The sequence below is a fragment of the Lytechinus pictus genome, chromosome 12, assembly GCF_037042905.1.
Source record: "Lytechinus pictus isolate F3 Inbred chromosome 12, Lp3.0, whole genome shotgun sequence".
NCBI lineage: Eukaryota > Metazoa > Echinodermata > Echinoidea > Temnopleuroida > Toxopneustidae > Lytechinus > Lytechinus pictus.
Window position 1 is genome coordinate 20,264,443 of NC_087256.1, and position 58,588 is coordinate 20,323,030.

General features: G+C 34.7%; 2 protein-coding genes across 3 annotated transcripts; one reads left to right on the forward strand and one right to left on the reverse strand.

The window, feature by feature from the left end:
* The first annotated feature begins 10,662 nt into the window (after positions 1–10,662).
* On the forward strand, positions 10,663–24,073 carry LOC129273011 (protein FRA10AC1 homolog). The gene is made up of 10 exons (XM_054910077.2): positions 10,663–10,731; positions 12,956–13,020; positions 14,043–14,132; positions 14,441–14,486; positions 14,966–15,045; positions 16,117–16,288; positions 18,398–18,557; positions 19,337–19,651; positions 20,332–20,407; positions 21,343–24,073. The coding sequence occupies exons 1-10, from the start codon at positions 10,714–10,716 to the stop codon at positions 21,383–21,385; spliced, it is 1,065 nt and encodes a 354-aa protein (XP_054766052.2). The 5' UTR covers positions 10,663–10,713; the 3' UTR covers positions 21,386–24,073.
* LOC129273671 (sperm flagellar protein 1-like) lies at positions 23,295–45,831 on the reverse strand. Of its 2 annotated transcripts, XR_010295382.1 has the most exons (8): positions 45,574–45,828; positions 37,051–37,162; positions 35,758–35,917; positions 30,666–30,741; positions 29,978–30,056; positions 28,417–28,543; positions 26,106–27,573; positions 23,295–24,734 (listed from the first exon to the last, which is right to left on the reverse strand). XR_010295382.1 is itself a non-coding variant. In XM_054910738.2 (7 exons), exons 1-7 carry the CDS (start codon positions 45,704–45,706, stop codon positions 27,469–27,471), a joined length of 792 nt encoding a protein of 263 aa, XP_054766713.2. In that variant the 5' UTR covers positions 45,707–45,831; the 3' UTR covers positions 23,295–27,468. The 2 variants fall into 2 exon arrangements, 1 of the variants encoding a protein (XP_054766713.2); XM_054910738.2 differs by having other exon boundaries at positions 23,295–27,573; positions 45,574–45,831.
* Between the last annotated feature and the right edge of the window lie 12,757 nt (positions 45,832–58,588).

Consider the following 58,588-nt stretch of genomic DNA (forward strand, 5'->3'; position numbering starts at 1 on the left):
CAATATATCAATAATGTAATGTTACTTCTTTGAACTTTAACAGTTAATGAAAAATTAAAATTGTTCAAAAATCTTGTAGTATCGGAATGTGTACCAGTCCACTGATCTGAACTGTCCCCTTCCTCTAAATAACTCAACATCCATCTCTCTGTCCATCCCTTCGTCTCTCCTTTCCTCTATCCTTCCCCTTCCTTCCCTCCCTCCCTCCCTCTCTTCTCCCTTGCTCTCTCCACCTTCCCTTCCTCCATCCCTCTCTCCTCCCTCCCTCCCTCCCTACCTCCCTCCCTTCCTTCCTTCCTTCCTCCCTCTCTCCTCCCTTCCCTCCTTCTCCCTCTCTCCTTCCTTTGCTCTTCCTCTCTCCTTCCCTCTCTCTCCTCCAATCCATCCTTCTGTCCCTCCTATTTCTTTCCTTCTGATTTGATCAGTTTTGAGTTCTCCTGCAAGCTGCCTTGTTGCCTCCTTGGAATGCAGTTACGTGAGCAAAATGATGGATGAGGCAGGCTTAGAAAGCAATATTCCTCACCTGTTTTTAAGCATTGCATCTACCCGGCAATTCCTACATTCAAATTACCACCCTCGGAAATATTCATGAGGATGAAGTTTAGAGAACATGCACCGGCCTATCAAGATAAGCCTCAGAGTGGAAGAAGAAAGTGGAAAGGATGATGACCAATATTTTGATCCACTCATTTTAATACGACATGGAATAGGTAGAACTAGAAAACTTATATGGACTCCCGTGGATTAACGCTAATGGCAAATAGTGAATCCCTTGATTACAAAAGCTTTCATTTTACTTCCCACATTTTCTCATCAAGAAGCCGTTGATGATTTTATATCTTGCCTAAAGTCTCAATTCTGATACAACCAGGCACTAAGAAAAAATCATCATTAATGGATTGGTGGATGTCAATCTGACAGGAAATTGGAAATGGAAATACATGTACAGTACATGTAGATGGATTACTTTTTTTCAAAGTTTTATTGGGGGAAAATTCATCTTGATGATGATAATGTAGCTTTTTTCTGTTTATGCAATTGATGTTTTAGGCTCCTGGCAGTTTCACAATATTCTTGTAATTTTTGTTAAAGTGTAACAATTTCATGATTTCTCAATACTTAAAATGAAACATGGGCAATTTTTTTTCTCCAAAAAAGAAATAATGTACATTTAATGTGAGAGACTTTATATAATGTAATGTAATATAATGTTTATGAATTCAAATTTTTTCAAGGGGTTGACAAACTCTGGACTCTGTGTCTTGAAAGAAAATAGATTTGTATATGGCTCATCTTACATGAAGAGGATTTTTACACATGTATACATAAAATAGATTACTGGCTTCTTTTTATATGAAAAAGCCATATTTTTATTTCCTGTCCACAGATGCAGTCGTCTTCTTGAAATTGATTTGCAAGAGAAAATTGTTTAGGATGCAATGTTCAGGTTGAGACAAATTATTTTGTTTAAATTCATAAAATATGTAATACCTTAACTTTACTAGATCGCACAGTCAAACTCGTCTAGCTCTTCAAGTTTGAACACATACATATGTTTAAATGCATTTAGGCATACAAATGTTTAGAATACTTGTTATTGCACAAATGTTTCTTTTTTTTTATTTCTTTTACAAAAACATGCATTCTTAGATTTGAATATTTCACATCCATCTACAATACATGTAGTTCATTGATATGAAATTTTGTAAAAATGCATTATAATGAATGTTAGATGTGGCTAATAAACCCAACATAAACTGTTTAAATATAGTAAATTCTAAAGAAAGATACTTTGAACAAAAAATCTGGCTGAATATCAGAAAGGTTATGATAGAATTGCCCATAATGCACATCAGTGCATACAATAACAAAAACAGAAGGGAAACTATAATATCAAAATGATTGAAATCTGAAGAAAAACTGAAATGAACATTGATGGAGGAGGAAACAGTCTTGTAAAATTTATGGTATTAAAGGAGGCTATTGGAGCTAAAATGAGGGAAATTCATGTGTACATTTACATGGACATCCAATACAGTGCAAACACTCCCTAGATTATGTGAAAGTGATGTGAAATGCTAATAGCCAGGGTGAACCCTAATACAGATTTCGGGCTGACGTGGGTTTCTCTCTGAATACATTAGAGTGAACTGCATGGATTGCAGAAAATCGCTCATATTACACCATAGCCAGATGCAGTGCTACTGTACATGTATATGGGCATGTGACTAGGGGCTAGGAAACCTAGTACTGTCACAATGCAGAGATTCGAGTGTAAAGTATACTTGAGGCAATGGGGGTTGGTGTACATGTATGGTAGTTGGTGTAAACGTATGGTGTAGTGTATTGTTTGCATACATGCATCTGCCTTTTAATAGCATCAACACAACACGAACAAGGACAACAACATTGCAGAGCTGCCAAGTTGTATTTTGCATTTTCAGTATTCTTATCCCCAAAAATCAGTAAATATTTTGACAAAAAAATCAGTATTTTTACCGTGTGAGATAAATATGCAGACCTGCCAACCTCTGTGAATGAAAAACTGTATTCTGTGATTTTAAAAAATGTATTTTCCAAAAAAAAGTGTATTTCATATTAAAATGTTTGGCACACTCGCTTATCGCGGCGCTCAAGCTGCATGCAAGCTATAAAAAAAAAAAACATTAAAACATGTGTATATCTTCACCCTGGTTTGAACAAAATGATTGAAAAAAACAAGTTACCTGAAATTACATTGATCTAATAACCATATTTGAGTACGTTTTATGAAATAGAGACATATAGAGATTATTTTTCTAAAAAAAACAACGTATTTTTCAAAGAAAAAACGTATTGCCGCATTTTGGTTGCAAAAACGTACTAAATACTGCTAAAACGTACTGGTTGGCAGGTCTGATATTGTGAGCAATATAATTGTTTTGGTTAAAATAAAAATCTTGAGAAAAACACTTTCTCAGGAGTGTCAATTTTGTTGAACTGCCACATTTGTTATCAGAATTCTGTAATGTGTCACTATCAAACGCACATAGTGGGTAGTTTGCTTTGGAAACCCTTCACTCAAGGAAAGTGCAGCCTAATTACAATCCCCACCAATGACTTGTGTACAGAAGGCCTCTCTCGTTTCAATTGAAAGTGAAACAAGCTGTACATGTATATTTGTGCTGGTCTGGGCCTGCAGACTATGAAAGTGAAGTCAGCTGAGTAACCCAAAGTGTTAAAGGCCTCAGCGGGGTAGAGGGTGAAAACTGTTGGTTTGTGGGTTGTTTTTGTTTTTTTGTAACCTCACTCTTTACATGTACACTGTACATGAAACATGCAATTACAGTCAATGCAGACTGCAGTATCACTATCAGCAACATTGTAAGTTAAATGTAGTTGGTAAATATTTCAAAAATATCTGAAACCCTTATTTCTGTCTCACAGAATTCATTTTTGTTACTGTTACAAATATTTCAACTTCTGACGTACGTGTTGCACAACAAAAGATAGCAAAGATGAAATGGGTTCCATATTTCTGAGTGAGTCATTGATCTCTTCAACTGTGGTTGGTCATTTTCAATAGAATGAATCCTTTTCACCATCTTTTTGCTATTTTCATGCAACTTTCAATGTTTAAATCTGTCAAAATCATTAGTCTAAAATTCAACAGATATGTTCAATGTTGATAAAAACAGAACTGTGTATGTATGAAAGAGACGATGGCACAGTAGCCTATAGATATCAAAGTTACATGTACATGTACATTACATTCACTTTAATATACATGTACACAAGCATGTAAATGGCTAAAATGATAGACTGAAATTTGAGTAATGTGTATTTTTCTTTACAAATTGTACATTGATTTAAAATCTGTCAAATAACATCTCAAAATATGAAACAAAATTTGTTTATACCCAATCAGATGAAATTCGTGCTTAGAGCAAATGCTCACAACTTTTCTCCAGGCTGGGAAAATGGCTTTCCCCGAAATGAAAGAAATGAGCACAGTGAAAGCAGCAGTCTAATACCGCTTTCAGTATTAAATAGCCAGCACCATGCCCGGGCTATTCTGGTGCTGCTTTTATCAGCACCAGACCAGCGCCATCGTATAAAAGTAGCACAGCTCTGCAGTGTCTGCACTACAGTTACTGAACGCTTGTGGTGCTGACTATTTTAGTGCGGGCCTGGTGCAGACAAAAGAAAATCATGAGTTATACTGAAAACGGTATGAACTGATTAAATTCACAAAATAATATTATGGTCCATTTACTACCGAGTAATCATTCACCTCACCTGGGTCGAGTGCAGCACAATGTGGGTAAATTTCTTGCTGAAAGAAAATACGCCAAGGCTGGGATTCTAACCAACATCCCTCTGATTGAAAGTAAAGAGTCATAACCACTAGACCATAACACCCCCACATCAAATAAATTGGTCTTTGCATGGACATGTACGATTGTGTGACATCATGTGTTGGCTCAAATTTTTTATTTGTTTCAAGCTCGATAGAGGATTACTGGATTAGTGATGAGTGATACATGTGTAAGTCATTTTTAAACTGTACATGTAAGAGATTGACGAGACATATTTATTGAAATAGGGTATACATAAAGACAACATGCCAGTCATTCAGACAAGAATGCAAGGACCAAAAAATTTCAGATATTTTTACAGGGCACAAATCATTGACCCTCCATTATGCAGAAGAAGCAAGATTGAAAACCAAACCACAGAGGGGTCTTTTACTATCACATGAACAAGATATTTCAATAATAATGACCTTCGTGCCATGTCTTTCACCATGCACTGACTACAGGTATTAAAGATAAATGCCAGTTGTGGTGACGATTTCAAAATAAGTTTGTTAAGAATCCAATAAAATGGCCACTGAAGGGTCAGTATTTTATGAATATAAACAAATATGTGCCAAAGGAATCTGGAAGAAATTGCACAATTGCCGAGAAATTAGCAAAATTTCATGATTTCACTTTGTTAAGTTTAACTGTACCAGACCTACATGTAGGATGATATGGGGATAATTAAACTTGTACTCATGATATTCGTGTTTCTGTATTACATGTACTTTCTCTTTTAATTAATAAACAGGCATTCAAAGACCATGACCTTGGATACCCCACTGAATGTCATCAATGCCTTTTTTACTGGCCATGGATATTTTTGTGCTCTTATTAATATTTCCAATCTATGCTGTATCATAAAAATGTACCCTTTTTTATCAATAGAAATTATTTTGCCTTAAAACAGTGAAATTTGAGACTTGTGAATATCTTTCACAGCTAGTGGCTCTGTCATCTCAATCTCATATGCCAAAAAAATGGATCTGATAAGATGAATGTTGTGTAATTTGCCATTGTTCTGTCATAACTCACAGTGTTTATCTTGTGTCACTCACAGCATGTAGGGGGTTAATTTTCAACACAGAGAGGGTATAATTTGATTAGAACTGTGTTTATACTGTTCATGTACACTGGGGCATAGTCTAGGCCTTTTTCAGAGAGCTGAAAGTTTTTGATTTTCCGACCTGAAAACTGGACATTCTCCATTCAAAGGATGAGTAACTAACCAAACAACTGATGCAAACAAGAAGCACAAGCTGAAAAATTTTCATATTCCAACCTGAAAACTTGGCATTTTAAGCACTTTTTGTATCCATGATAAGATGGGTATCTAACAAAACAATTAATACAAAAGCAAAGCAAGAGCTGAAAATGTGTTATTATCCGAACTGAAAACTTTCCCAAACTGAAGACTGGACAATAGAAGCACTTTATGTAATCGTGAACAGGGTGGGTATTTATTAATAATTGATGCAAAGTGCGAGCTAAAAGTTTTTATATTCCAACCTGAAAGACTGGACAGTTTAGAACAGGGTATATCTCAAACACATATCACAAGTGAGAGGTGTGCTGAAATTTTTAGGGATTTAGACCTAAAAAACAGGACATTCTATGCACTTTTTGTGATCATAAAAAGAATGGATATCTTCCTAAATAAAAAAAATGTGTGAAGTACGAGTTATGGATTTCAATATTCAGATTAAAAGGGGATATTTTCAGCAGTTTTTTGAAGGAACAAGCTGTGTATTTTTTAAATAGGAGTTGTTTTAAAATCAGGGTTAACTATCCAAAACGCCTTCTGTGCATCTTAAAATGAAATTATGTGCATGGTAATCCCAAATTTATGATACCAAGGCAAGCTATTGGGCACTATCAGAGCAGCATGCAAGAGGAAAACTTTTTGAAATACATGTTATCCCTCAAAATCAATAATGGCATTTAAGGACGGTCCACAGTTATGTTTGTGCGCATTATGATCTGCGCATATTTTAAATTCTGCGCGCTGACGTCACAATGGATGAACAAGTGATTAATTAGCTGTGGGTATGAGCTGATTTTTCTCATCATCTGCACTCTAACTGCAGATCCGATGCTTTATTTCATGAAGCTAAGAAAATGGAATTATTCCATGGACCACTTTTTAAAATATCTCTACAATTTCAAAATACTTTACTCTGCAGTGCTGCCAAGAATCACGAATATGACCCCGAGTTTGAATAAATGGTAGAGTGTTTTTGATTTTTTCTTCACATAGATACAAAGCATTTGGCGCATTTTTGGTGTTTTAAAAAGCACATTTGCTCTAATAAAAATGCTGATAGTTTGAAAACAAGCACATGAACCCCTATTTTTTAATGTTTGTACCTCTTAGGTATACCTTCCTCTCAACTTTGCAAATTTTGGTGAAAATGACATGAATTTTGAATAAAGTGCAGCATTTATTGTACTTTTGTAGTTTGTTATTGAAATTTCACATTTTTGAGATTGGGTTTTTGTTATCTTTTACACCATTTCTAAGAACTGACAGTGCTGTTAGACTTAAAATTGCAAACAAATAGCACTATAAATAGATTATCCCTCCTAACGATACAATTATTAACTCTCTTGCGAAATTTGATGACTTTTTCATGTATTTTGACTGAGTAATAAAGATTTAAATTCATTGTAGTAATCTTGCGAGGTCTAAAAATGCCAAATTATTTTGAATGCGCAATTCTTAAGAACATCAATTTGGGTGAACTTTGAAGCTCTATAGCAAAAAATCAAGCACATGGACCTATGTTAATTTTTGCATATTTCAAATATTAAGGTTCTAAGGTATCTATGTGCAAAGTTTGGTGAAAATGGCATGGATTTCACTTTAACTGTGGAACGTCCTTAAGGACCAAATTTTTTATTTTTTTTTCCAATTTCAAGCCCATGCATCTCTATTAAAGTTATCATTGTTTTATCAATTGATTGTTCAAATGTGATTGTTTGAAAGCTGAAATTCCAAACAACATTATTTTTTGTGACTATGAGGCCTAAAACAAATGGGTTTCTGACTCTGTCCAAAAATTTACTCTGTAAAATTCTGCATTTTCATGCATACATATAATTGGACACTCCTTAATTACGTGTTGCCCATATTAAAAAGAACACTTGAAAATATATATTCAATGAACTTAATTATGTTCACTTTCCACACATCCATTCTATCCAAAATGTTCTCTCCATAAAACTAAGCAATAGGCAGAACATGTAATTAAATGATAAATGGGTGAACTTTATGCCTCTCAATTTAAAATAAAAAAATCATTTCGATTTTAGGAACTACTACATGTAAAATGAGGCAATTATTTCAAAATTTAAAATGGAAAAATCCTCCACATGTACCTTCATTAGTGTGTAATTGTAATTAACAGCTTTCCAGAATTTCATGGATTTTTTGTTTTTTCATTTCCTGAACTGAACCTTTCCTGGAAAAAAAATGTCCCTGAATTTCCTGAGGCTGAACTACCCAATGTTGAGAAAATTGACCTGACAAATAGATGACTCGACATTATCATTATTCCGACAGGAAGCAGTTCAACAGCCCTGTGCCTGCATAGACTGTTACAGCAAAATAGGCAACATCTCTGACAGACTCCACATATATTGCATCTACAACATACTTCAACACATTCACAGGTTACATCAAAATTGTCTAGTTCTAGATCTATCCCATCCCTTGGCCCTTGGTATTATTGCCTTGAATAAAACTTTTAAAAGGCTGCCTTGATTGAACTCTCTCATTCTCTGTATTTTTCTCCTTTTATTAAATTCCAGACTATTAAATGGTTGTTCCTCTTTCTCTTTGCCTCTTTCTTCTTCATGCATTCACTACCAATATAATATGACTCAGAGCATAACAATAATTAGTATGAAAAGCTTACATGAACTACTACTAACGTTACATGAAGAGCATAAGTTACGTTATAACAAACATCCATCTTATCTACGGTAGATGAAGAACGACAAGTGCTGCCTTGACGCCAGACAGCGCATGCAGGCAGTTTCATCGCACTGCACAGGCGAAGCAACACAGCCAACAGCAGCCAGGCACTCGTCTCAATCACACTCGCAGTCAAAATCACAGACGCCATGGCGCTTGATCAGCTAAAGCCTAAATTACAATTTATAACTCATAATGAAACTCAAAAAAGGGTTACATTTAACTGATAACTCAAAAATGACTCACCGTCTTCCAAATCTGTTTCCGAACAAAGTGTAAAATCAATCTGTGGGCAGCGAAACGAGGGTGTTGTTTGTGTACAGCAGGGAAATCGTATGGGGGGGGAAACGTTATGGTATCCTCGAAGTTCGAACAAAACACTTCGTTTTGGTGGAATTTCGTTTTAACCTAAATTTGAATTAATCTCTATTTCTCATAGGTTCTGTCAGTCTAATTTAGATATAAAATTAAATCAATGATTATAAACCGATTATACAATACGTCATTAATGTGATACTAGCTCTTGATTTACTAATCAAATATTGTCCAAGCAAAAGCCAATTTCACCCAATTCAATGATCTAATTGTTGACAATATAGAGTCCGTTCATCTTCGACTTTTAAATAAGATCATCTCAAGAGGAGCGGAACGGATTTGAAAGTGGGGGGAGTGGAGGGGGCTGACCATACAAAAAATCATATTCAGATAGTCATTTGTACGTTTTTGTACAAGCCCCCGATGCCCACCCCCGTTTTCGCGGCCCCTCTTATGATTCTTCATGAACTAACTTTATACCGGGACTTAATACAAAATGAAACAATATAAATCTAAATAAACTAATTAACAAAGTATTGTAAGTGTAAAAAAAAAAAAAAAAAATATAGGAAGATTTATCACTACACAAATTATAAAGAAACAGGTATGTAAAACCGTGATGAATTGGGAGGGGGGTAATTGAGAATAAAAACTTAAAACAACTGCTACGATACAGGCCGGGGAGATGTGCTCTGTGTAAATGTATGGCGTTTGGTGTCATTGGACAGTGATGAATAAATCATGAAGAGGAAACTTACAAAGAATTTGCATGAGGATTAAACGTTCAAAAGAATTACAAATTTTCTAATTTCATAATTTTTGAGGATCCTGCAGACTGAACAAGCGTTGCTTTTTTAATGCAGGTTCCCTTATAATTATTTCACCATAATTCATTTTTAATTGTCTTTGATTTTCAAATCGCTTTTAATTGATTTAGATGAATGGTGCCATGTCCGATTTCTGATTCGTACACCGTGTTAGTTCTTCTGATTATTGTTTTGTATTATGTTCATAATTATGTGAAGTATGCCTAGGTAAAATAAAGTCAATTATCAAATATGTTTATTTTCACTTGCGATTTTAGACTTAAATGTTTTGCATTGATAATAAATGTAGTGCTATTTCTATCTTCTTTTTTTTTTTGGGGGGGGGGGGCTTACCTTACTTCTCCCTCCCCCCAGAAAAAAAATGTGTTAATGACACCCATCCTTCATACACTCTTATTTAAATGCTTGGCTAAATTCATTTTTTTTTTGGCGAAAAAACTACAGGAAGAGATGGGTCTCGATGCAAGAAATTTCCTGTCTCAAGCAAAGTGCGGAAACCCCTCGTTGTGATATGTTTATATTTTTTTGAACTTCCTTTATGATTCAGAACTTTAATAAAAAGGGGGGAAAATGAGGCGAAAGGCAATATCGTTAGATACCCAGCACAATGCCAAGGACGCACGGCATATGAGATGGAGAAAAAGTCTCAATTGCTTTGGTGTTTATTCTTTTGGGGAAAAACATAAGAAACTCCCACTTGGCCACATGCAAAGCTAAACCTTTCTTCCTTTTTTTCCTTCACCTTTGATCCTCTTCCCCAGCCTGAGATTCCTTTTTTTTTTCTTCATGGGTGGGGTGGGGGCAACCGCCTCTCGCTATGCACCTGCCCTGAACATCGATCCCTGAATTATACCGTACCAGTTTATAAGTTCTTTTAGGACTTGAATGATGTTTATGTATGACGAAATGCGCTGGTAGAAACATGAACTAATGCATTTTTTTGCCATTAAAAAAAACCTCAGGTACGCGGAGGACCGTCAAAATATTTGAGTTCAATAAAGCATTTAATAGCAAAAATGTATAAACTGTCAATTTTTTATTTAATTGACGATTACGTGAAGCTATAAGAAGCAGATATTTCTGATTTCCGAGTACATTGGACAATGACATGTATATGTTTTGGCAATTGGACGGCGAGATATATGTCGATTCGCTTGCTCTATTTATTTGCTTTATAAAGATACAGTACGGTACGAAATTACGTAATCGACAATAACTGTTGGTGAAGTGCACTGAGCTGAGCTGAGCCTGAGCAATGGGGGATTTTAGGAAGGTAAAACAGTCGATTCTTGCATCTTTTAGGCAACTTTTGGCTGCCCATCTGTTATGTATAAAATGATTGAGGAAGAGAGACTGTATATTCCGCGCAATTTAAAAAATGTTTTCTTTTCCCTTCCAAATATGAATATGAATTAATGATGCTGGTCGACGTCGACGAAGCGAACTACGCGCATGCCCCAGACACTCGCTTTCATGTTTGTTGAGCCTAATGTCACAAGTCTGAGTGAGTTGAGCACAGTCACAGATGCAGATGAAAAATGTAGCCAGTTCGTGCTTTTATTTGTGAGAACTGCAAGTAAAAACTCTGGTATTTTTTATTTACCAAAAAAGAAAATGATCAAAAATAATGGGCAAGTTCACCCTGAAAAAGTGAAATGAAACTGAGTGAAATCTGAATTCTGATTCTGAATCACTCTGAATTGTAAATTATAAATATAAGTAACTAACATAATCACAACCTATCATGCCTATGCACGTTAAAACCAATTATACACTAACGTTATTCGTCAAAGAGTGGTTTTCACCCGGTATATTGCACCTGCCCAGGAGGGCCCTGCATCGTATACATCCAGATCCAGAACTTGGACTCTAAAGCATGAAAAGACTAAATCTAGAAAAGACTAGAAATCTTTGTCAAAGTGGAACTGTAGCTGGGAGTGTTAGTGTTGAAGTGACCACTAGATCTACCAGAAAAATAAAAAGGCTCAACTTTAACTTTTGAAGCCAAGGTCAAACTTTGACTTTGTCATTGAACTTTGAGGAAAATCTGTCAAATATTAAGGAGGTTATTAGAATTCGAAGTTTTTTATTGATATTGATGCCGTTATGACGTTAGAAGCTGCACCATATCGGATATTAGTAAAATGCGTAAATTTCAAATAATCATGATGACCATTTTATTTTCAGAAACAAGTGTAAAATAATTTATCTGTTGATATTCTGATGATGGCAAGAAGGGCCAAGCCGGGCTTCATCACTCTTTTATTAAATGAACAAGGTTATGATATATAACCTTGTTCTCTGTTACTATTCCCTGTGTGGTGAAATAAGGTTGGCAATGTTTGGCTTGTTTTCTCTTGTTTTGGGGGACAAATGCTTGATTTTTTTTACACTGTCAGTTTCCATTAGAGCTATTCATCATGTAACTTGGTTCCTGAGTAAATTGAAGTCTTTTTTTTTTCTGAATTGAAAATAGAGATTGAAAAATAAAAATTTTACTTTCCATCAATAAAGGGCCTGCACAAAAATATACCAAAAATTCAAGTTTTTGAGCGCTCCAGTGAATACAAAAATGATCCCCACATTACTAATGAAAAAGTGACATTTTAATCAATTTTTTAAATGTGTGTTGTATACTCAATAGATCTACATTTAGATTCCCCCACAGGCAGGGTGGTAGCAGTGAACAAGTGGGCCTCATTAACTCAAGAGTAAACATGAATTATTTATTTTTATTCCACAAATTAATTCACTTGATAATGTTCTTTATAATTAAGAGTAGGGTAAGTTTGCTAAACATCTCATAAAAATTTGAAGAAAAAAAATATTATTTTCTCGTAAAAAACCTACATGTAGTCAATTTCAGATTGAACAAAAAAAATAGTGCCACATGTCTGCGCATCCATTCACTTTTCACACGATTCAGAGAATGTGAGACCGTCACATTTAATTCCTGAAAATCAATGTTTTTCCACCATTTTTATATGGATTTTTAAAATCATTATCTGTCTGTGTATTGCAGGTGTAAAGTTTGTGGTCATTGCATGTCTTCTACTCTTCTTTTATTAGAATCGTGCAGATATGTGCAGACAAGGGGATGTTACCAAACAAAAACCATTTTCATTTTTTTAAAGAAAATGACATTTCATTGATTTTTTTTACTGCACAATTTATGTGGAAGGTGCTCGCATATCATGAAGTCACAAATCGAAATATTCAAATTCTAATTACTTTTTTATTCTTTGATACATTTTCCTCAAACCTTCACCAATATTCATTTTTCTGCTATTTTTACAATAAACTTTTTGTCAGGGAACTTCCCCAATCAATCTCAGGAAGAAATATAACAAACGAATCAGAATTTTGTTGATTCATTACAGCACTATCACTTACCGGTACTTGGATACACATATTGGATAGTAAATGTCAAAAATTTTCCCATATTATATCAAAGTTTTCTCTTTCTTTTTTCTTTGTAATTCCTCATTTTTATTCAGAGTCATGCAGGAGGGGGATATGGATCTGAATTTGAATATGACAGTGAAACTGAAAGAAGAAAAAGGTAAGAACTAAATGCAGATTATACTAAAACAGTAAAAATAAATAGAAAAATATTCAGTGTCTCTTCTATAGATATTATTGTTTTGTATGTCTATCTTTGCCCCCCCCCCCACACCTGATTTTATAATTACTAACTATCAATTGAAATCTGATACCAATAGTTTCATATGACTGATCATGGAACTCTCTTATTAAGGTCGATAGTCTCATAATGATAAGCAAGACTGGTTTGAAATGTGGTAAATTGATATCCAGGGACTCAAGTTAAAGGGGAGTGAGAGTGATCACTCGCTACCGCTCTCCTTAATCCATTTTTGAGAGAGCGATTTATCACTCGCCTCAGCAATTGCCTATAACATGAGTGTTAGTCAATGATCAACTGTTAGAGTCAACCTTAAAAACCTCATTCTCTGTCAAGGTTTTGTAAATAACAATTATATTGTAAGCAATAACACACTTGCAAAAATTATTAAATAGTTCAATGAGATAAATACTGCATATATCTATATCTGATTGTTTGTCTCCATTGGTTGTGGGTTGTAACTGAGTGTACATTCCTCAATCCATTTTGAAATCGGAAAAGAGCTTTTTGTAGTGCTCCCTTAATTGTCCCCTTTAAAGTTTTAGGAGAGCTTTTTATTGCTCCCCTCATAATTATAAAACTGAGTCCCTGGATATCAAGTTACCCCTCCCCTCCTAAAAAAAGTTTAAACTTGACTTGTCCAGGAATTTGAAATGGCCAAACATTGAATTGGAATTGTGATGCATATTCGATCAATGGAAAATGATAAATTGGTTGCTGCAGTTTAGTAAAATTGGAATGGTAGAATATACATGTAGTTCAATATTTTACCATATCTTTAAATAAAGAACAAAAGAGCAACATTTTTTCAGACTTATACAGAAATGTAGAGTTTTATGAATACAATGTCTTGTAAATCTTATCGTCTTTTATTTGAAATAAGGTGTTTGAAATGAAATATGTTAGAAGTGAAATTGTAAACCTTGAATATGATTTGTTAGATCTCGACAGGATCTAGCCACCAAACCTGGTCAGAGTACAGTAACAGGTGGACTCCCATCAAAGCGTCTAGCAGCATCAGAATACGACAGGTAATATATCACTTTTATTATTTCTTCTACATTTATACTCTTACATAAACATCATGGTACTCTGGGTTGTAAATATGGTATATTTTGATTTCTGCAAAGTCCACGATTATTTTATTGGGTTAAATTCAAGTGAGCCATTTCATGACTCAGATTGGTAAAGGGTTTCAAAAAACAAAGAGACTATAAAGAAAGGAAGTATTTTGTTATTTGTGTATAGAATCAATTTGGTGATACAGCATTTGGATGCATTTTTGATATATCAACATGTCCTGATTTTTAATTTCTCCTTTTATTCTTTTTTTATGCAGAGAAGAAAGTAAAAACCAGCGGTTCCATTTCCTTGCCTTAGATGCCGTATCCTTTTCATGATTTGAGATTGAACCAAAACTTCCTGTTAATGATTGTTCCGTGTCTTCATCAGATTTCTGTCACAGCCCATGTCAGTGGCCTTATGAGCCTACAATTTTGAGGGGAGCAGAAATAACCTATGACGGTATTTTAACCTTTTTTATTCACAAAGGTCATTGCTTCAAACTCTTAGTTGTGTAATATATCCGTGATCTCGCAATTGGAAACGAAAGTACTGTGAGTGTATGCTGTCCAAAATCCATCTATTTTTGTGTACCATATCCAAATTTGATTCCTTTATCTCTCCATTGCAGAAAAAGTGAATTGATTTGAATTATTTCACACTCAAGTCAGTGCATCCAATATTATATAAATGATTAATGTCTTTTGGAAAATAAATGGTGAATCATGTACCTAGATTGCTGTTTTCTTAATCCATATTGCAAAACATGAATTGTGTTTTTTCCTTGACCAAAGCAATACAGTACAATCGTCATAAGCAGCTAGTGAATGATTACTTGTTATATTATCCAGGGGCCACCAAAGATCTGTTCCAGAGAGACACGTGAGTGTGATTCCATTTAGGGTTATGGCACAAAAAGAGATTTTCAGGACCCCATCTTAGGAAGAGTTGCGATTAATCTTATCAACCACAACTATGGAAAGGCATCAACATCTAAAATACATGTTTTACATTGCAATTATTTTCTAGATATGATGTAAAGTCATACATTCTTTGTTTTCTTTAAAATTCAGTGTGCTTTTCTTTGTTGCAAGGGACGATGTACAAATTTCCTTTCCAAAAAATGATGACATTGATCAATTTTCACGTAGTTCAGGTTGATCAGATCTTTCCCAACTTGTAAGATGGGGGCCCAGATCTCTTTCCTGCAGTGATATTATCAGCCAGTTGTGAGTAAGCAATCAAAGCAGACAAAGGTGCTATGCCAGGCATGCTGTAGTAAAACCAGAAAAAAGGGGGAATGTATTATGCTATGTGATATAAATCTCCCTAACCCCCCCCCCCCTCCCCCCATCAAAATAATTTCAAAATATTTTATCTGCACATTTGTGATATCCTCAAATTTATTTATTCATGTTTCTGCTTGTAATATCACATACTAGTAGTCAACGCTTCAAAAATTCATGTTGTTCATTGATGGATTTTTTTTTTTGGTCACACCCTCACTTTTCTGCTTTTATTAACTGCCATGATTAATTTCCCATTAATTGCTGTATGAATATAACTCCCAGTATTATATTCATTATGTGGCTGCATTGTTGAAAGTCCATATTTTGGACCTATACCATGTCCATCACATAAAAAATGTTGCTAGAAATATGTTAATTTTGGGGAAAATTTTCCATTTGATGGTTAATTCAGAGAAGGTCAGAGCCTTTATGCTATTGTCTAATTCAAGCCCCTGACAACTTTCTATTTCAGGTTTTTTAGGCTTTATATTGTCCAGCATATACATGTATGGGGCTCTAACATATTCTGGCTTCTTTTTAGGCCTTTGGAGTATTAAAATCTGACTGGCATCCCTATTAATTACATCATTTTCAAAGCGAATAAGGAATATTATATGTCTTTCATTAACTGGTTCAAATGCTTGTTTGTTGTTTCGATATGAAGGTCGAAGGACAAAACTGATTTGGACGTGATTAGAGAGAACCATCGTTTTATATGGGATGCCGAGGATGAGGAGCAAGAAAACTCCTGGGGAAAGAGGCTAGCCAAGAAGTACTGGGATAAGCTGTTTAAAGAGTATTGCATTGCTGATTTGAGTCGATATAAAGAAAATAAGGTGAGTCAAAGATAAGTGTAGTATCAAGGTTGTGAAGTGAGCTACAAGGTATGGATTTGAATGTTAGGATCATTCTGAACTAAAAAGCAAAACTCATGAAAATCAAGACTCAGATTATTACGCGACCCAAATGAATACAGGTAGACAAGGTATACTCTCTATCTGCACTCAGTAGTTAGCAGTTCCCTGATCTGAATATAAATGCAGATTACAAATGATCGTGATATGGAATACTTACTTTTTATGCCCCTGCAGACGAAGTCCGGAGGGGGCATTAAGCGTTGCCCCTGTCCGTCCTTCCGTCCATCCCCTCACTTGGTTTTTTTAAATAACTCAAAAAATATTTAATGGATTTTAAAAATTTGGGGTGTGTAGGTAGATGACACCAAAATACAGGCTAAGTTCGAATTCGGAGTCCGTAGGTCAAAGGTCACAGCTCATTAAATATGTGAGTTGGTTTCCACATGATAACTTATGAAATATTCAAAGAATTAAAAACAATTTTGGTGTGTAGGTAGATGACACCAAAATACAGGCTAAGTTTGGATGTAGAGACGTAAAGCTTGTAGCTTATTCGCCCCTCGTCACATACAGTAGTCTCTGGTAGGGTAAAAACTTTAGTGGATAGTTTTTTCAAGTGCTTCTCAATACTTCATTGGAGCATATTGGCACGATGCAGAAACTGATTCACCGGTAAAGCATTCCAATCATTTATACTCCTTTCTGCAATTTGCATCTGTGCTCTTTCATTTTCATGCTATGGCCTCTAGTTCTACCATTAACATCAACCTCAAAGAAGATGTTTAGGTCAATTTGATCAAGTCGTCTTGAAATCTTGAAATTTGGATTAGTTTAGCTATATATGATAGAGTTATATGATATGATATGTTAATAAATTTGTTTCTATTTAAAGGACAAGTCCACCCCCAACAAAAAGTTGATTTGAATAAAAAGAGAAAAATCAACAAGCATAACACTGAAAATTTCATCAAAATCAAATATAAAATAAGAAAGTTATAATATTTTTTATTTTTGCTTAATTTCACAAAACAGTTATATGCACATCCTGGTCAGTATGCAAATGGGAGATTGATGACGTCATCCACTCACTATTTCTTTTGTATTTTCTCATATGAAATATGAAATATTTAAATTTTCTCCTCATTGTCAAGTGAAACAAAGATTAATTCCTCCCTGAACATGTGGAAGTAACAGTGTACTATATGGTTCAGTCAAGTTGGTCCTTATTGTCAAATCTGTAAAAAAATGAAATATTGTATTTATTCAAACAATAAAAAACAAAAAAAATAGTAAGTGAGGGACATCATCATCTGTCTCATTTGCATGTCACTGAGTCGTGCATATAACTGTTTTGTGGAAATAAGCGAAACTTTAAAATGTCATAACTTTCTTATTTTACTTCCGATTTTGATGAAATTTTCAGCGTTATGCTAGTTAAATTTTTCTCTTTTTATTAAAATCAACATTTTTCTGGAGTGGACTTGACCTTTAAAGCAAAAGCATCACTTGCCATCAAGCGTACATACAATGCATGGTCTTGTGGTTCTGACTCTTGACTTATATGAATTATTATCATCATCATCATCCATGTTATTGCCTCCACACAGTGTCATAGAAATTGTACCAGAGTGGAAGGCTACAGGCCAGTAGATGGTTGGAAGAATGCATATTTCTGATAATAACTCTTTGCACGCTGAATTATTTTTTGGGGGATGATAATGACAATTGTTTCCATGTTATTTTCTTTAATTCAATATATCAATATTGCACAATTGATACTTATTATTATTATTATACAGATGCTATCCAAGAACTATTGCCTTTTATTAGCTTATCTAATTTGAAGGTAGGGGAGATAACTAATTATTACGATTGTTGAATTTAATTATTGTGCGAATGTGCAAAATTGCAACATCAGCGTGCAAAGGGATAACCCTTGCTTGCTTACATTGTTTCCTTTATTCTATTTGCATTTTAATATATTTTGTAATAATTTTCCTTTCTCTTCTTTTCACAAATTGTATACATTTGTATTTTATTTGAACTATTTATCACATTTTTTCATTATTTTTTGTTTCTCTCTCACAGATTGCGATGAGATGGCGAGTGGAGAAGGAGGTAGTAGGGGGCAAAGGTCACTTCACATGTGGCAATAAGAAATGTAACGAGCAGGAAGGATTAAGAACGTGGGAAGTGAACTTTGCTTACATGGAACATGGAGAGAAGAAAAATGCACTTGTGAAACTAAGTAAGAATATTATTGAAAATTTCAAGTTTTCGAAAATATTTGTCAAATTCTCAAGCATTTTTGTTTATAGTGACAATTGATCTTCCGTAAGTGATTTTGTTTTCAGTGATGTGTATTTCTGAAGTATTGTCAAAATATCTTGTTATATTTGTGTTACCATATTACATTGTTCTGCAGAAGAAAAATACTAGTAGAGAAATCAAATCAAACTTTTATTATCAGATAATTCATGGGTTTGATATACTGGTTGAATAATATAAAATGTAAGTAGCTAAAATTCAAATCAAGAATACTTCAATCAAAGTTGAATTCTATAAGTACATAAACAGGAAATATATTTCTTCTCTAAATGTATTTATCAGAGAGTTTAAAGGAATGAATGAAAAGAACTTTGATACATGATAAAGATTGGCTATTGTTGAAAGTTTTATTGACAATAAAACAAATTGTATTTTTTTATGCCTGAAATTAGCCATTTTGTGTAGCTTTCTCACAAACTAATAAGTACCCTCAAAAAAGTGGTTTAACATTGTATATCTAATAGAATAACAAAACCTTAACTGCAGTTGCCTTCTGCCTATAATGGAAAAAAATTAAGTATAGAGAGCTTTTCACTTATCTTGGGAAGTAGGATGTTGAGAAACAGCTCTCAGAGAAGTTGATTGACAGCTGTAATGTTGTCATTGAGCAAGAATATCTCAAGTTCATGAAGCAATATCCTCCCCCACCCCCTTTAGGCCAATGAAATGATAAATAATATATATAACTTTCACTTATAGGACTGTGTGAGGCTTGCTCTTACAAGCTCAACTACCACAAGACATGCAAGGAGGTCACCAAAAGGTCATCAAGCTCCAAGCATAGCAAAGACAGAGATTCAAATTCGCCTTCTCCTAAGAGACATAAAAGCAAACTCAAGGACAAACACAAGAACAGACATAAGGACAAATATAAGGACAAATATGAGGAAAGTAAGCATGAGAAACATAGAAGTAAACACCAGAAGGAAAGGAGGAAGAGGAGATCAGAGTCTGATGAAAGCTCAAGTGATGATGAACTTGATAAACAGAAAAGGACAAAACACAGCTCTAAAGGTGATTCTTAAAAATCCATATTTTATTGTATGAATTAGAAATCAGAAATGGAAATCCTCCAAAGATTTGTTTTGCCCTTGCCCAATTGATCATGGGCCCGGCAGCCACTGAGCAGCATTACATCGGAATTGTTCTATCCCAGCAACTCCCATCTTTTAACGTCACTTGGTCTGACGCGGTGGGGGTTCAACTCCAGACCTCCTGGTTGCGAGGTGGATGCTCTACCAACTGAGCCAACTCACTGGTTGATTTTGAAAATATATTTTAAATCTACATCCTGTTGGGTTTGAATAATTATTTTGTCAATGGACTGTTAAAAATCTCTCAAGGAGTCGTGCTGAAACGCCAATGTGCACATAATTCAACGCGTAATCTGATTGATGGATGCGCAGTAGTATGCGTCCCATGTGCACAATGCGGTGAAGCGTTATATGCCACACGCAGCTGAAATTTAAGTGCAACTCTATTTTTAAAAAAGTCACTCTTATATCTTTGTGAAACACCCCCAAAGATACATTGCTTTAATAGGGTGCTAACCTGTAGAAGATTAGCCCAATGTACACCATGACATTGTTTAGTGCAGTACTTCTGATTTCATAAGACAAATTGAAAGAAGAATATATGTTATTGATGCGATGAGATAAAACTAAAGGACTCTTATTCTTATCTTACAATGATAGATGATACTGACAGAAGTAATGTATCTGAGAGTGAGTTCTGGACTGGCCCTGCTCCTGTAACAGAAGATAAATCGAGGTATGTCATTCAATCCTTCCCTTAAACGTTCCATGCAATCCAAATCCAAGTTGTTACCTATTGATGCATAGTGCTAAATACAACTCATAGGCCCGTATTCTGAAGTCAGGTTTAACTTGGACCATGGTCTAACTATATGCTAAAATTATGGGGAGCCAAAAACTCAAAAATTCCGCTTCTTTTGTATATTTCTTAAATTTACTATTTTGTTTCCCTTTGCTTTCATAATGAAGAAAATATTTCAGTTGTCATCCTGTGACTGTTATAAATGATGTGCATGTCATAAGAGTTAATGAATTGAACATGTACTAATTGAGATTTGTGCCCCAATTGGCCCTCCATAGTTAAACTACGACTTTAAACCAGGGTTTAGTTTAAACCAGAGTGAAGAATATGGGTCGTAGGGTACAATTTAAGAATCCAAAGTTGTTTTATAGATTTTTAAACAATTTTCTTAAAAGAGAATATTTTCCAACGTGTTAAGCTCCACCCCTAAAAAAAAAGGAGCTCAGATCTTTAATAGTCCCTTCATGACATCATCTGCCAACCTGAATTAGCATCACTAACATGTTGTGTAACTTCCCACAGCTCAGCGATTACTTTCATACAATACCCTTTGCTGGTGATACTGCAGCATGTCTGACCTTACATCTGTTGCATTGAGACTGCTTAGAGGTGGTTAGCTCTGGCAAACTATATACCACTGTCCTTTTGTAAGCACACCAACAGTTGGCAGAAGATTGACCGATGATGTCCCAAAGTGAATGAGATTTGAGCTCTCTTTTTAGGGGTGGGGTTTAGCCAGTTGGAAAATATTCTTTTGGAAATTACTTCAGAATCTCCAAAACATATTTGAATTCTTGAATTTTCCTTTATGTATGTAAAATATCTCTGTTCTATGTTTGTTTCCATCTTTTGTTTATATCTTTTTACAGAGATGACGAGTTTGATGACTACCTCAAGGACGTGTTCTTATGAGCGTTTTCTACGGTGTAAACACTTTATTCACACGAATGTATATTAAACTCCATAATTAATAGTTTGATGGGTTTGGAGTGTTTTCTACAGTGTAAACACCTTACACATCTGAATGTCTACTCAACTCCATAATGGTGACGGGTGAAGAACGTTTTCTACAGTGTGAACACCTTATACATATGAATGTCGCTTCAACTCCATAATGGTTAGTGACGGGTGAGGAACGTTTTCTACAGTGTGAACACCTTATACACATGATTGTTGATTCAACTCCATGATGGTTAGACTGATGTGTTAGGAGCATTTTTCTAAGGTGTGAATACCTTGAACACATGAATGTCGACTCAAATTGATGATGGTTAGACGGATGGGCTAGGAGCGTTCTGTATAGTGTGAACACTTTACAGGATGGGTTAGGGGCGTTCTGTGAAGTGTGAACACTTTATTCACATGAATGTCTATTCAACTCCATAATGGTTAGACAGATGGGTTACGAGCGTTTTCTACAGTGTAAACACCTTATACACATGAATGTCTATTCAACTCCATGATGGTTTGACTGATGGGTTAGGAGCATTTTGTAGTGTGAATGCCTGACATGAGGATACGAAGCGCTGCTATTATTACCCTGGCTTTAGCTGCGCTGCCCATTTAGGCACTCAAGCATTCAAGGAATTTCTTCCTACCAGGTACCCATTTATCTAACCTGGGTCGAGTGCAGCACAATGTGGGTAATTTCTTGCTGAAGGAAAACACGCCATGGCTGGAAATCAAAGTCATCACCCATGGCCAACCCCCCCCCAAAAAAAAAAAAAAAAAAACATTGGGATCTTTCTCAACAACTGCACTAAATGTAGCGTTATGAATATATTCAAATCTCTGTAAACCCTTCTTCAAACCATGAATGTAGGCCAGAGTTGTATGTAAGTGGGCTTCAGATTTTAGCTTTCTACCAGAGAATGCACATTTTATCTTTATTCTCTGAGGATGTGGCATCTGAGCTTCAACTAGCGTTAAATCAATTTTGTAAGAAAATATCTGAAATTATTTGAATTGTAAGAGAATATAAATATATTTCAATAAAAATTATCATGATTGTATGCAGTCATTCTAGTGTCTCTCAGATGTGTGTGTGTTGTAATTAAACTGGCAAAGCACACATATTCTGCAACCAGTACTTGACACGGTTCCATGACATTTGCTCCAGTGACAATTGCTCCGATGGAATATATGCACGTCAAGCCAAACATAAAATCTAACAGACACTTTTCCCTAATCATTATTTTACATTAATCAAATTGACTGGGGAAAGAAATAATTCTTTGCCAATGACTGGAAGTGAAGTGATATATTTGATTTTTGTTATGTCTCAGTTTAGGTTGATGTACAAACTGATTTACAAAACCTCTTACAAAGAGGTTTTAAGGCATAGTTCACAATGGAAAACAAATTGAATTGTGCAGCTTCTCATTTGTAAAGAAGTTGATAATACTAGTACCTTGTTGCCTTTGATGGCGATGTGTGAAGCCCAGTGCCGGCCACACAGAAACGTTTGCGCCAACAGAGCTTTACAGTAGGCCCAGTCACATTTTCTGGATTGTGATGTCAAACATTTATCCAAGATGTAAAAAACACATTGTCATATGAGGCATCGCTGCGACATTACCGGATGTAACCGGTACAGATCTTTCCTAAATTTCCTCTCTTATTTTTTTCATTAGAAAATAATTGGGGGGGGAGCAGCCGTTTTTTGTGTAATTATCATTACATTACAAAAGCACATTTCCCTTTGTAATTGACAGTAGTCTGTAGCTATGCAGGAATATCTTGTCTGCAATCTGCATGAAAAAAAAAAAATTTAAACGGTGGACAAGAACACTGAACATGCTTTAAAAATTAAAAGAACATATTGAAGTTTTTCTGTTCAAGGTTTAATGTACATACCTTACATAAATACATACGAGAAGGTGAATCTTTTTAAAATGATTTTATATTATTTACACAGAACATTTTATTTTGGCAGAATACAACCTGCACCATTGTGTTTCATAAAGGAACAAGTTAGCTTGAGTGACAACAGAAAAATCAAAGAAACAAATCAATGAAGGTTTGAGAAAAACTGAACAAAGGAATATGAAAGTTGTGAACATTTCAATGTTGAGTTCAGTAATAATGAGGACATCTTCCCATTGGCAATGCGACCAACCAAAATGTGTGATGTCAGTCACACTTGTACAACTCCCCAATTACTCTTCTATATATTTCATTAAAATTCTCACTTTATCAAGTCTATCCATAGATCAGGTGTGTTTTTTTCAGGGGAGGTCATGTAATAGAGGTTTCATAAAATTTATCATGGACAAAGAGTTTGTAATATCATTAGAAATTAGAAAAATAAATGTTTTGGGGTATTATTTCAGTGTAAAAAAGGGAGAGTTGTACTTCTGTGACATCAAAAAACTTGGTCATGTTGCCAATTGGAGGATCTCATTAGTATAAGTGATTTCGAAATTAAAATGCTCATAACTCATAAATTAGCAAAATTAAATTAGTATTAACTTTCAATTATGCTGAGAACATGAAGAGTTGTGAATTTGCAGATCGTACTTAAAATGTCTCCTAAAACATATGCATGTTACGAAGTGACATCTTTGTTTTAAAAGGGGAAGTTTACCCCAATAAAAAGTTGATTTGAAACTTAGCAACTTTATCTTTTTAATAGCACTTTATACAACCTCGGGGGGGGGGGGGGGGGGGTGTGTCTTCTTTTTATTTGGCAACCAGGCAATATGACTATTTTCGCCATAAATTCAACACATGTGTAGCCTTCAATCAAGCATGCTCATTAGCTCTTTTCTTTACAATGGTCTACATTGAATTCTAAAAGATATAATTGTGTATGAGAGGACTAGCAAATTACAGGACATGGCAGGTGGCTTGTTGACTATTCTACACAAATGATATGATCATGAAATTCACTTAATTTCAATCATAATTTTCAGTCATACAAACAAAGCACAGTAGAGTTTAAATTGCATTAAAAAAAGACAATACAGCAAATGGAACAAAATAATATTATAATACCTAATACTTGCAGAAGTAGCTAAGGGCCCTTTAATTATACATAGTAATTACCCGAGCTTTCACAAGTAGCATTCACTCTGCATTTCAAGGAATAAATGTTAATTCCTGCCAGGTTCCCATTTACCTAACCTTGGTTGAAATTCAGTACAAATTGAAGTAAATTTACGCATGATTTGGACCCATACCCCTGAGATAAAGAGGCAGAATTCATAACCACTACACCAAGATTCCACCATTTTAACAACAGTTAAAGGGGAAGTTCACCCTGACAAAAAGTTCATTGTAAACATAGCAGAAAAAATAATAAAAAATATTGCCGAAGGTTTGAGAAAAATTCATAAAATAATTAAAAAGTTATTAGAATTTCAATTATTTGATTTGTGACATCACATGCGAGCAGCATTCCTACACAGCGAATGGTAAAAAATCAATGAAATGTCATTTTCTCAGAAAATTAAAAATGGTTTTCACTGTACCTTTTGTATATCAATAGACAAATCATTTCACACCCGATCATGAATAGAAAACATAATTAAGTCATCAGGAACCATACAAAATTTGAAATTCATGCATTTTATATTACATAACACATGGGGCAGCTGCTCGTATATGACGTCACAAATCCAAAACTTTGAACTCTAATAACTTTCTTACTCTTTAACGGATTTTCCTCAAACCTTCACCAATATTTTTTACTATTTTTACAACAAATTTTTCTCAGGGTGAACTTCCCCTTTAAAAAGGTAATCATTCTTGATCCGTTACATGTTAAGAACTCAAGACCTTGTGGATTCAAAGTCGAGATTTATCCACTGAGCCACAAAACCTCCACTTGTGAACTTGCTTAAAGTGTTTTCATTATGAATTATTAAGATGATCTCTTTCTTAAATACCAAATAGGAATTCTAATCACACTTAAAAGCCTACTGCTACATTATTTCTCATTAAATTAGAACGCTTTTGGAAATGTACATTCACACATATAATATTCAGATATGAATGTTACTGTATGACTTCTACAGTTAAAGCTAAATGGCAAGACATTTAGGATTCTATATCGAGGGGGAAATATACCTTCTCAATCCCATAAATCTCTTTAGATCCAAATGAAATACGTGTCTGTAGTGCTTAAAAAATTGTATATAAATAAAAATTTTCATACAAATACGACAATAAAGTCACTAGCCTGACATCAATAGGACATTTATCTTAAGCCTGAAGAAGAAATCTGAATTATTAAAATAGATTAAAATATTGACTTAGATAGGTATTTGATCACAATTTGTACCAATTGCACATGCAACATACATGTAGCCTTAACAGAGATCAAGGTGAATAAAAATAAATATATCACAATTAGTTCTATTCATACAGACACAGAATCTATCGCTATAATATCCCTGAAATAAGTTATTCATGTAATGTACAAATTGCCTTAACACTTTAAAACTACATAGATAGATACTCCAGGCTGAAACAGAAAGATTTGAATTACATCTGGCAGTCTTGTCTGCATTATGCAATTCTACAGAGCAGGAGTGCAGACTTTGAAAACAACTAATATTAAATCATTTTTACCCCAAGATGAATATTTGAGCCAAATTTCATGAGCACTGACTGAAAACTGGGGAAGTACTTTGATCCAATAATGAGTTTTTTGGGTTTTAATAGTGGTTACCATATCAATACAATTTCTGACAAATGCGAAAATTGTGTCTTGCACATCTTTAGCTCGAGACCTGTGTGTGCAAAATTTCATGTGCACGGGTCATAGAAAAGATGTGGGACACTTAAGAGAAAATTGTCATGAAATGCCATGTGGATTAATTTGTGTGTTGCAGACAAGTCACATGAAACGTGTTGGGATCTCAGAGAGTATAAAGCCCGGCGCACACTATGCAATTCATTGCGATCAGAATTTCAAAGAAATTGTAATAACATTTGAGATGAACATTCCAGCTGATAAACTTTTGGCGATCAGAGTTCAGAATAGTGCAAGGAGTCTGTTGCAGAAAGAGTTGCGTTTAAACGCAAGTCAAAAAATCAATCGCAAGTCCGAAATGCATGCTGTTGATTGGTAGAAAATCAAGTTGCGCAATTTTTTTAGAGTTGCAATTGATTGCAACTCTTTCTGTAATTGGCATAAGGACTACTAAAATCAAAATTCAGTCAAGTTCAAGCCTCCCTGTAAAAATAAATGCAAATTCAATTTCAAAATGTAATGACGTCATCCTCGGATGCGACTTGAAGCCAAAGTGGACTTTACTCCGACCACAGGGCTTGCAGCAATTATTTTATTATTCCTAACTTCAAACAAAATAATTTTACTTCTTGAAACTTTCATATTTTATGCAAAATGCCATTCATTAAAAAGTTGCATCACATCGGGGTCTCACAGTGTGCGCTGGGCTTAAAAGTTGAAAATTCAAGAACCCATATTTTTTTTATTTTTCATTTTAATAACAGTTCGGCGTTTTCCTTCAATTCAACTTCACTCTAGTTATTTCAAATCACATCAATTTCAGCTTGGAGCATCTATTTAAAAAGTAAATTCATAAACCTTTATATACATTTCAAGTACAAAACATAATTTTTTGAATGATATTTCTTTTATATTCCATGAGTTTGCATTACTTTCCTTCCTGCAGAGTCCTAGATATGTTTTTTCAATTTCAGTTTCTCTCTTACTCCACCCCCCTCTCTCTCTATCCCTTTAATTACATGTACATGTATTTCTAATTTATTCCCCATTTTATGCCTAGTCTGTCTTAAGGGGCTTTCACAGTTGCTCGTGTGATCGTTTGCGATAATTTGGTCACAATATATGTTGCACAGAATCGCAACAGTTGTAAGCAGTCGCACGACCAAATGTGAAAGCACCCTCTCTCTCTTTCTATCTCTCTCTCTGTGCTAGAATGATTACAGAACAATTCTATTTATTATTGCCGTATTGCCTGTACTCTACTCAGACCCGCTAGACTTGACAGAGCATACATTGTTCAGTAATGTCCTTGCGCCCTCTGCACCGATTTCATCAGCTCCTCTATCCTATCGTCTTTCAATTTCAGGAGATGTTCTAATCGCCTCACCTTTGCTTGTAAAATCTAAACAGACAAGGAAAACAACATGAACATGAGATGTTATTGTTAGGTAAACAAAGAAAAAGCTTTCTGCATCACATGACAATTTAAAGATAAATGCCAATTATATATGGCAAAGGATTCAGGAAGACTAAAAATTTGACGTGTCCAAAGGACACAGATGCCCCCGCTTAACGCGATCAGAAATTCATTCAATATGATTGAACCAACTCGCATATATAATGAGCTGTGACCTTTGACCTGCGGACTCCGAATTCGAACTTAGCCTGTATTTTGGTGTCACCTACCTACACACCAAAATTTTTTTAAATCCATTAAATTTTTTTTGAGTTATTGCGCGGGAACCAAGTGGAGGGGGACGGGCGGACGTCTGCGGGGGCATAAAAATGTGTAATTGCTGAGAAATATGAGATTTGAGCAAAGTTTCAGGGGTTTTTCATCCATGCAAAAATAATACTGTCCAACATGTGCTTAATACCAAGTATCTGTCTTGGTGATCTACAGTGTGATCGTTTTTCAGCTTAGATATCATGATTTCACAAAGTTCATTTTATGTAACTGTACCAGGGACCCGTTTCATAAAGGTCTTGCAAACTTTGCCATTATGGCAACTACCACGAAAACCTTGATTTTGATTGGCTGCTGTGCCCTGTTGCCATGGTAGTTGCCATTATGACAAAGTTACAACAATTGCCAGTCCTTTATAAAACGGGCACCAGATCTAAATCCATAAGGATAAAGTGACAATTTTGGTTTCACAGACTTTCTTTGGAATCGGGGTTTTACTGCACTACACCAAAGCTTTATGAAACACCCACCAGTTTGCATGGGTTTGAAACAACTTACCTGCACTGTTTCTTGTGATGCGAGTAATGCTTGTTCTTTTTGTTCTATGACCATCCTAACGGCTGGTGCTAACTCAGGTTCTATCCCTCCATTCAGTTGCTGTCTATAGGAAGCTCCTCTTGGATCACTAAAAAAAATCATAATTATTGATAATTCAATTTAATTTTTACTTTGATAACTACAATAACCCAATAATCCTTAAAAGCGTTTATGTTCCCAATCTCATTTTGACTTTCTTTAATTTCGAGCTTTATTCCAAATCAGATGATCTGGGCTCCGTAACACAAAGGCTAGGGATTAATTGCTGATTTGAAACAACAATTCTGATTGGTTCCTAGTCAGTCTACGGAGCAAAATGCGCATGCAACGATGATCTTTGATTAGCGATTGATCGCTAATTTAAAACAACAATTCTGATTGGTTCCTAGTCAGTCTACGGAGCAAAATGCGCATGCAGCGATGATCTTGATAGGCCATTTCATTATTAATCGCTAACCTCTGTGTTACGGGGCCCTGATAATGTTAACATTTGTAAATGAAAGCTGATAAGTGATAACAAACGAACCATGAAACTGTAGATTTTGCACACGATTAATTCTCTTCATCTCCCTCTGTTGCCTAATTTCTCTAACTCCTCCTTTATCTTCTCTACTTGACCATACTACCGACTATCTATTTTCCTGCATCTATGATCTTTTGCTCTTCTTTCTCCTCCACACTTGCCTGGCTCAATGCTCTTTCTTTCTTTCTTTATCACAGGATTTCATACCATGCAAGATCGTGATTCACGTATTACTCATTGTATATATGAAACTGTATTTTCATGATTGTACTTAAAAAAAAAATAATAAAACCATTACTAACAAGAAGTTAATTTTTCAAACCAATGCAAAAAATTTCTGCTTTCAATTATAAGACCTGGGAGCCGTTTCATAAAGCTGTTCGTAAGTTAAGAGCGACTGGTGAACCTTATACGCTAAACCATCGCCAATTCAATATACTATTTACCACATGAAAGGATCACCAGTCGTTCTTAGTCGCTCGTAACTTAAGAACAGCTTTATGAAACACCCACCGGCATGTAGTATTGGATTCAGAATGATATCAGGGGGCCGATTCATAGACCTGTTTGATAATTACACATTTTCTTACCCATGACTAGTGACCCTTTCTTATAGTCCCATAATTTGTCATTGGTATTGATACAACTCACAAGGAAAGGTCACCATTCAAGCATAAAATTAATTGGTTTTTCACAAATAGCTTTATGAAACAACTACCTGGGGACCATTTCATAACACTTGTTATGATAGCAAGCTTGTGATAAGAGTTATAAGCTACTGAAATTAATCATTTTGAATGGCTGATAAGTAAACTTTTTACAAATTTTATTTTTTCTTATCATAACAAGTCTTTATGAAATGTGACCATGGACGCACACAAGGGGAACAGTTTGGTTTGGGTTCAAGGTTTTATGTTTGCTTTCAGGTGCAGAATTACATGTACTTTCATGGAAGTTATTGTCAATGGAGGTAATATGATATATTTTTTCACATCTTACTTGAAGCCCTGTGGTGGAGGTTTCAGCACTGTGGGAGCTTTAGGGGCTGGGGCAGCTGCCCTTGGGGGTCTTCCAGCACCTATAGAATTCAAATCAATAAAAAATAGTATTCATTGATGATCATACAATAACAAATATCGTACTTGGAAAAAAAATTCATCCTTACAAGATTGTTGACACAATATATGAGTTTCATAATAAATACATTATAAATGTTATACAGTTAAAAAAAATGAGATCAGAGGATATCTAAATACATTTTATTTTCATCTTCAACACCATAAATTACCTTTGACCTTTATACTTTCACCAGATTGTGCCGCCTGAAGAGTAATAATGGTTATCCCTTATCAAATTGAAAAGTTCAATTGGAATCTGAAAATTTTCTATGGAGAATTTGTCAAAATATCAAATTCTTTATTCATAAGACCCACATTATTAACTTCAAATGACCTTCGACCTTGACTTCCTGACCAGACATTTATTTGTAACTCATCATACATGCCATATTTGATAACCCTCGTTACCCTGGGGGGCAACATTTTGATCATGTAAAATCTATGTTGCAATTCATACCTACTAGCATGATGAATAATTTCCACCATCATTGCAACGTTCATACCATAATATCATTGGTTTTGGATTGTGGTAGAGGAATGGCCCTATTAGAAAAAGAAGAATAACTTACCAGGTTTGTGAACTTTTGGTGGTCTGGCGGGAACAGAACCAACCTCCATCCCATCTAGATAACCATCAGGGGACATCTACAAAAATAAACATTAGTATTTATCAAATATATCATTTTAATTGAACGATTCTAATAATAAAAGAACAATAATAGGCAAAACAATGAAATACACAATATAGAACAGTGAAAAAAATCATGAATGAAACACCTCTCATAACATTATACAGGGATTTGGTTCCACAAACGTTAAAGTATCAATATCAGAGATTTCTTGTTAAAAATCTAGTTGATATTTTGTAAATTTCTTGTTGAATAGGCACACATTGGCAATATGCTAAGGCATAATATTTATAATAATAATAATAATAATGGGTATTTAGAGGCGCTAAAAACAAAACGTACCATAGCGCGTACAATGTAGGAATAACAATTCAACATTTGCAATAATTACTACAATATTCAACATAAAAAGGGAAATTAATTATTGAGGAAAAAGGTATGTCTTAAGGGAAGATTTGAAGCCAAGAACACTGGAAGCATTTCTTATTGAAAGAGGGATAGTATTCCAAGTCTTGGCAGCTGCTACAGCAAACCGTTTTTCGGCAGAGGAGAGTTTTGACAAGGGAATGCAAAGTCTGCATGTGTCAGTGATTGAACGAAGATTACGAGAGGGTGTGTATAATTTGATGGTATTATTAAGATATTCAGGTGCTAGATGATTTAGAGTTTTGTATACATATAAACAGACTTTAAACTGAATACGTTGGAATAGAGGTAGCCAGTGGAGTTCCTTAAGTAGGGGTGTAGTGTGAGTTCGGGATCCAAAGCCAAAAATTAATCGAGCGGCACGATTCTGAATAACCTCAAGTTTTCTTCTATCTCTAGCTGACAAAACAATATATAAACTATTACAGTAATCTAACCGAGAAAGAATAAGTGCTCGCACAGCATGGTGACATGTCTTAAGATCAATGAATCTACGAATCCTCCACAAATTGCTGAGATGATAATTACAATTACGGACAACCTGATTTACTTGAGCAGACAGTGTGAACATGTTATCAATGCATACTCCAAGAACAGTAGTTTTAGTGGAGATGGGGATGCATTGACCATTAACATTAAGCTGAATATGTGATATTGATTGCAGATGGCGGGCAGAAGAACAGAGAGCTATGAATTCAGTTTTGCTATTATTCAGCTGGAGATAATTAGATGACATCCACCTACTTATTTCTGAAATACAAAGAGAGGTTTTCTCAAGTGTTTTATTTATGTTATCAAAAGAGCGCGGGTCAAAGGAACAATACAGTTGTACATCATCTGCATAACAAATATACTGTAGACCATGTTTATTGATAATGTCAGAGATGGGAGTGATATACAAACTAAACAGAATCGGCCCGAGAACTGACCCTTGGGGTACCCCAAACTCAGTGACCCACGGGTCAGACAACTCTCCGGCTATGCTTACCCTAGATGACCAACCAGTCAGGTAAGACTTAAACCATTTAAGAGCTAGACCAGATATGCGAAATCGAGATTTTAAGCGATTCAGTAGTATGGTATGATCCACAGTGTCAAAAGCTGCACTTAGGTCCAATGAGACTAAGAAAACACACTTATGCTGATCAAAATATGACAGAACATCATTCTGCAATTTCAAAAGGGCTGTCTCAGTGCTGAAATAGGATCTATATGCTGACTGCATTGGATCGTATAAACCATTATCATTTACGTGTTCTGTTAGTTGAATTGATACTACCTTTTCTATCACTTTAGCAATATGTGAAATATTACTAACAGGCCTATAATTACATAATGTGTCTTTATTCAGATTGTTTTTCTTGATTATTGGTGTAACTATAGCCTGATGAACACCATCTGGAAATGTACCCGATGATAATGAGCTGTTTACAATAGAGGTCAGAGCAGGAATATTGCTATTGACAAGTTTTTTCAAAAGCCAAGTAGGTTGAGAATCTGTTAAAGAAGTGGCATTAGACATATTGCTCACAATGCGTTTGATATTATCCTCACTGACAACCTCAAAACAATTCAACATACTTTCATGAAAAGAACTGACTTCCTGACTATCTACACTTCTTGGTTCAGGTGTATTTGTGACATTGTTGCGGATATCACTTATCTTCTTGACAAAGAACAAAGAAAAACGATTTGCTAGATCAAGAGGATTATCATACACAGGGAGAAATTTAACATTCTTGTGGAGCAGATTATTAACAACATTAAAAACTGTTTTGACATTGGCTTTACAGAGTAACTCCGTATAGTATTTTTGCTTAGCCTTAACTATGAGGTCGTTAACATGCTTGTTAGCTAGCCTAAAAGATGTGTGATCAGTGTCTGAAGAACTTTTGATCCATTTCCGTTCAATCCGTCTTCTTTCTCGACGCGCAGTAAGGATTTCCTCGTTGAACCAAGGATTGCGAACCCTTGTGGAGCGGAGACATGATTTCTGAGGAGCAAACTCATTAACGCAGGCTGCTACAGATGTGTTATATGCAGTAAGAACTGAATCAACATCACCAGCCGAGGACAAGTCATTAAGTTTGTCAATCAGTGCCTCACTAAATCCTTCAATGTCCATTTCCTTGAAGTTCCTGAAAGTCCGCTTAACTTTCTTCACCGCCGGCTGAGGATACCTGAGTACAAATCGGATGCAGTGATGATCAGACAAGAGACTATGATGAATGACAATGTCTTCAATGATGCAGCCATGACGGGTAGGACAGATGTCTGCAGAGGATTGTCCTTGATGATAACTACTATCTCTGGTCATTACAAGGTCCAAAGTGTGACCCATGTTATGGGTAGCTCCGGTGACATGTTGAACCAAGCTTGCAGATTCTATGATGGATAGGAACTGAGCTACATCAGACTTTGACGGTTTATCGACGTGAATGTTAAAGTCCCCAAGAAGAAGAACTCGCCCAGCCAATCGTGATATCTCAGCAGTAAGATCATCAAATTCTTGAAGAAAGTCTGCTGTACGGAGCTGATTCTGCACAGAAGGTGGTGGTCGGTAGACTACCAAGAAATGCAATTGACCTCCATTGCTAACAACGTGTGCTAGCTCAAATGTAGAATAAGTAAGAAAGTCATCCATTTTCAGCTGTAGTTGAAGTGGAGACTTAAAAATAACCGCGATGCCGCCATGGGGATCTGTTGGTCTTGGAGCATTCACAACCGCATATCCAGCTGGTATGCATTCTGCGATGACGACTGGATCTTCTGCTCGAAGCCATGTTTCTGTTATAATCATTACATCAATATTGTGTTCAGAAATATAATCATTGAGTAGGAATGTCTTATTACGTACAGAGTGAGCATTCCATAAACATATCTTTAAACAGGACTCATGAACCTTTTTATTATTGGTATCAACAACAATCAAGTTATGATGATTAATTCCCTGCACAGAAGATTTGTTTATCAGACTAAACTGAGAGATACCAGTAAGTACTGGGATTCTACGTTGCTTTCTACAACCTCCCCGTTTCCCACGATGAGCTTTCCTTTTTAGTTTACGATTTATTCCTAACCTCTTAATATTTATCAAAACATCAGGATGGAGGAAATGGTGTTGTAGTTTAATGGGTAAAACATTACATTGGAAAAGATCAAGTCTAGTGTAAGATTTACCAACTACATCATGAACAATATGTCTGTCATCTGTGAGTGCTTGTGTACAATTCTTAGAGAACAGAGGTCCAGGATTTGGACTGACATCACCAGATATAAGTATTCTCAACCTAAAAGTGGCATTCGAGTTGGAATAGTACAACATATGTGATCCAATAACTTTCACTTTAGATGGTGATATTACACTACAAGGTCTATACTGTAATACTACATGACAATCAACAACATGTACACTGGCCAGTGTAAGAACCATAACAAAGGTGACAACCCTGATAATCTCCATTGTTAAACCAAATCACATTCATGGACAGATAAAGAAAGAATGACACGGATGGTTGACATTGAATAGTCAAGTACATTGAAAGAAACACAGTATGGCAGCAAGTACAAACTCACCTAACATGTACAGCATAGGTATATGCAAAAAATCAAAGTCAATCACTGACAATACAATATATCAAAATCACTCAAAACTTGTCTAGCAGCTTCTATGACATACAAAGACTCATTTATATACAAAAGATAAGGTAACATAAATAAATAACACAATTAATCTTAATGCAAAGACAGAGCAAAAGAGAGTCGCCAGCTAAGCGCACACCTCTGATTCTCTGAGTATTTAGTCGGACTATTCTCATAGTGAAACACAGAGATGTCTTTTCATTAATCACTTCAGGCAAATAGCACCTTGATTACCGTTGGGCTATATTTTGTAAGTTCCAATTGCCAAATTCTATGTTTTATGTTACATTCATGATTGTATAGCAACAAGATTTGGGAATAAATTCTATTCAATTCAATATGTGACAAACAGACAGGACGGCTACGAGTTTGAGCTCAGAAAGTATATGTTGTACTAATGAGATGTAGTATTGAATCTAAGGGGGTGTTGCAATGAATATTTGCGATCAATTGCAAATATTCTGTTTCAATTTTACAACTGATAGATCAATGTTAGATGTAGCAAATCAGATTAAACTTCTTGTTTCAATTAGCAGATTAGCAACCTAATTTGCAATTAACTGCAAGACATATGATTGATTTAAGGACCAAAAATTGACTTGCAATTGATCGCAAGTTTCTTGCAACACCCCATAAGTAGAAAATGTGATAGAGGTCACTAAATTAGGTTTGAATTTGTAAGAAGGTACATGTATATTAACTTAAATATTAAAAAAAATATATTGGATATTGAGGGCCAGCTGGTAGAGCAGTTTTATGACTGAAGTGGCTACCTTGGGTGAATAAAACATTAATAAGATTTGCAGTCTTGTACCCAAAGGTCTTTCATTACTCATGAATCAAGCTAGTACCATGGATAAGACGTGATATTGCCATTATAATTCTGGAAATTTTCTTAGAAAGAAAAAAAATCATACCTACGCTAATGAATCTCTAGACTAATTAGATACAAGTATCACTTTACCTGTGCTTTATTAGCTTGTTGACTCTTCTTTTTCAAATGTAAAGCTTCTATTCTCTGTCTGAGCTTGATCAAGAAAAATTCCGCTGCACCAGCCTTGGCTGTTGTCAAACCACGAATATCTCTCTCTGGTACTTGGCAATTCAATTTGGCCAACACTTTCCTGCAAATTAAAGTCAAAGAAAGATATTAATTAAGGCACTGGTTGATATTTGATTTGAATGTTGGTCAATTGTTACCAGCAAAATATCGCTGATGTCTCGATATATCGCCAATAACTCAATATATTGCAGAGTCTGAAAATTCATTATATACCTTCATTATGAGCCGCACTGCTTTGACAGCTGGGAGGGGAAAATGAAAGTAAGGCCTTTATATGAAAAGTATCATCACAGTTTGTAACATTTTTCAAATTTTCTTGTTCATTGTAACCTCAAAAAGTTACTTAATTACCTTGAAATACAGTCAAACCTGCTTTAGCACGTTTCAATTGTATCATGGCACAAAACCATGGAATATGCAGATTTGACATTTTTGTACATAATTACAATCATTTAATCATGTACACTGAAAAAAAAAGTCCAATTACAAATGCACCCTTTTGGCAAAGTGCGCCTAATTGAAGCACGATAGTACAAGAAATCTGCATAGTCCATGGTTTTGTACCATGGTACAAATGAAACCTCTTTTGAAAATACAGGCCCATGAGTTTGGTTTCCCTTTAAGGTATGGTATGGTATTTATTAAGTCATGCATCGCAGTTACAAAGACTGAATTGCACATGGATATACAATATTAAAAATGTACAGTCTCAAAACAGCGGAATTATTTACATAATAAAAAAGTACACATATATCACAGACTGAATGCAATTAATAACATACTACTGCGTATTACACCATACATATATTTATGATAAAAGAGTAATGTAAAACACACCCATAATTAAAACAAAGAAGACGAAAAAGAAGAAGAGGAGGAAGAAGAATAAGAAAAAGAAGAAAAAAAGAAGAAAAAGAAGAAGAAGAAGAAAAGAAGGAGAAGGGGAGAAGGAGAAGGAGGAGAAGAAGAAAAAAAGGAGAAGGGAGAAGGAGAAGAAGAAAAAGAAAAAAAAGTTAAAGAAGAATAACAAGAAGATAAAAGACAGATATTACAGGATTCTGTCCATGACGGACAACAACCTGCTCATTAAGACCACTTTCCTTGTCATGGCTCAGTGGTCGTACATGTACATGTTTCCTTATACCATGGCATCATTAGCTGAGTCAAAAAGAGAAAAAGAGAGATGATACTTGCCTGTTCAGTAATTTCCAGTTCTCAATCTTGTGTGTCGATGAACTTGCCGGAGTGTAATTATGGAGCTCAACCATACGAGGATAAAAGTGATGGACAACTTCTGCTATTAGAACTGTAAGAAATATAAATATAGTATTAGCACTACAGTTTTTTTTTGCATTAATGGAAAATTTGCTTATATTACCGATGATTCAAAGTGTACGGGTGGGCTGACCAACTGTTAGACAGCCCAGCCGTGCACTTTGAAACATTCGTATCAAGTGCCCTATATATATTATTATTATTATCATTATACATTGTAAGCATTGTGATAGACTAATGAGATAGATACAACAAAGACTGATATGTACATGTGGCCTAAATACTGTCTGGGTCATACTCGGACTGATTTTAAGCATTTACGCCACTTTAAATAAAATAGTATACAAAGATCACAATGATACCAGGGAACAGGGATAAAAAATTATGTGGGTGCGACCATATTCGCGCACTACCATATTTTGCTCACGGTCACATATAATCTATCTTCTTAAAAAGTAATACAATGTAAATATCTTGAAAATCTGTTAACACCAACAGAAAAAGCGACCTAAAATTACCTGGTTAAGTACGGTAATTTTCTTTAGGATAAGGTATAGATCTAAGACTGTAGTGTACAAATTATTGTGAAAATATTGTCAAAACATCGGCAAAGTTTACCTTTTTTACGTCCATAGAATTTTGAGATTGCAATACCAGTGAAACCCTCGACGTACTACTACCGTAGGGGAGATCGGGGTTAGTTGGAACGAGGGGTAAGTTGAAACATTGTAATTTTCTTTAGTGCCTTTTAATAAATTTATGCAATACTGCCCTCAATTTATTGGCATTGTCAACAGCCATCCACCATATTACAGACAACACATGTGCAACAAGCCTGGTGAAGTTAGAAATGTTTTATTATCTCAGAGAAGTTTATCAAGTTGGCCAGTTTGGGGGTATAATAGACACTTGTACCAAGCTACAAAATAAGGTCATTAATATGCCATGGTGAAGTCCCTTTTTTGTGCTGTAAGCTTATAAATGTCAAATGGGCCTCTGGGGCTAGTTGGAACATGTTCCAACTTACCCCAAATATGAATTTATGAATAAAAACATTGGATATGAGAAAAAAATGTATACAGTATTTGAGTATTTAACACTCTTCTGAACATGTATTGTATACCATGCTTGTTTTGTTTCTCAGTTAGGTCTGAGTGTGCATTTAAGGCCTATTGTAGGCCCCTAATGCAATATTAACCCCTATCAAACTGGGGGGGGGGGTCAATTTGAGGCCCCCCTTGACAAATTTCGTCACCACGCCTTCGCGCAAAATTTTTTGACCGCACCGCTCACTGACTTCTACTTTCAAGTCTTGCGCATCTTTTGAGACCAAATTTGCAATGCCTGGGTGCGGGATTTCGAAATTAGTAAATTACTCAACATTTTGTACATGCTTGTCGGACCCAAAATTGCTCAAAAACGTGATTCCATGTACAAGGTCAATGCAAATTGTGTTTTCAACCAAAAATCATAAATGTATGATTATTTTGACTTTTGTTGGTTCAAATGGATTTATTTTATGCTATTTATGATCGCAAAAGAATCCCCGACAAAGTTTATCAAAAAAAACAATAAAAAAGAAAGGTAAAAAAAACCCAAAGAAATACAAATTTCAAAAACAAAAATACATAAGAAATTATATTTTTGCAATTTTTTGTGGATATTTGTTATAATGTAAAAATTGATACTCTCACCAAAAATTAGCATTCTACTAGCTTAATAAATAGATTTCATATGCTTATTTGCATAATTAATTAATTAAAAAATAAACAATTAATTTTTGTTATGTAAATCTGATGCAGAAGTACATGAAATTGCTGATAGTACAAACGCACACAAATACGCGGAATTCTACTACACAGTCGGCTTGCATGAGTGGCTGTATAATAGAAAACATAAAGTTCAACAAATCCACTTTTAATATTTTGAACTTGAAAAAATAAAGCAAATAGGCTGAAACCATGTAATATTACAGTTGTAAGTAGTTTTAGTATAATTCTTAATTGACCATGCAGTGTTCCAACTTGCGATGGTGTTGTTCAAGGTGGATTTTTTCAGTAACCATCATAGAGTTAAAAATTTTATGGGGTACATTTGAAGCCTATATGCTTCAACCTGATATATTGATTGTTTCTCAAAATCTATTTGGATTTTACAGCCATTTTTGTCAAAAATGTTCCAACTAACCCCGATCTCCCCTACTTTATATTCCATCAAGCAATTTTGTCTTTTGGATCTCACCTTCCGTTTGGCGTTTATTATGATTTTATTTTTGATTGTGTCTGTGCGAGTCTAACGTGAGGCCCTACATCCTAATGTTAAAATCTTTTCATTGATTCAATCATAATTTTTATTTTTAAAATATGCGCAAATTATTTAGAAATTCTATGGTCAACGCCAGCCCATCATAAATAACTTGGATGATAGAGATAAACTCATTGATAACCTTAACAACTTTACCGAGTGTTTACTGTGAAGAAATGGAGAAAGAATAAGGATATATTTTCCATATTTTATGTGTAATTTTCCTGAAAGAGTTATCAAGGATTTCTTTACAAATGGATGAGAAATTATTTCAAGTTTGAATGTTATACTTTGAAATTGAAAATGGAGAATACTTGGTGTATTAATGCAGTTTTTGCCATGAAACTAGGTCTGTTTTTTTTAAAGGAAAACGCCTTTAGATTTATGATTTTGACAATTGTATAATCCGAAGATGAATTTGGAATCATTTATTTGTGGAAATTTTAATATTTAAACTGACACTTTAATATATTCAAAGTTATTTCCGTGGACGCAATGTGTATTCAATTTGTCATATATTGTAACGTTAATATTTATATTCCATTAATATATATTTAGGAATATTAGGCAGCTGTCATGATTATGTTTGGTTCTGTAATATTTTTAACAGCTGTTATGGATGAGCTGGGTTTTTGGTTCTGTCTGTTTCCATTCATCCTCATTTATTCCTTACTCTGGTTGTCATGGTAGACCCCAAGCCTTGGTTGACAACATTTAAGCCCTCTAGCGACTCTGAGAGGCAAGTCTTCATTGCTGCGATTTAGACAGCCATTTTGTGGAACTTCGTGGGCGTGGCATTGTTAATGTCACATTTGTTCATCAGTCATCTATGAGGCGCCGAATGTACCAATATTATATAGAACAATTATTTGTTATATAATCATTATTTATTAAATAATAACTATTATTTATATATAATTTACATTTTATTTGTAAATAACTACTATTATATAAAATATCATTTCTAATTATTTATATATAATTCCAAGTAATACTTCATTATTTGTAAATAATAATAGTTCGACATTCCATTATTTATAGATAATGATTATTTGTTTTTCATTATTTATAAATAATGATTATTTGTTTTTCATTATTTATAAATAATGATTATTTGTTTTTCATTATTTATAAATAATGATTATTTGTTTTTCATTATTTATAAATAATGATTATTTGTTTTTCATTATTTATAAATAATGATTATTTGTTTTTCATTATTTACAAATAATGATTATTTGTTTTTCATTATTTATAAATAATGATTATTTGTTTTTCATTATTTATAAATAATTTGTTGAGTTTTCCATTATTTATAAATAATGATTATTTGTTAAATAATGAAAACGTCTACTTCATTATTTATAAATAATAATTTTGTTTCAATATCCCATTATTTATAAATAATCATTATTTATAAACAATTTTTACAGTTTGCCATTATATACAAATAATCATTATTTATATACAAATAACCATTATTTATTAAATAATGCCATTATTTATTAAATAATGCCATTATTTATTAAATAATGCCATTATTTAATAAATAATGGAAAACTCGCTATAACATGCAAATGTGGGACCGCCCATGATATGAATATTCATGATGCGATTTCCTTTTTCGTGATTTTTCTTCACAAATTTTTGTCCATTTCCTCTTCATAATGACATTTCTTGAAGCAATTTTCTAGGGATATGGTCTGATTGTAATATTCTTCATTTTCTATATAACTTCGTCTTCGTAGAAATATCAAAAAGTGTAATTTTATACGATTTTTCCTACAGTTCACAATCCCCATAGGCGCGCGTGTACGGTAGGGACCATCGGTGAATCGACGGAGTGCTCTTCATCGAAATACTACGTTGGTTGGTCCCCGGAAGTGGCGGGCGGAATTTAGCCCGAATCCTCGATGGAAGTCGATCAAGTGCATATGAGCTGAGAGAGTGAAATATCAGTGTACTTGTACAGGCCCTTCTACTTTTTATAAATATTTCTTGTTGCTTTTTTTGTTAAGTTAATTTTTCCTGGTGTAGAAATAAGTTTCAGTTCTAATAATGCACTTCAAATACATTTTGGAGTGTCTGTTTGAGGCGTTTGGGGCGATTTCACCCTGGCCCCAAAATGCTCGCAACGACAATACGGGGGCATGATGACCCCTAATTTTTTAAAAACTTATTTTTCTATTGAAAATTATCACAAAATTCACCAAAAGTGTGCACGAAAGCCTTCGTATTTCACTTTTAAAACTCCAAAAAGTGCCCAAATGACAAGCTTGGTCGCTTCGCTGTGTCGCTTTCAACTTGAGAACGTTTACGCGTCTGCTTCCCCCCCCCCCCCCCCCCTCCTCCGAAAGAAATTCTGTATACGGCCATGCTCTAAAGAGCCTGGCACATTGATTTATGTATACTTCATTTTCATTATTTTTATCTCATTATCATCATGGCCTTACGCAGAATTTTTTCCGGGGGGGGGGGTGGGGGGAGCAGGACGCGCGTAAACTTTCTCATAAAAATCTTGAGAAAGCGAAGCGACCAAGCTTGTCATTTGAGCTTGGTCGCGTCGCTGTCTCGCTTTCAAGATTTTTTTGAGAAACTTTACGCGCGTCCTAGCTGCCCCCCCCCCCCCCCCCGGTAAAAATTCTGTGTAAGGCCATGATGATAATGTGATAAAAATAATGAAAATGAAAAGTACATATAAATCAATGTGCCATATGCTCTTTTGAGCATGGCTGTTCACAGAATTTCTTTCGGGGGGTGGGGGCAGACGCGTGTAAACGTTCTCAAGTTGAAAGCGAGACAGCGAAGCGACAAAGCTTGTCATTTGGGCTTGGTCCCGTGGCTGTCTCGCTTTCAAGATTTTTTTGAGAAAGTTTACGCGCGTCATGCTCCGGCCCCGGCCCCCCTGGAAAAAATTATGCGTAAGGCCATGTTGATAATGAGATAAAAATAATGAAAATGAAAGTATACATAAATCAATGTGCCAGGCTCTTTAGAGCATGGCCGTATACAGAATTTCTTTCGGAGGAGGGGGGGGGAGCAGACGCGTAAACGTTCTCAAGTTGAAAGCGACACAGCGAAGCGACCAAGCTTGTCATTTGGGCACTTTTCGGAGTTTTAAAAGTGAAATACGAAGGCTTTCGTGCACACTTTTGGTGAATTTTGTGATAATTTTCAATAGAAAAATAAGTTTTTAAAAATTTAGGGGTCATCATGCCCCCGTATTGTCATTGCGAGCATTTTGGGGCCAGGGTGAAATCGCCCCAAACGCCTCAAACAGACACTCCAAAATGTATTTGAAGTGCATTATTAGAACTGAAACTTATCTCTACACCAGGAAAAATTAACTTAACAAAAAAAGCAACAAGAAATATTTATAAAAAGTAGAAGGGCCTGTACAAGTACACTGATATTTCACTCTCTCAGCTCATATGCACTTGATCGACTTCCATCGAGGATTCGGGCTAAATTCCGCCCGCCACTTCCGGGGACCAACCAACGTAGTATTTCGATGAAGAGCACTCCGTCGATTCACCGGTTGTCCCTACCGTACACGCGCGCCTATGGGGATTGTGAACTGTAGGAAAAATCGTATAAAATTACACTTTTTGATATTTCTACGAAGACGAAGTTATATAGAAAATGAAGAATATTACAATCAGACCATATCCCTAGAAAATTGCTTCAAGAAATGTCATTATGAAGAGGAAATGGACAAAAATTTGTGAAGAAAAATCACGAAAAAGGAAATCGCATCATGAATATTCATATCATGGGCGGTCCCACATTAGCATGTTATAGCGAGTTTTCCATTATTTAATAAATAATGGCATTATTTAATAAATAATGGCATTATTTAATAAATAATGGTTATTTGTATATAAATAATGATTATTTGTATATAATGGCAAACTGTAAAAATTGTTTATAAATAATGATTATTTATAAATAATGGGATATTGAAACAAAATTATTATTTATAAATAATGAAGTAGATATTTCATTATTTAACAAATAATCTTTATTTATAAATAATGGAAAACTCGAACATTAAATAATGATTATTTATAAATAATGAGAATAATGGTGCACTCGAAAAAATTATTTATAAATAATGAAGTAGACGTTTTCATTATTTAACAAATAATCATTATTTATGAATAATGGAAAACTCAACAAATTATTTATAAATAATGAAAAACAAATAATCATTATTTATAAATAATGAAAAACAAATAATCATTATTTATAAATAATGAAAAACAAATAATCATTATTTATAAATAATGAAAAACAAATAATCATTATTTATAAATAATGAAAAACAAATAATCATTATTTATAAATAATGAAAAACAAATAATCATTATTTATAAATAATGAAAAACAAATAATCATTATTTATAAATAATGGAATGTCGAACTATTATTATTTACAAATAATGAAGTATTACTTGGAATTATATATAAATAATTAGAAATGATATTTTATATAATAGTAGTTATTTACAAATAAATGTAAATTATATATAAATAATAGTTATTATTTAATAAATAATGATTATATAACAAATAATTGTTCTATATAATAATGGTACATTCGGCGCCTCATAGTCATCAGCACTTCAAAGTCAATCACAACATCCTTTGAACTCATGAACAGTTCAACGCAGTTTGACAGTTGCGATAAGTACGGGCAGCCCAATTTGTTCTATAAAATAAGTCTTGAGATTCGCGGACATTATGATTTTATAATGTGTTGAGTTAAACCCGGGTGAGTGTATAGAACATGATGTATATATATTTGTACAGTAGGCCTACCATGTCCATGAGTTAGATTCTGATAGCATAGTTTGAGATATAGTGATTGAGTATAAATTCAAAATTACCATCAATTACTTGTAGTTTCCCTTAAGCACTCATGTTATCAATGATTTCAAATCAAAATGGTTTAGAGATTGGAATATATTTTTGAGAAAAGATATGATTGACTTGCAGATTTAAGTCAATTTTTCATAATCTTTTGATATTTTGGAATTATGCTTAGACTTTTTGGAATTGAACTTCATTAGCATTAGATCTCGATGTATAACAGCTAGTCCTACTCATGAATTGAGCAGTGATTTGCATTTGCAAATTTTTTGGAATCGGCAGTGAAATAATACGTGTGAGGAAAATGTTACTGGCTCTAAATCACCAATTTTGAGACTATAGAAGTGTTGAACTTGAAAAGAAGTGAAACTTTGTGAAAAGTAAGAATATTAGTTTTTATTGTTTTTAAATAAAGCAATAAAGGTTGTGTTGTTTCAAGAGTTTTATATCCCCCCCCCCCATATCTTACCTTTGTCACTCAGAGTTTCAGAGCTAATTGTAATCATGTAAATGGGATACATCTTCTCAGACAATTTTTCTACAATATTGATATCATTTTTAAACAAGAATTCCTAAAAAGAACGAGAAAAATATTATGAAAAGATGGGGGAAACTTGCCGCAATGTTTACAACGCCATCTTGTTCTGTTTTTCGGCAAGCTACAAGACGCATATCCTCGATATAGCATCTTGTATTTGTAGCTTCAGCTTGGTGTAAAACAAAGAGAACAAGTCTGGAGGTATACCCAGTTGTTGCGTGTCCGGACAGGTTGTGTGTCCGGACGATCAATTTTAGAAAGTCATTTGGAAAAATTTACAAGCAAAGTTTCATCAATTTTTAGCACAAAATGTTAGGAAATATTATAGAGAACAAAATAGAAGATGATTATTACAACTATTGAATTCATATTTTTAGTGTAATCCAAAGACAAAAAAAAGAAGGCTTCATTCCAAAAAGTGTCCAGACTCCGGACATCGGACACCCGACCCCCATCTTATACTATATTAACTTATCCATCGTCAGACACATCAAATTCAGTGGTGAGATCTGACAGCCCCAGCCCAGGTCTTATCTTCCAGGGCATAATCAAACGAGGTTCAAACTGCTTTTTATTTCCATTTTTTGATCTGATTGTATTCTTGACCTCGGGACGGGAGCTTCGCAGCGGAGCTCCACGTCCTCAGCACCGGTACCGTACCCGGGTAAAGCCGGCGGTAGGCCAGGCCTACGGTAAGTCAATGACCGTAGGCGTAGCGTAAAGCTCACCTGCATCGCTGAAATCTCTGCCGACATTTTTCTTCACCCTGCTCAACGGAATTTCGTCAAGCCATTTGTAAAGTTCTTGAAGCTCTTCATCATCTGGCTCCATTTTTTCCTCTGCATTTGTTTCGTTAGGCATTTGAATAATTTTGTTGTAATTCTTCGGCTTAACAACTGACTGTCACTCAGAGCTCAGTTTCACTTGATCTTCAAAGGCCAAGCTAGCTTCACGTCGCCATGATTGTTGTTAGCCAAAACAATGACGTCACACACGCGCGCGACGTACGGATCGGAGCTCTTAGCTTTAGCTAGAGAGCGCATACCAGTTAGCTCGGATCTTTATTTTTTTTTTAATAATCTTATATTCTCTTCTCTCATCAAACAATATTTGAACGTAGTAAAATATCACAATCATGATCATAAATTCAAAACGGTATCAAATCAAATTACACCATAATTACAAAGCTTGGCTTGACCGTACAATTATTGTGACCAACCCAGTTGCGGGCCCAGTTGACAATTCCAAGTTAACGAAAATCAATTAAATTCAATTGTTCTCAACCTTGGCCCCGTCTTACAAAGACATACGATTGATCCGATCAATAATTGTAACTCTATGGAAATCCATCAATGTCATGATTTTTTCTAAGAAAAATTAGCTATATCAGAGACTCCCACTCTCCCGCTTGTCGGTGGGAGATCTCCCGCCGAAAGCCCATTTTCCCAAAATCTCCCGTTCTCCCGCTTGAGATTTAGTATCTCCCGCCCAGCACTAGCGTACCTACGGGGGGGGGGGGCAGAGGGGGCACTCTGCCCCCCCTGACGAGCCACAACCCATACAAAAGACATATACCTGCCCCCCTTGACGAGCTTAAAAGACCTTTTTTGCCCCCCCTGACGAACTTGAAGACCTTTAATGCCCCCCCCCCCCCTGAAGAGCCTGAAGGCCTTTTTTTTTTTTTTTTTTTTTTTTTTTTTTGCTTGTCAAATTATTTTTCTGGTACGAAAACCTAAAAATTTTTATTGAAGACCTTTTTTTTTTTTTTTTTTTTTTTCTTGTCAAATTTTTTGGCGGTCGATTTTGCGCCCCCTGTGGAAAATCCTAGGTACGCCACTGCCGCCCAGGCTCTGTTTCTCCCGCTTAAGATGTATTTTATTCCCCTTAAAATGATCTTTCTCCCGCCCAAACAACTTTTTAAAAATTGAAATTAAATTTTCATATCCCGAAGCCAATTTCTAGGTAAGTAGAGCATGAAAGCTGAGCAAAATCTCGTTAATTTAGCGGGCGCGAGCTATCTAGATAGCATCATCCCTCCTATAGGCTCTCCTACGTTGCATATACCAAAGAACTGATAACATATGACATGACATGAATTGATGACTATATATCATTATAAAGTAAAAAAAGTGAGGAAATTCCTTTATGTTGGTTTCTATAGGAATACCATTTGAAATAATTAGAGAAGCAGTATAGTTGCTGATAACCAACTTTAAGCAATCTTACTACATGCAGAGATCATCATCAGGGGCCCGTTTCATAAAGGACTTGCAACTGTTGTAACTTTGCCAGCGTTATCATGATTATGGCAACTACCATGGAAACCTTGATTATGATTGGCTGATGAGCCCTTTTACCATGGTAGTTGCCATTGTGGCAAAGTTACGTGCAAGTCCTTAAAAACAGGCCCAGATGAGACAAGATGGATATTGAAATGTCAATTTAAGGTGAGATAGTATTTGATATGTCTTTACTGGTTGATACGAATAAAGATATCGCAAAAATATATGGTTTTGTAGATGCTTATCAATTTCATATGCATGCATGATATATGAAAAAAGAGTTTTCATAAATCCTAAATGTATGATTTGATCAATTGCATTGTTATTTACCTAGAGCCATTATATATTGAAAGTAAGCATGACATAGCATGGGAGAGCATTTAGGACCCTAAAACTACACCCCGGCCGCAAGGGACTTAGCGCTCGTGATGTGCGCTTCGCGCACATCAAGTTGAAGTCTCCAGTTTGCTTGGGGTTCCAGGCGGGAGAATCTCCAGATCAGAAGGTGCTTGGGGTTGGAGTCTCTGGCTATATGTCCTTCGTATGCAAAAAGAAGCACATGAATTTTCAAGAAAACAATTATAATGAATGCACGAAGGCCTATACATCATAGCTACATGTGTGTAAACCAATGAAAGAAGAATTTCCTTTATGGAAAATAAAGTTATTCAATTCAATAAAAGTTTTGGACGTTGCTGGCCGTCCATTGATGCGATTGATCAGATCAATCGTAAATCTTTTTGTAAGACGGGGCCCTGATATACATTTTTGTCTAACAAGATTGATTCCATAATTATTTGTTTTCCAAGGAATATATATTTTCTCTTACATTAATACACGTACATTATATATATTTTTTCAATTGGAAAGCAGTACAACCTAACATCAAACAATTTATTTACCATTATTCTTGATAGTTCTATCACACACAAAAAAAAATATTGAATCCTGTAAATTATTAGAATACAACTAATAAGATTATGAGAGAAGATTTAATATTCATAATCCTTGGACCCCTCCCACACACTCACAGCCCCCCCTACACTCAACACACATTCACGCACGAACACGTGCCCCCCCCCCCTGCACGCACGCCCTCACTCATTCACACACCCACACATCTGATCAAATACATTTCATATGTCCGCATAAGTGTCATGACAGCTGTCATGAAAATAAGTGCATGTCATAAGTTTAGTCTAAGAAATAAATGAATTTGGAATGCCTCGTCGTCATCATAGGCGGATCCAGGGGGGCCGAGGGGCCCGTCCCGCCCCCTATTGGTGAAGCAAAAAATGAAAAGGGGGAAGAAAGACAAAAGAAGGGGAAAGAATGGAGAAAAGGAAGAGGGAAAATAAGAAGAGGGAGACGAACTAGGTCAGGGGAAGACTTGGAAAAAGTTTAGATAAAAATCAAAATTCAAAATATATTTCATGTCACTATATTAATTTTTCGCTCGCGCTTCGCGCTCGCATAGCCTGATGAGATACGTATCTTGCTCAATAGGCTGATATGTAGCTTAACGTATCAAGTTTTGAAGTCAATATACAAAGTATCAGCTCGGTCATCGAGCTTTCTTTATTTTGTTTGATTTACAAATAGATTTTTTAAGTGCTGTATGAATTAATGTCCGTTATATTTTGTAAATATCATTTGCAGATTTTTGCGCTGTGCGCTCGCATTATTTGATTTGCCAAGTGGGCCTATAATATCTTTGTTTATTCCATAAGATTCTTTATATATTAATTCTATAACAACTTCTTAAAATCCCTCTTTTATGATAGTTTATCAAAAATTTCGTCTGGCGATTCGCGCTAGCATTATGGTTGAAAATATATCAACTCATAAATCCTATTCATAGTTACAAAAGTGCTTAAAATATCAAGTTTTCAGGCCTCAATGTCAACAAATTTCCCTCACTCATTACATTAAAGAATATGATAATAACATTTTCATGAATTCCTAATAACCAAATTGTCCCTTTTTCAGAAAGGAATATCGACAAGTTTCATATCGCGCGTAGGAGGGGAATAGGAAGATAGTCATCATTTTCATTTGATGACAAAATGTCCTTATAGGCCTAGAATATCCAGATCCTAGGTCAAAATAATAATAAAAAATATCAGCTCGCACTTCGCACTGTCATCATTTATTAAGTGCTATCCACATCCACTTCACAATTTCCCTATACAGTGCTTTAGATATTGCTTAAATTCACCCTTTTCATACCGGAATATCAAGTGTTTTTCGCTAGCGCTTCGCGCTCGTATTAATGATTTTCATGATAAGAAAATGAAATGTATTCAGAATGCCAAGATTCTGTCTAACTCCAAAACAAGTGCATAAATGTTTATTGAGATACGCAGCTTGATCTTTATTCAAAACGTGCTAAAATTATCCAGTTTCAGATCAGAATATAAAAAAATTTCTGCTCGCGCTTTGCGCTCGCATTTTTAATGGAAGAAGATACCAAATTACTCATATCCTTTTTCATGATTTACAAAACATGAATAGAGTGTCCCATTTTAGGTCTGAAATCTCAATTTTTTCAGCTCGCGCTTCGCGCTCGCATCAATTATTTGGTTTTATACCTATACCGTTAATGATTACAAAGAGTGCTTAGAATGTCAATTTTTTTAGGTCGGAATGTAAAAAAAAAATATTATAAGTCAGGTTAATTTTAGACACCATACAGACGTTCTCTTTTATGCAAACAATACCCTCAAAATTGACGATTTTTATCGATTGAATCTTGCAATACTCAGTGTACCAGTATAACAACCACGAATTACCTTCCGTTTTTAACAATTTTTTTTTTCGAGTAAATAATGAAATACACCATTACCCAACTAGACAAATTGATTTGTATCACCTTCCAAGGACTCGTACAACACTTTCACAGACATGACCATGACACAACTCTTTTATAGTCACTGCCCCCAAATTTTGGAATTCCCTAATTCCTGTGAATATAAGAGAGTTTAAGCTTAAATACATTTAAAATAAAGTTTTTAAAAAAATCACATTTTGCCTCCTACTCCCAACAACCCCCCTCGAATATTTGACAATTATATATATATATACATGTATGCATTACAGTTGATACATTCCCAGACAAACAAACACACAAAGGATTAAGTAGCAGTGTGAATCCAAATAAATATATTTTAGAAGCGGAAACAAGGGGTTGACGCTATTATATACCATACATTGATGACTAAAACATTAATCAAAAGACATTAAGGGGTGATGACGGTTTTTTTTCTTCTATAAATTGGAGAAAATATATATTGAAGAGGCTGGGTATACATTAGGGATTGTGTAATCATATAACCTGTGTATATTATATTCCCGTTATTTACATTGTCTGGTGCTGATTTATTGTTCATTAATTGATAAATAATTTTCTTCAAATTGCATTAAGAAATATATATATATAATTGCGAGAAGAAAATAACATCCCAGTGTTCTTATTTTCTTCAAAATGCATTAAGAAATATATATATAACTGCAAGAAGAAAGTAACATCCCAGTGTTCTTGTAAATTAATCTTTCATTTTAATGACCGATGATAAATAATTGATGCTTCCTGTATAATTTTGAAAATATGATTTTTCGCCCGAGACGAACAAAGAGTCTATTTCCATGGAGCTATTGTCCCGAGCCTAATGACTGCATCTTGCTGACGTTTACCCATGCCTTTTGTTAATGGGAATAGGTCTACGCCAACGCTTGCCTGATATGAAGCATAAAATGACTTCACCGCTTCCAAGTGGTGTTCATAACCACAGAGAGACGGCTGAGCATCAAGCATCCATCAAGATCAAAGTTGACAAACTAAAAGTTGTTTCGCCATCTTCTTCACATGGTTCAAGCCTTCAAAAAATCAGGTATTTTGTATGCAAATATTTATTTTATTTGTTTTAATTTCTCAATAGTCATGGTTAGTATTATGAATTCGGAGACAGTGATTTCTTCGATTGGGTGTTGGGAGGAAGCGACCCATTTCATATCGACATATAGGGAAAGGGAATAAATACCAGGGGCCGAGGAACGGTTTTGAAAGTGGAGGTGGGGATGCCCCCAGGTTCCGCGACCCATGAACGTTGTTCTCCTTTGAGTGTTAGGGAGGGAGCCACCCCTCATATAGCGAGAGGGTAAAGCAGTGGCGCAACAAGCCAAAAAAAATAGGGGAGATATGGCGTATCGGGCTAAATTAATAAAATATTGCGAGCAAAGCGAGCGAGCAGAAATTTCGAGATTTTTATCACAAAAATCAATTTTTGTGAAGGATTTTGACATAATATTGAGAAAATGATATTATATTCCACCCTTCTCTCTTTTCTCTCTAATTATATATATTGTAAAAGAAATGGATGAAGAGAACAATGGGAGGCGTAGTTTAATTAAAGGTTCCCCAGAGCTATCTGCCCTTTGGAAAAATTAGTAATGCCGAAAAAATGTCTCTGCCGGGAATCGAACCCGGGCCCCCAGCTTTGAACGCCGGTGCCTTAACCACTAGACCACAGAGACGGGTTAGTGGCTAGGGCGACCCCGATCCAGAGTTTCCAAAGCTGTTGTACATGTATAATTTCACACATATATACATATATATATACATATATATATATATATATATATATATATATATATATATATATATATATGTGTACTTTACCACGGATCACACAGCTACTTTAGACAGAAACATAATCTGATGGTGAAAATACCTGTTAATGCCCCTTTTGACATACAACGCCTTTTTTTTTTGCTTCCCCCCCCCCCCCCAGCGAAAAAACACCCTACTGCCCCTGATATTTAACCGTTTTCATCCATTCTTCTTTTTCTAATGTAAGCAGTTGTTTATGTGATCTTCCATGATTATATTTTTCTGTGAGGTTATAAAGTCACATATGTTTTATAGTATATAATTTTATTCTATTCATTGTGATCATCTAATCATCACCATCATCATTGTCACCATCATCATTATTATTATTATCATTATATCATTATTGTATCAAAATATGTTATATCAATTATGATCCAATATACTCCACTCTTGGAAATTAAACGTCTTATATTCTTTGAGCAGAAAATGAAATGTTATTTCATAAAGTTCTTTATATAGACCTATATATAATAAAAAAAGTCTTTTAGGACTTTATACACACAGGAAATCCGATTTGTCATAACACAATGTAAACTGTAAAACTGTAATTCATTCCGGGTTTTCGTTTTTCATTCATGTTTCTTGAACTCTCTCTTTCATTGTCAAAGAGGTCGTTTGAAATGTGACAAACTCGAATCAAAGAAATATGAATGAAATGTAATCGGAAACGTTTTTCGGGAAAATAACACCGAAAACTCTTACATCGTCTCTAGAGATAGATGTAAAAATAAAATCAGAGGAAAGCAAGTAATGATGAGGATTGTTTTCCGCCGATTATTGTGCATGAATTTTCTTGGGTCAAGAACATTTTCAGAGGTTTACGTCCCATTGTTTCCGTTCTATTTGCCAAGAAATTGCTATTGTCTTTTACGTATTCTTAACAAAACTATTTGATTTATCACCACAGTTTATTTGGCACTAGTTCAAAACATTCTACAACTCTTACGGGCTTAATAAATATGCCATTAAACTATAGTAATGTCAGAAATTTCATCGAAGTGGAGCACGAATCCAATATTGAATTATTATCACCTTATTTATGAAAAGACCTGTATTATTTAGGAAATTTCGCAGCTATTTAGCAAAAAAAAAAAGAGGAGCGTTTGGGTTTGATATCGGTCTCTTTGGCAGTGGATTCTATGATATAAAAACAAATGATTTTAACAAGAGTTCAAGGAAGAGCTGAAAACCTCTCTCAATTTTGTGTCACCAGTTACATACTAAAGCGTGTCGTCGAGTGATCTACCAGCATTCGGACTTTGAATGTGAGTTTTCTGTATACTTTCCCCCTATTTCCTACAGATATTATGACAGGCATCCATGCATGAATGAGAATCGAAGCGACTTATCAGAATCAGACTGATACATAATTGTCAGGTAAAAATAAGTCTTTGTCGAATATTGGTGAATCACATAGCAGTTGTCCTTGATTCTAGACTTACGATACATTTGCAAATTTTCATCAACTCTGAGACTAGGACGAAACTTCTGTTCGGCAGTTCACCAATTTTCGACAAAGACTTCTTTATAGTTCTTTATCTTACGATGGGCATTTGACAATATATTTACTCTGTTCTTGGAAGCTCCGTATATCGCTGAAGGAAAATTCATAATGCGTCTCATGAAGTTTTGGAGGAAATGAGCTAACAAAAAAACAAAAATAATTGTCATATGATCTTTTCAAGAACCATTATTTTTTATTTGAGATTATTTAACCTTTTCAACAGCTTAACTTTTAATACACATTTGTTAATTTGGAGTGACAGAATGTCCTTCTTAAGCCTTGTTGATCGGATCATCGTTTTTACCTCATGAAGTATTATGCCTATTACACTCATACACATTCATCATTAATTTTGTGTAACAATCATAATATTATACTTTTTATCATATAGTTTACGATGGTAGCTATCGGAGTAAATCATGATATTATACTCTTATTCAGGGGCGGATCCAGCCTTCGCCAATAGGGGGGGGGGCGGATTTTTTTCGGCCACATTTTCCCGCTCGGCCGCTCGAAGTTGATTTTTATTTGTTTCTTTGAAGGGGTAGTCCTAATATAGTCACTTCTAAGCTTTATTCTTATAAATTATTTATTTCAAGTATTTTGTCCTAAAATTTAGATATTCTGGGCATTGTTTGTGATCCTAAACCATGTGTATCCTAAATAATTACTGCGAGCACGACTTTGCAGTTAGCCATGCATGGAGACCTTACATATTTCAACAATTTCGACATTTTCGTTTACCTGAAGAATGGAAATCCTAAGCACTTTTTGTAATCGTGATAAGGATATGACTAAACAATTGATGCGAGCGCGAAGCGCTAGCGGAAAAATTCGAGATTTATACCTAAAAATGGGACACTCTCTTCATATTTTGGAAATCATGAAAATGATGAGTAATTGGAAATATTTCTACAATAATAATGCGAGCGCAAAGCGCGAGCAGAAAATTTTTGATATATTGGATAATTATTTAAATAGAGAACAAGCTGCGTATCTGAAAAAAACATGCGCGATCTAGAATGTGGGCATTCTAAATACCTTTTTTTATCATGAAAATCAATCAAGCGAGCGCGAAGCACGAGCTTAAAATATTTGATATTCCGATATGAAAAGGGTCAAGTTAAGCTCTGTATTTCAAGCACTTTGAAGGAAAATTGTGAGGTGGATATGAATCAGTTAAAAAAGCTGATATGTTTCAATATTATTCCTTTGAGTTTTGACCTAGGACTAGGACATTCTAAGAACATTATCTCATCATATGAAAATACGGACTATCTTCTTATTTCCCTTCCTTAGCGCAAGATGAGACTTTTCGATATTCCATTCTGAAAAAGGACAGTTAGATTATTAAATTAATATCTTATTTATTAATCTAAAAAGCCTAATGAGAGCGCGAAATCTGTTAATATTATGGCTTGAAAACTGGACGTTTAAAGCACTTTTGTAATTATGAATAGAATGCATGCCGAAATTTTTGATAAACTGTCATGAAATTCAGATTTTAAGTAGTTTGTTATAGAATTAATATTGAGATATGCATTACTCACCAAACAAAATGCGAGCGTGCAGCGCTAGCTGATACGTTTTGACAATGTGACCTAAATAGGGATATTTTGATAACTTTATGGAAAACAGGAAAATAATAGGTACTTGACAAATTGAATTTTGCGAGAGCTCAGCGGGAGCAGAAAATTTTGATATTCAGACCATAAAACAGAAATTTTTACAGAGCATTTTGTAAAAATCAATTTGTAAATCAAACAAAATATTGAAAGTTCGATTTCCGAGCTGTAATATGCTTTGTATATTGATTTCAAAATTTGGTAATTTAAGCTCCATATTGAGCAAGATATGTAAATCACCTAAAAGGCAATGCGAGCGCGAAGCGCGAGCGAAAATTTTATATAGTGACATATAAAGATTTTTAAAGTTATTTTCCAAGTCTTTCCCTCATCTTATTTTATTTACTCGTCTTCCTCCTCTTATGTTTCCCCTTCTTTTTTCTCCTCTCTTTTCCCCTTCTTTTTTTCCTTTTATTTTCCTTTCTTTCCCTTTTTTTTGCTCCGCCAATAGGGGGGGGGGGGCCTCGGCCACCCCCTGGATCCGCCTATGTTATTATAATTTATGATGATTGGCTATATTAGGGCAAATAACGATACTCTACTATTTGATTATATATTTTACGATGATGAACTATTGAAGTAAAATCATTATACTATTCCTATACTCTAGTCTATGATTATATAGTTTACGATGATAAACTATTGTATTGGATCAAAATTTTACTATACTCTTTCATTAGTATATGATGATGGACTATATCGGAGTAAAATAATGATACTATACTATTTCGTTATAAAGTTAACGATGATGAACTATCAGAGTAAATTCATTACACTATAAACTCTTAGCTTATATAGTTTACGATGATCCTATTGGAGTATTAAAAGCATTAATCTATACTCTTTGATTTATAGTTTACGATGATGAACTATTGGAGTATTAAAAGCATTATTCTATACTCTTTTATGATATAGTTTACGATGATGAATTATTGGAGTATAAAAGCATTATTCTATACTCTTTTATGATATAGTTTACGATGATGAACTATTGGAGTATTAAAAGCATTACTATATACTCTTATATGATATAGTTTACGATGATGAACTATTGGAATATTACAAGCATTATTCTATACTATTTGATTGGATAGTTTACGATGATGAACTATTGGAATATTACAAGCATTATTCTATACTCTTTGATTGGATAGTTTACGATGATGAACTATAATCTTTCATTAGAATATGATGATAGACTATATTGGAGTAAAATAATGATACTATACTTTTTCGTTATAAAGTTTACGATGATAAACTATTAGAGTTAATTCATTATACTATATACTCTTAGCTTATATAGTTTACGATGATGAACTATTTGAGTATAAAATCATTATTCTATACTCTGTTATAATATAGTTTACGATGATGAATTATTGGAGTATAAAAGCATTATTCTATACTCTTTGATTTGATAGTTTACGATGATGAACTATTGGAGTATTAAAAGCATTATTCTATACTTTTTTATGATATAGTTTACGATGATGAACTATTGGAGTAAAATCATCTTCAGCTTTCTCATGATGCATCATCATCTACGTTTATCTCATGAGAGTCCTGTCCACAAAAGACTAATAGGTAAGTTATTTACACTGATATAGTGCTACAACAGTAAAACATTTGGTGTTAACCGGTGTACGTAGAGACACAAGTGATAACACATTTGGTTGTTACTAAGCACCCCAACAAAGAGTTCATTCGAATAAAAAGAGAAAAATCCATCAAGCATAACACTGAAAAATTCATCAAAATCGGATGTAAAATAAGAAAGTTATGACATATTAAAGTTTCGCTTAATTTCACAAAACAGTTATATGCACATCTTGGTCTGTATGCAAATGAGGAGACCGATGACACCATCCACTCACTATTTTTGTATTTTATTATATGACATATGAAATGATCTAATTTTCTCCTCCTTTTCAAGTGAAACATCGATTAATTCCTCCATGAACATGTGGAATTAGCATTACTATGTGGTTCAGTCAAGTTGGTCCTTATTGTCATTTGCATGTCACTGAGATGTGCATATCACTGTTTTGTGAAAAATAAGTGAAACTTTAAAATGTCAGAACTTTCATATTTTACATCCAATTTCGATGAAATTTTCAGCGTTATGCTAGTTTATTTTTTCTCTATTTATTCAAATCAACATTTTCTGGGGTAGACTTGACCTTTTAACACTCTTGGTGTTACGCTCAGACTCTAGGATGTAATTTTAACAATAGGGACACCAACTGCTGTCGGTTTTAACACCTCTTAACATAGATTTTTTTTTTAAAGTTTTGATGGATTATTTTAATCTCGCCAAGTCAATTATACAGCTTTATTAAGTCGACTTGGCGAGATATCATATCTCGCCATGCATGGCCGTACGCGAAAATTTTTCGCTGGGGGGGGGGGGGGGGGCAGCGTCGTGCGCAAACTTTTTCGAAAATAAAAAATTAAGAGCAAAGGGCCCGAGCTTGTCATTTGGGGCGTTTTTGCATTTTGTCAAGTGAAATTGTAGGATTTAGTGCATACTTTTGGTGAATTTTGTGAAAATTTTCAGTAAAAAATGTAAGTTTTCAAAATTTCTGCCCCCCCCCCCCGCTGCGTACGGCCATGTCAACATACAACTTGTTACAAGTCGACGTGGCGAGTGAGGCTCGCCGAGTCGACATACAACTCTTAAGTCAACTTGGCAAGATAAAGTATCTCGTCATAATGAATACTATACTGATAATTATGTAGACTTGGCAAGATAAAATATCTCGCCATCTCGTCAAGTCTATGGCACTTTAAAGCTTTCATACTTCATATACAAATTTTGACCAGTAACGACATAAGTCAGCTAGCATGTGCTTGAATCAACAGCGATTCTCTCTATTAAGAGGCAAAATTATTTTGAGAGGTCGTCTTTTATCTTCGCAGATCTGCCAGTATCCGCTGTAATGAGCTCGAATATGGATTCTTTGTAAAACTATGAGCAAAAAGTTTCGTATCAGTCACTTACTTACTCATTAATTACTACCGTACTATGCCATTATTAAAGACCTGAAAATCGATGTAGTACTTTCTCCACTATTATGGATTAATAACACACGAAAGATCGGACAGTGTTGTCATGGCTGTATACGTAGGGGGGGGGGGTTGCCCTATCCCAATCTTTTTTCTTCAAAACCATACATTTTTTTCCCGAAATTTTTCACCCACCCACACACACACACCCACCCTCGCACACAAAATAAAGAGTGTGTGCCACCAGATCCTTGCAATCCTATCAATAGATGTTAATTGCAAGATGAAATGCCCCTGTGATAAACCCATTTGCTTCGCTTTCTTTGTGTCTTCAGATTTTGTCTATCATCCACAGAAAAAAAAACGCCAGCGAAATGGTCGTGATTAAATTGGAATGATGCACAATATCCCTCTAAAGTCTGATACTCTCGCTTAATTATATTGATTCGTGATGACGTCGTATGAGTTAGTGATCGAAGATTTTAATTACTTGAAATGAAGAATAGTTTATCTACACAATAAAATTTGTGTTTTCTTATGCAACGCTGTTTTACTACAGGAATTTTACAGTACGTGTTGAACAGTTTAAAACGAGTGTGCAAAAACTTAAACAACATTGTTGTACTAGTTCTTCCATATTTTATCTTCAATAAA

Bases quoted from the DNA above. Each gene is read 5' to 3' on its own strand.
- LOC129273011 (XM_054910077.2), top strand. The intron at 14,487-14,965 runs GTATCCTTTTCA...AAAGCAATACAG, and splicing joins ATTTCCTTGCCTTAGATGCC to TACAATCGTCATAAGCAGCT. The intron at 15,046-16,116 runs GTGAGTGTGATT...TTCGATATGAAG, and splicing joins GATCTGTTCCAGAGAGACAC to GTCGAAGGACAAAACTGATT.
- LOC129273671 (XM_054910738.2), bottom strand. From the start codon at position 45,706: ATGCCTAACGAAACAAATGCAGAGGAAAAAATGGAGCCAGATGATGAA. The intron at 35,918-37,050 runs GCAAGTATCATC...TTTAATTTGCAG, and splicing joins AACTGGAAATTACTGAACAG to GAAAGTGTTGGCCAAATTGA. The intron at 27,574-28,416 runs GTAAGTTGTTTC...TTGTCTGTTTAG, and splicing joins CATCACAAGAAACAGTGCAG to ATTTTACAAGCAAAGGTGAG.